General features: G+C 43.8%; 1 protein-coding gene across 16 annotated transcripts; it reads right to left on the reverse strand.

Annotated features, from left to right (window-relative positions):
* Window positions 1–30605: 30605 nt before the first annotated feature.
* Window positions 30606–56904, reverse strand: LOC109438648 (leukocyte immunoglobulin-like receptor subfamily A member 5). 16 transcript variants are annotated; one of them, XR_016021970.1, is made up of 13 exons: window positions 56714–56904; window positions 56227–56262; window positions 35318–35451; window positions 35127–35161; window positions 34656–34940; window positions 34209–34511; window positions 33128–33244; window positions 32707–32749; window positions 32588–32625; window positions 32295–32347; window positions 32007–32049; window positions 31426–31493; window positions 31119–31251 (listed from the first exon to the last, which is right to left on the reverse strand). XR_016021970.1 is itself a non-coding variant. In XM_088800004.1 (12 exons), the coding sequence occupies exons 2-11, from the start codon at window positions 56227–56229 to the stop codon at window positions 32026–32028; spliced, it is 1035 nt and encodes a 344-aa protein (XP_088656130.1). In that variant the 5' UTR covers window positions 56230–56262; window positions 56714–56903; the 3' UTR covers window positions 30606–31496; window positions 32007–32025. The 16 variants fall into 16 exon arrangements, 4 of the variants coding, with proteins under 4 accessions (XP_088656130.1, XP_088656132.1, XP_088656131.1 ...); XR_016021969.1 differs by having other exon boundaries at window positions 31426–31496; window positions 56714–56903; XR_016021972.1 differs by having other exon boundaries at window positions 32007–32195; window positions 56714–56903.
* Window positions 56905–60948: the final 4044 nt, after the last annotated feature.

Genomic DNA, 60948 nt, shown 5'->3' on the forward strand with positions numbered 1-60948 from the left:
CAACCCCCTTGCCCTCTGGTAACCACTAAACTATTGTCTGTGTCTATGAGTTTTTGTTTCTCATTTGTTTATCTTGTTCTTTTGTTGTTTTTGGTTTATACACCACATATCAGTGAAATCATATGGTTCTCTGCTTTTTCAGTCTGACTTATTTCGCTTAGCATCCATCCATGTTGTCACAAATGGTCCTATTTCATCTTTTCTTATAGCTGAATAGTATTCCATTGTGTATATATACCACAACTTCTTTATCCATTCATCTATCGAAGGACATTTTGGTTGTTTCCATGTCTTGGCCACCGTAAACAAAGCTGCAGTGAACATTGGAGCACACGTGTCTTTATCTCTAAATGTTTTCACATTTTCTGGGTAGATACCCAGGAGAGGGATTGCTGGGTCATATGGCAATTCTATTCATAATTTTTTGAGGAACCTCCACACTGCCTTCTATAACGGAAGTCTGCATTCCCACCAACAGTGTATGAGGGTTCCTTTTCATACCACAGTTTCTTTATCCAACATCTATTGATGGGCATTTTTGTTGTTTCCATGTCATGGCTATTGTGAGCAGCCCTGCAATAAACATGGGGGTGCATATATTTTTTTGAATTATTATTTTTATTTTAAAGTATGCATCTTTATTAATTCATCAAAATAAGAAGATGTAGCAACAGGTCTAGCAATAACCATAATGGTGAGTGCAACTGTTTTTCACAATGTCTGCACACGGTTATCTAAAATCCAAATACCTGTAAATTGTTTGGCTGACAGAATTACAGTTGTTGCTAAGATTCCTGTGGATTCTTTTTTTTTCCATTTTATTATGGCAAAATATACATAACATAAAATTTACCATCTTAACCATTTGTAAGTGTACAGTTCAGTGGTATTAAATACATTCATAATGTTGTTCAACTATCACCACCACCCATAACTGTTACACCTTGTAAAACTAAACGTCAGTACTCATTAAACAATAACTCCCCATTCTCCCCTCCTCCATTCCCCTGGCACCCACCATTCTACTTTCTATCTCTATGAATTTGACTACTCTACTCTAAGTGCCTGATATAGGTGGACTCATACAGTAGAGTTGACCCTTAAACAACATGGGGGTTAAGTGAGCTAACCCTCACACAGCCAAAAATCTGCATATAACTTGACTCCCCCCAAACTTAACTACTAATAGCCTACTGTTGACTTGCAGCCTTACTGATAACATAAACAGTTGATTAATACATATTTTGTATGTTATGTGTATTATATACTATATTCTTACACTAAATAGTCTGGAGAAAAGAAAATCTTATCGAAATCACAAGGAAGAAAAATACATTGATAGTACAGTACATATTTATTGAAAAACATCTGTGTATAAGTGGACCCATTCACTTCAAAGCCGTGTTGATCAAGGACCAACTATATATGTCTTTTTGTATTAGCTTCATGTTTACAAAACACTGTAATAGTTAGATATTTATCATTTATACCCCTCACAAAAAGATAACCCCCTACCCCCAATCTACTATCCCTCTGACATCGCATATAGCTGTTACATTTCCACTGTCTCTATTCCTTATGCTGTACTCCACTTCTTGTGAATATATATATGTATATATATAAAATTATAGTTGACATTTATTATTATTCAGCTTCAGCTTCAGGTGTACAGTGCAGTGATCAGGCATCTACATCATCCCTGAGGTGGTCTCCCTAATGAGACAAGTATCCATCAGATACCCTACAAAATCTTTACAACATTATTGATTACATTCCCCAAATTGACTTTCGTATCCCCGTGGCAACCTTGTAGTTACCGATTGTGCTTTCTAATCCCCTCACCTTCCCCCTTATCCCCACCACCCCTCCCATCAATTATTTCCATATTTATTTTCCATCTGGAGAACCTGTCCCTTGTAGTCAGAGGTGTGTTGAAGTCCCCTAGTATGATAGTGTTACTGTTGATCTCTGTCTTTATGTCAGTCAATATCTGCTTTATGTATAGGTGCTCCTATGTTGGGTGCATAGAGGTTTACTAGGGTTATGTCCTCTTGTCGGATCGATCCCTTTATTATTGTATAGTGCTCCTCTTTGTCTTTTAATTCATTCTTCATTTTAAAGTCTGTTTTGTCAGATGTAAGTATTGCTACTGCAGTTTTTTTTCTCATTTCCATTTGCATGAAATATCTTACTCCAACCCTTCACTTTCAGCCTGTGTGTGTCTGTTGATCTGAGGTGAGTCTCTTATACACAGCATATGCAAGTGTCTTGTTTTCTTATCCACTCAGCCACCCTTTGTCTTTTGATTGGAGCATTTACTCCATTTACATTTAAAGTGATTATTGATAGGTACATAGTTATTTTCATTTTGTTACTGTGGTTAGATTGTTTTCATCTTTCTTCTGCTTACAGAAGCTCTTTTAATATTTCCTGCAATGCTGGCTTGGTGGTAATGAATTCCTTTAAATTATTCTTTTCTGGGAAGCTCTTTATCTCTCCTGCAATTTTAAATGATTGCTGGATAAAGCAATCTAGGTTGTAGGCCTTTGTTTTTCATCACTTTGAATACCTCCTGCCACTCCTTTCTGGCCTGCAAAGTTTCTGTAGAAAAGTCATTTGATAGTCTTATGGGAGTTCCCTTGTATGTAACCTGACGTCTTTCTCTTGCTTTTAGGATTCTGTCTTTGTCTTTAACTTTTGCCAATTTAACTATAATGTGTCTTGGTGTGGGCCTGTTTGGGTTCATCTTGGTTGGAACTCTCTGCACTTCCTGGGCTTGTATGTTGGTTTCCTTCACCAGGATAGGGAAGCTTTCAGTCATTATTACTTCAAATATGTTCTCAATCCCTTGCTTCCTCTCTTCACCTTCTGGTATTCCTATGATGCGCATGTTGTTGCGCTTGATATTATCCCAGAGGTCTCTTAAACCATCGTCATTGTTTTTTATTCTTTTTTCTTTTTGTTGTTCTGCTTGGGTGATCTCTGCTAACTTGTCTTCTAAGTCGCTGATTCGATCCTCTGCCTCATTTAACGTGCTGGTAATTCCTTCAAGTGTATTCTTTAGTTCTAACTTGTTGTTCATTAAGATTTCTCTATCCTTCTTTATGCCGTCACTAAGCTCTTTAAACATTCTTATGATCAGTGTTCTGAACTCTGTCTCTGATAGGTTGGTTACCTCTATTTCATTTGGTTCCAATTTTAGAGAATTCTTCTGTTCTTTTATTTGGGACGTGTTTCTTTGTTTCCCCATTCTGGCTGACTCTCTGTGTTTGCTTTGGTGTATTAGGTAGATCCCCTAGGGTTCTCGGTCTTTGCTGGGTTATTGTATGTAGTATGTGTCCTTTATATTTGACTTGCACCACTTCCCTATTCTGTGCATGTGCTCCAAAGGTGACCCTTGTGTTGTGTGTATTCTCCTGTTAAAGTTGAGCTTTAATTGCTTTTGTCTTGTCAGTAGATGGGATTCACTCTTAGGCTGACTAGTTGTGAGAATTGGCTCTGCCGACAGTGGATGAGCTGCTGCGTGAGGGTTGACCGCTCAAAGGAGGCTTGGCCCCTATGGGCTCTTGTGCCTGTAGAGAATTCCCTCTGCGTGTGTCACCTGTAGGTCAAACCAGGTCATACTCTGGATTGGTCTGGAGTTGGCCTCTGGATGTGTTGAATCTTGTGCTTCTTGGGCTGGGCCCTGGTGTAGGACAATTTCAGAACAAAACAAATCAACAAGCACAAGAGCAACAACAACAACAAAGAAAAAAACAGATACACTCACGTGGAAAAACAACCAATAACAAACATTCAACACAGTCAAAAATATCAAAAATACAAAAAAAAAAAAGCTGCGCCAGTCTTGCCTTAAGTCCACCAAATAATCTCCAGGTTGTCCTCTGCTGTACAGAGAGTCTCTGCATCTTGTGGAGGCACAACCGGCCACCTGGTGCCGAGCGTGACCCTGGCACTGCAATTCTAGATGAGTGGGGCTATGGGGTGTGAATGGTAGTTTTTACAAAGTCAGTGCAGCTTCTGCTCTTGCCTGCACATACGTGCGCTGAGAGTACCACAGCCAGCCCTGTGCCCAGGTCTCCTGCTCTTAGGGCACTTCTTCTGTCAGGGGCAGGGTGTTTGTGTGGTGGGTGCAAGATTTCTGAGCTGCTAAAAGAAGGGCTGCCTCTGCCACCTGCTGTTGACCTCGGCCTGTGTCTCCATAGCTGTAATTGTCCTGTGCTGCAGCCCAGAAAAGGTGGGGCTGGGAAGGGTGGTGTCTTCCATTCCCAGCCCAGTAGTGTCACACTCTTCCCAGCTTCTTCCCTAGGTCACAGGTGTAAAGCGGCTTTTTCTGGGTCCTAAGCACTACAGCTCCTCTGTAATCTGACAGTACTCTTCAGTTCAGGGACCAGCTTGAGACTCTGGAAGGGTGGGGGTAGGATTGCTGTGGGAGAGTGGGGGGAGGGGCCCAGGGATGGAGTTTGCCTTTTGTCTTTTTTGTCTGACCTAGGGCCCAGCTGGAGATTTCAGCTGAGGTCACTGCCTCAAAGGCTGGATGCGCTGCTCAGCAGGAGAGATCAGCTGTGGGCCACAGTGAAAGAGCCCACCTCCTGGCTCTTGTGATCTCTGGTTTGTGTCCTGAGGCCCCTGAGGCCCAGCTGCCACAGATGCTGGCTGCGTCTCTGCACCGCTCCCTTCCTTTTTCCCCTGTTCACCCGGTTTGCCCACCTTCAAGAAATCCAACTCCTACGAGTCTCTTAGCTGTTCTGTGTGATGAGCAGAAAATGCTTTGATGGGTTATAGATGTTCAATTTGTGGTAAGTTCTGGAGGAGAACTCAAGAAGACCACCTCGCTGCCACCATTACTATCTTGAATAAGTGTTTTGGATTTCTTTGGATAGATACCCAGGAGTGGAATTGCTGGGTCATAAGGCAGTTTGATTTTCAGTTTTTTCGAAGAACTTCCATACTGTTTTCCATAGTGGCTGCACCAATCTGCAATCCTACCAACAGTGTATGAGGGTTCCCTTTTCTCCACATTCTTGCCAGCACTTGTTGTTTGTTGATTTATTGGTGATAACCATTCTGACAGGAGTGAGGTGGTATCTCATTGTGGTTTTTATTTGCATTTCTGTAATGATTAGTGATGTCAAGAGTTTATTTTATGTAGCAGTTTGTGGCTTGTTTGTGTAAATACTGATTTGATTAGAAATTAAAAGAATAAAGGTAAGATGGAGAGATCAACAGAAGCCAACACCCCTATGTATGCTGTTTGCTAAGAATAGATGTGTGATTTCTCTCTAGAAGACGATGGGTACAAAGAAAATGTGCAAGCAGGAGGTGGTAATCTCAGAGTTTGGGTGATACTATAACTGGGAAAATTTTTCATGAATTTAAGAGGTGATAAGACATTTCAGCAGGAGATTCAGCTTGTTACTTAATATCCACTACACATGGTCATCTCGTAATAGATGGCAAATACTCTTATTACCTCTACCTCTCTTCCGTCAGACTGAGATCCATGAGAGTATGGACTCTTTCTTTAGATGGGCATCATCAGTTGAGAATAACTATCACATTCTGCAATGATAAAAATATTGTGTATTTGCTCTGCGGTATATGGCATTCAGCAGCTATGTGTAGCTCCTGAGCATTTAAATTTAGGCAAGTATAGCTGGGGAGATGAGTTTTAAAAAATTATTTTCAGTTGTACAAAACAATGTAACAGTTAGATATTTATACCCCTCAAAAAGTGATAACCCCCTTCTCCCAATCTATTGCCCCTCTGACATTGTGTATGACTGTTACAATTCCATTGACTCTACTCCCTATGCTGTACTCCATATCCTGTGACTATATGTATTTAATTATAGTTGACATTCAATATTATTCAGCTTCAGCTTCAGGTGTACAGTGCAGTGGTCAGGCATGTACACCGTCCATGAGTGGTCTCCCTAATAAGACAAGTGCCCATCAGATACCCTACAAAATCTTTACAACATTATTGATTATATTTCCCAAACTGTCTTTTGTATCCCTGTGGCAATCTTGAGTTTTTAAATTTTAAATTATTCAATTTGAGTGTTTACCCAAAGAATGGGAAACACTAATTTGAAAAGACATATGCACCCCCATGTTCACTACAACATTATTTACAATAACCAAGATATGGAGGCAACCTAAGCATTTATCAGTGGATGATTGGATAAAGAAGATGTGGCAGATATATACAATGGATGTTACTTGTCCACGAATAAGAATGAAATCTTGCCATTTGCAACATGGATAAGCCAAGAGGATATTATGCTAAGTGAAATAAATCAGACTGAAAAAGCCAACTTCATTCTTTTGCATTTTTTTTTTCATTCAGTTATCCAACACCATTCATCAAAGACACCAGATCTTAGTGATAATGTGTCTGTTTTTCAAGGATAAGCATCCAGTGCATTTCCTCTGGGAATGGTCATGACAAGGCTGACCTGAGTGTCTGGCACTGCCTGCACACAGCTGTCTCTCTCTGATTCCTTTTCAGTGGGCTCCAAGGAGAGATCAGGCATCCAGAGTATTAAGTCTGTAACCCAAACCTGTGTGATCCCTAAACCTACCTGATGAAGCTGAACCCCACCTCTGAAATAACCCCAAGTCCATACTGGTGTCCCCCAGCTTCAGTGGGTTCTCTCTGTCCCAGGGTGCTAAATTTCCTTCTTTATCCAGATGGAACTCCTGGGTCCCTAGGGTTCCCTGAAACCAGATGGTCATGGTGTCACCCAGAGGATCACAGAGCCTGGCTCAGTCCATATGGTGGGTTTAGGGAGGGTTGCTGGAAGAAAACCAGAGTCTGGGTCACAGACATTTCCCACCTCCAGTCTCCAGTTCTCAGCTCTAAACCTCCCAGATGTCCCCAACCTGTCAGCCCAGAACTGCTGTTCTTTATACCCCGTTTTCTCATTGTGGCCCCTTGTCCCCCATGAGGCCATGTGAGGACAGACTCACCTGCCTGCACTTGCGTCCTCAGCCACACACTCAGTCCTGGAAGAGAGACCCTGTGAGAGATTTGCCCTGAGTCCTGAGCAGAGCCCTCCTCCCCATGAGCCTCTTGAGTCCTGGGGTCTCCTGACTGACCAGGGCCTGGCTGTGGGTGGGGTCCCTCCCAGACCAGGGCTTCCATCCGTTCCTTATTCTCACTGAGACGGAACAGGGCCATGACAGTGGGGGTCATGGCATCTTCTCCTTCTGGTCCCCGCTGTGCAGATGGAGGAAACCACACAGCCCTCAGAAAACGCAGACACACAGGTGTGGCCACTCAGAGGTGGGTCCTCTAGGGCACAGGGTTTTCATGTCAGCAGCTCCACAGGAAGAGGAACAGCACCTCCCCAGGAGCCTGGCTTTCATTTCCATGATGGACCTACTAATAGACCTGGTGACTTCCTGGATGCCCCTTCCAGATAAAAGTGACCCAGGGTACGTCCTTTCCTGTCATAGCCTCCCCCAGGGGTCTCCTTCATCTTCATCCTATCTATCAGCACCTCCTTGTGGGGTCCTCACCATGGAACGTGGTCACCCAGGTCCCTGGTGATACTTCAGGAAGATGCAAGTTTTTACTGCCGTGTTCAGAGCAGCAGATACACATATTTACCACCTCACTGTGCAGTTCAGGGAGCATCACTGTGACAATAAACACAAAGCGGCAGGTCAGATGGGTGGCTCAGTTGGTTGGAGCGCGTCCTCTCAACCACAAGGTTGCCAGTTCGACTCCTCAACTCCTGCAAGTGATGGTGGGATGTGCCCCTGCAACTAACAGCGGCAACTGGACCTGGTGCTGAGCTGCGTCCTCCACAAGTAAGATTGAAAGGACAACAACTTGACTTGGAAAAAAGTCCTGGAAGTACACACTGTTCCACAATAAAATCCTGTTCCCCTTCCCCAATAAAATCTTAGGAAAAAAAGGCCAAAAAAACCACACTACACAAACAAACAAACAAACAAACAAACAACAACAAAAAAACACACCAACAAAGCGGAAACACAGGGATATAGGGAAGAAAACACAACCCTTCTCCTGGACACAGAATATGGATTTCTTTCTATCACAGTCTTCTCTTTTTCTTAGTGACAGGATCCACTCACATTCCTGGGAATAAGCCTCTGGGTCATTCCTGCTTCTCAATGCCCCTTGTCCCTCAGGCAGAGCTGTCCTCTCACCCTGTGACCCTCTGATTTAGGGATTAATGAATGGATTAGTGCTCTAATTTTGGGGACAAAGCTGATTCTTATTTAAATATTCTTCCACCATGCACTGCCTGTTTGACTTTGAGAAGTAATGTCCAATTCTGAGCCTCAGTATCCCCATCTGCAGCATGTTGTCATGAACCCCACTCCTTAGAGAGTTTGTGGGGTCAATTTGACTCAGAAGATGAAGAGATCAATCCTTGTTTAATTTCCAGAAGTGACTAACACATTTGGTGAGACACGAGAGGATCAAGACATCTGACTCCACAGGCAAGGTGGGTGATAGCTGTGGTCATGCAACAGCCCCCATCTGCACCTGAGGTGGAGAAATGCTATTTATAATATTCATGATATACCCAGTCACATTCAATCCAGAAAAAGAGAAAGTTTCCAAAATCCAGAGGCATCCACAAGAAATAAAGGAGGCCAAAGCTGAGTGGCCCCTGGTATCTGGGTCCAGCAAGGGGTTATTAGAGTGGAGGTTCCACTTCTGTGTTAACATGAGAGGTGCTCCAGGGTCTTCACACCTCCAGAGAGAGGATCTGAACTCAAGATGAAAGTTGGAAGCAGTGTCGCCCCCTCCTCATGTTTTGGGGATGGGCACTGGGACATCTCTGCACACTGGCCCAGCCCTTGGACACAGCACTGAGCTGTGCCCTCTCTGTGTGTGTGAAACAGATTCAATCCTGTCTATTCCCACTCAGGCATCCGTCCAGGTATGAGTGTGAGGCTCACATTGGCGCCGTCCCTGCCGGGCACATCACAGTCAGATGCTAAGATTGGGAAGGTGGATGCCATGGGTCAGGACAGCTGTAACTATCCACCCCTTTCAGGCCGGGACGTCAGGACAGCCCTGGGAGAAACTCTGTATGAACAATCAGGTGTGTGGCAGGTGAGCTCCCAACAGGAATGGACATCAAAGTGAAAGCCTCATCGTGACAAATAATGCTATTAAATACTGTCTACAGTATTAATGAATGGGGTTATCATATCTGAGGAAACAGAACACTAGGAATATATGAAACTCATTCTAATTTAAGCATGTTTAAATATCTGAAAAAATAAAGAAGGAAATTGATGTAACTTTTCTTGGATCGAGGATTACCACAATTAACATACACTGTTCATTCAGTGTGTACTCTAGGTAGAGATATTAATAAGAAATAAGCAAAGAGATAAAAGATAATATTTAGATAGACACATAAACAAAGATACAGATATCTATAGACATAAGATAGGTTCTGATAATTTTTTCTTATTAGTTTCAAGTGTACAAAGCAACATAATAGTTAAATATTTAAACCCCTCATAAAGTGAAAACCCAACCCCCAAGCTATTACCCTTCTGACATCTTATATACCTGTGTCATTCAGGGATTTGTGCAGGGTCTCTGGTCCCTCTCCCCACATAGGAATGCAGGACATGGTGAGGCCAAAAAGGAACACCCACGGAGCCATACATAGGGGAGTCGTACCACTATATTCTCGCTGGCGGCCAGGTGAGACACACGCAGTAGGATCCACACCATCCGCAGTCAGCCATTCACTTTTTCTGCCTGCCAACCAACCAACCAATCAACGCACTCCTGGCAGTTATATCAATAGCCAATTGGCTAACCAGTACAGCTGACAGCCAACCAATCACAGTCAATGGTCATTCACCACCCGAGCCAGCACTTCCCCACCTGAGGCCAAGAGCCTGGGACTTGCTCTCTGGGACTCTGTCTCCACAACCTGTTACAACACCATCCACTATCTTCCCTATGTTGTACTCCACATCCTGTGACTGTATATACCTACTGTGTCTCCCCCAAAATAAGACCTAGCCAGAAAAGAATCCCTAGCATGATTTTTGATAAGCCATCCCCTGAAAATAAGTCCTAATGTGTCTTTTTTTTTTTTTTTCTAATGTCTTTTGAAGAAAAACTTAATATAAGACCCAGTCTTATTTTCAGGGAAACATGGTAGGAACTTATTTTCAAGGGATGTCTTATTAAAAATCATGTTAGGGCTTATTTTCCAGTTAGGTCTTATTTTCAGGGAAACATGGTATATGTTTAGTTATAGTTGACATTCAATATTATTCTACTTCAACTTCAGGTGTATAGCTCATAGATCAGGCATCTACACAGTCTATGACAAAATCACTCTGATAAGTCCAGTGCCCATCTGGCACCTTACATGATCTTTACAACATTATTGATTATATACCCCATACTGTATTAACTACCAATTTGTATTTCTTAATGACCACCTTTTCACCCTGCCTGCAACCCCATTCCCACCTATCACCCTGTTAGATCTAGTACCTATCTGGCACCATACCTAGTTATTACAATATTATTGACTATGTTCCTTATCTATACCCTACATCCCCATGACTACAGTATGACAACCAATTTGTACTTTTTTTTATTAGTTTCAGGTGTACAAAACCATGTAATAGTTAGACATCTATCATTTATATCCCTCATAATGAATGTCAACTACAATTTTATATATATATATTTATATATATATAAAACCCCTCCCCCTTTCACTCATTCTTAACCCCCCCTCCTATCTTAAAGAAGTTACTCTATAATTCCTTCTAATACTAGGTTAGTGATGATGAATTCCTTTATCTTTTTCTTGTCTGGGAAGCTCCTTATTTGTCCTTCAATTCTTTTTTTTTTTTTTTTTTAATTTTCATTTATTTATTTATTTATTTATTTAATTAGTTTCAGGTGCACAAGACAAAGCAAAACTTAGACGTTTATCATTTATATCCCTCACACTGTGTGAACCCCCCTCCCCCCATCCACTATCCCTCTGTACGTTCCCAAAACCTCTCACCTTCCCCTTATCCCCACCCCCCCGCCCCTCTAGCAACCCTCTGTTCTTCCTCCATGTTTCTAAAACTGTTTCTGATTAGTTCATTCACTTATTCTTTTCTTTAGATTCCGCATATAAGTGAGATCATATGGTATTTGTCTTTCTCTTTCTGACTTATTTCACTTAACATAATGTTCTCTAGGTCCATCCATGTTGTTGCAAATGGTAAGATTTCTTTCTTCTTTATGGCTGCGTAATACTCCATTGTATAAATGTACCACGGTTTCTTAATCCAGTCATCTACTGATGGGCATTTTGGTTGTTTCCAGGTCTTGGCTATTGTATATAGTGCTGCAATAAACATAGGAGTGCATAAAGATTTTTGAATTGGAGTTTTGGATTTCTCCGGATAGATACCTAGGAGTGGGATTGCTGGATCATAAGGTAGTTCCATTTTCAGATTTTTGAGATATCTCCAAACTGTTTTCCATAGTGGCTGCACCAATCTGCATTCCCACCAACAGTGCACCAGCGTTCCCTTTTCTCCGCATCCACGCCAGCACTTGTTGTTTGTTGATTTATTGATGATAGCCATCCTGACTGGGGTGAGGTGGTATCTCATTGTGGTTTTTATTTGCATTTCTCTAATGGTTAGTGAGGTTGAACATTTCTTCATATGTCTGTTTGCCATCTGTGTGTCCTTTTTAGAAAAATGTCTCTTCATGTCCTCTGCCCATTTTTTAATTGGGTTGTTTGTTTTTTTGGAGTTGAGTTGAGTGAGTTTTTTATAAATTTGTGATATTAACCCCTTATCAGATATATCATTGGCAAATATCTTTTCCCAATCAGTAGGATCCCTTTTTGTTTTATTGATGGTTTCCTTTGCTGTGAAAAAGCTTTTTAGTTTGATGTAATCCCACATGTTTATTTTTCCTCTTACTTCCCTCGCGCGAGGGGATATATCAGTAAAAATCTTACTCCGGGTAATGTCTGTGAAGTTTCTTCCTATATTTTCTTCTAGGAATTTTATGGTTTCAGATCTTACATTTAAATCTTTAAGCCATTTTGAATTTATTTTTGTATGTGGTGTAAGGAGGTGATCCAGCTTCATCTTTTTGCATGTGTCTGTCCAAGTTTCCCAGCACCATTTATTGAATAGACTGTCTTTACCCCACCGTACATTCTTGCTTCCATTGTCATAGATTAAGTGGCCATATAGGCATGGATTTATTTCTGGACTCTCTATTCTGTTCCATTGATCTATGGGTCTGTTTTTATGCCAGTACCATGCTGTTTTGATTACTGTAGCCTTGTAGTATAATTTGAAGTCAGGTATTGTTATACCTCCCACTTTGTTCTTATTTCTCAAGATTGTTGAAGATATCCGGGGTCTTTTGTTATCCCATATAAATTTTAGGATTATATGTTCTATTTCTGTGAAAAATGTCGTTGGTAGTTTGATAGGAATTGCGTTGAATATATATATTGCCTTAGGCAGTATGGACATTTTAACTATATTAATTCTTCCTATCCATGAACATGGTATGTGTTTCCATCTATTTGTATCTTCTTTCATTTCTTTCTTCAGTGTCTTATAATTTTCTGAGTACAGATCTTTTACTTCTTTGGTTAAATTTATTCCCAGGTATTTTATAGTCTTTGGAGCAATTGGAAACGGAATTGCTTTTTTAATTTCTCCTTCTGATGTTTTATTATTGGTATATACAAATGCAACTGATTTCTGAATATTAATTTTGTATCCTGCTACTTTACTAAATTCATCTATCAGCTCTAATAGTTTCTTGGTGGAGTCTTTAGGGTTCTCTAAATATAGTATCATATCATCTGCATATAATGACAGTTTTACTTCCTCCTTACCGATTTGGATGCCTTTTATTTCTTTTTCTTGTCTGATTGCTGTGGCTAGAACTTCCAGCACTATGTTGAATAGAAGTGGAGAAAGTGGGCAGCCTTGCCTTGTTCCTGATTTTAAGGGGAATGGTTTTAGTTTTTCCCCATTGAGTATGATGTTAGCTGTGGGTCTATCATATATGGCCTTTATTATGTTGAGATATGATCCCTCTATTCCCACTTTCTTAAGGGTTTTTATCATGAATGGCTGCTGAATTTTATCAAATGCTTTTTCTGCGTCAATTGATATGATCATATGATTTTTATTTTTCATTTTGTTAATGTGGTGTATCACATTAATTGATTTGCGGATGTTGAACCACCCTTGCATACCAGGGATGAATCCCACTTGATCATGGTGTATAATCTTTTTAATATATTGCTGAATTCTGTTTGCTAGTATTTTGTTGAGGATTTTTGCATCTATGTTCATTAGCGATATCGGCCTGTAGTTTTCTTTTTTTGTGGTGTCTTTGTCTGATTTTGGGATCAGGGTGATAGTGGCTTCGTAAAAAGTGTTTGGGAGTCTTCCCTCCCTCTGGATTTTTTGGAAGAGTTTGAGGAGAATAGGTGACAATTCTTTTTGGAACGCTCTGTAAAATTCACCTGTAAAGCCATCTGGTCCAGGGCTTTTGTTTGTTGGGAGATTGTTGATTACTGATTCAATTTCCTTGGTGGTGATCAGTCTATTCAGGTTTTCTGTCTCCTCTTGAGTTAGCCTTGGGAGGTTGTATGCATCTAGGAAATTGTCCATTTCTTCCAGGTTGTCAAATTTGTTGGCATACAGTTGCTCATAGTAATTTCTTAGGATTTTTTGTATCTCTGCGGTGTCTGTTGTCACTTCTCCTCTTTCATTACTGATTCTATTAATTTGGGTCCTCTCTCTCTTTTTTTTAATGAGTCTGGCTAAAGGTTTGTCAATTTTGTTTATCTTCTCTAAGAACCAACTCTTGGATTCATTGATCTTTTGTATTGTTTTTCTGGTTTCTATTTCATTTATTTCCGCTCTGATCTTTATTATCTCCTTCCTTGTACTCCCTTTGGGCTTATTTTGTTGTTCTTTTTCCAGATCCCTTAAGTGTGAAGATAAACTGTAGATTAGTGATGTTTCTTGTTTCTTTAGGTAGGCCTGCAATGCTATGAACTTCCCTCTTAGGACTGCTTTCGCGGCATCCCATAGATTTTGGGTCGTCGTGTTTTCATTTTCGTTTGTCTCGAGATATCTTTTGATTTCTTCCTTGATCTCCTGTTTGACCCATTCATTATTTAGTAACATATTATTCAGCCTCCATGAATTTGTGTGTCTTCCAGTCTTTTTCCTGTAGTTCATTTCTAATTTCATAGCACTGTGGTCAGAGAAGACAATTGGTATGATTTCAATTTTCTTAAATTTATCCAGACTTGCTTTGTGGCCTAACATATGGTCTATCTTGGAGAATGTTCCATGTGCGCTTGAGAAGAACGTGTATTCTGCAGCATTGGGGTGGAATGCTCTGAAAATATCGGTTAAATCCAAGTGGTCCAATGTGTCATTTAAGGCTGTTGTTTCCGTATTGATTTTCTGTCTGGAAGACCTGTCCCTTGTTGTCAGAGGTGTGTTGAAGTCCCCTACTATGATAGTGTTACTGTTGATCTCCATCTTTATGTCAGTCAATATCTGTTTTATATATTTAGGTGCTCCTATGTTGGGTGCATAGATGTTTACTAGGGTTATGTCCTCTTGTCGAATTGATCCCTTTATTATTATATAGTGTCCATCTTTTTTTTTTTTTTTTTTTTTTTTTATTAATTAGTTTCAGGTGCACAAGACAAAGCAAAACTTAGACATTTATCATTTATATCCCTCACACTGTGTGAACCCCCCTCCCCCCATCCACTATCCCTCTGTACGTTCCCAAAACCTCTCACCTTCCCCTTATCCCCACCCCCCCGCCCCTCTAGCAACCCTCTGTTTTTCCCTCCATGTTTCCAAAACTGTTTCTGATTAGTTCATTCACTTATTCTTTTCTTTAGATTCCGCATATAAGTGAGATCATATGGTATTTGTCTTTCTCTTTCTGACTTATTTCACTTAACATAATGTTCTCTAGGTCCATCCATGTTGTTGCAAATGGTAAGATTTCTTTCTTCTTTATGGCTGCGTAATACTCCATTGTATAAATGTACCACGGTTTCTTAATCCAGTCATCTACTGATGGGCATTTTGGTTGTTTCCAGGTCTTGGCTATTGTATATAGTGCTGCAATAAACATAGGAGTGCATAAAGATTTTTGAATTGGAGTTTTGGATTTCTCCGGATAGATACCTAGGAGTGGGATTGCTGGATCATAAGGTAGTTCCATTTTCAGATTTTTGAGATATCTCCAAACTGTTTTCCATAGTGGCTGCACCAATCTGCATTCCCACCAACAGTGCACCAGCGTTCCCTTTTCTCCGCATCCACGCCAGCACTTGTTGTTTGTTGATTTATTGATGATAGCCATCCTGACTGGGGTGAGGTGGTATCTCATTGTGGTTTTTATTTGCATTTCTCTAATGGTTAGTGAGGTTGAACATTTCTTCATATGTCTGTTTGCCATCTGTGTGTCCTTTTTAGAAAAATGTCTCTTCATGTCCTCTGCCCATTTTTTAATTGGGTTGTTTGTTTTTTTGGAGTTGAGTTGAGTGAGTTTTTTATAAATTTGTGATATTAACCCCTTATCAGATATATCATTGGCAAATATCTTTTCCCAATCAGTAGGATCCCTTTTTGTTTTATTGATGGTTTCCTTTGCTGTGAAAAAGCTTTTTAGTTTGATGTAATCCCACATGTTTATTTTTCCTCTTACTTCCCTCGCGCGAGGGGATATATCAGTAAAAATCTTACTCCGGGTAATGTCTGTGAAGTTTCTTCCTATATTTTCTTCTAGGAATTTTATGGTTTCAGATCTTACATTTAAATCTTTAAGCCATTTTGAATTTATTTTTGTATGTGGTGTAAGGAGGTGATCCAGCTTCATCTTTTTGCATGTGTCTGTCCAAGTTTCCCAGCACCATTTATTGAATAGACTGTCTTTACCCCACCGTACATTCTTGCTTCCATTGTCATAGATTAAGTGGCCATATAGGCATGGATTTATTTCTGGACTCTCTATTCTGTTCCATTGATCTATGGGTCTGTTTTTATGCCAGTACCATGCTGTTTTGATTACTGTAGCCTTGTAGTATAATTTGATGTCAGGTATCGTTATACCTCCCACTTTGTTCTTATTTCTCAAGATTGTTGAGGCTATCCGGGGTCTTTTATGGTCCCATATAAATTTTAGGATTATATGTTCTATTTCTGTGAAAACATCGTTGATAGTTTGATAGGAATTGCGTTGAATATGTATATTGCCCTACGCAGTATGGACATTTTAACTATATTAATTCTTCCTATCCATGAACATGGTATGTGTTTCCATCTATTTGTATCTTCTTTCATTTCTTTCTTCAGTGTCTTATAATTTTCTGAGTACAGATCTTTTACTTCTTTGGTTAAATTTATTCCCAGGTATTTTATAGTCTTTGGAGCAATTGTAAATGGGATTGTTTTTTTTAATTTCTCCTTCTGATGTTTTATCATTGGTATATACAAATGCAACTGATTTCTGAATATTAATTTTGTATCCTGCTACTTTACTAAATTCGTCTATCAGCTCTAATAGTTTCTTGGTGGAGTCTTTAGGGTTCTCTATATACAGTACCATATCATCTGCATATAATGACAATTTTACTTCCTCCTTACCAATTTGGATGCCTTTTATTTCTTGTCTTGTCTGATCGCTGTGGCTAGAACTTCCAGCACTATGTTGAATAGAAGTGGAGAAAGTGGGCATCCTTGTCTTGTTCCTGATCTTAAGGGGAATGGTTTCAGCTTTTCCCCATTGAGTATGATGTTAGCTGTGGGTTTGTCATATATGGCCTTTATTATATTGAGATATGATCCCTCTATTCCCACTTTCTTAAGGGTTTTTATCATAAATGGCTGCTGGATTTTATCAAAAGCTTTTTCTGTGTCTATTGATATGATCATGTGATTTTTATTTTTCATTTTATTAATGTGGTATATCACATTAACTGATTTGCAGATGTTGAACCACCGTTGCATACCAGGGATGAATCCCACTTGATCATGGTGTATGATCTTTTTAATATATTGCTGAATTCTGTTCACTAATATTTTGTTGAGGATTTTTGCATCTATGTTCATTAGAGATATTGGCCTGTAGTTTTCTTTTTTTGTGGTGTCTTTGTCTGATTTTGGGATCAGGGTGATAGTGGTTTCGTAAAAAGTGTTTGGGAGTCTTCCCTCTTTCTGTATATATTTTTAAAAATTTATTGGGGTGAAAAATTTTTAGTAAAATTACATAGATTTCAGGTGTTGGAACAGCTTGAGGAGAATAGGTGATAATTCTTTTTTGAACGTTTTGTAAAATTCACCTGTAAAGCCATCTGTTCCAGGGCTTTTGTTTGTTGGGAGATTGTTGATTACTGATTCAATTTCCCTGGTGGTAATCAATCTATTCAGATTTTCTGTTTCTTCTTGAGTTAGCCTTGGAAGGTTATACGCCTCTAGAAAATTGTCCATTTCTTCCAGGTTGTCAAATTTGTTGGCATATAGTTGCTCATAGTAATTTCTTAAAATGTTTTGTATTTCTGCGGTGTCTGTTGTCACTTCTCCTCTTTCATTTCTGATTTTATTAATTTGGGTCCTCTCTCCCTTTTTTAAAATGAGTCTAGCTAAAGGTTTGTCAATTTTGTTTATCTTCTGTAAGAACCAACTCTTGGATTCATTGATCTTTTGTATTGTTTTTCTGGTTTCTATTTCATCTATTTCCGCTCTGATCTTTATTATCTCCTTCCTTGTACTCCCGTTGGGCTTATTTTGCTGTTCTTTTTCCAGATCCCTTAAGTGTGAAGATAAACTGTAGATTAGTGATTTTTCTTGTTTCTTTAGGTAGGCCTGCAATGCTATGAATTTCCCTCTTAGGACTGCTTTTGCAGCATCCCATAGATTTTGGGTCATCGTGTTTTCATTTTCGTTTGTCTCGAGATATCTTTTGATTTCTTCCTTGATCTCCTGCTTGACCCATTCATTATTTAGTAACATGTTATTCAGCCTCCATGAATTTGTGTGTCTTCCAGTTTTTTTCCTGTAGTTAATTTCTAATTTCATAGCACTGTGGTCAGAGAAGACAATTGGTATGATTTCAATTTTCTTAAATTTATCAAGACTTGTTTTGTGCCCTAACATATGGTCTATCTTGGAAAATGTTCCATGTGTGCTTGAGAAGAACGTGTATTCTGCAGTTTTGGGGTGAAATGCTCTGAAAATATCGATTAAATCCAAGTGGTCCACTGTGTCATTTAAAGCTGTTGTTTCTATATTGATTTTCTGTCTGGAAGACCTGTCCCTTGTTGTCAGAGGTGTGTTGAAGTCCCTTACTATGACAGTGCTACTGTTGATCTCTGTCGTTATGTCAGTCAACATCTGTTTTATATATTTAGGTGCTCCAATGTTGGGTGCATAGATGTTTACTAAGGTTATGTCCTCTTGTCGGATCGATCCCTTTATTATTATATAGTGCCCATCTTTGTCTTTTAATATTTTCTTCATTTTAAAGTCTATTTTGTCAGAAATGAGTATTGCAACTCCAGCTTTTTCCTCATTTCCATTTGCATGAAATATCTTACTCCAACCCTTCACTTTCAGCCTGTGTGTGTCTTTTGATCTGAGGTGAGTCTTTTGTATACAGCATATACAAGGGTCTTGCTTTTTTATCCACTCAGCCACCCTATGTCTCTTGATTGGAGCATTTAATCCATTTACATTTAAAGTGATTATTGATAGGTACATAGTTATTGCCATTTTTAAATTTGTAGTTAGATTGTTTTCGTCTTTCTTCTATTTACAGAAGTCCTTTTAGTTTTTCTTGCAATGCTGGCTTGGTGGTAATAAATTCCTTTAGCTTATTCTTTTCTGGGAAGTTCTTCATCTCTCCATCAACTTTAAATGATAGCCTTGCTGGATAGAGCAATCTAGGTTGTAGGCCTTTGTTTTCCATCACTTTGAGTATCTCCTGCCACTCCCTCCTGGCCTTCAATGTTTCTGCAGAAAAGTCATTTGATAGTCTTATGGGAGTTCCCTTGTATGTAACCCTCTGTCTTTCTCTTGCTGCTGTTAGGATTCTCTCTTTGTCTTTAACCTTTGCCATTTTAACTATAATGTGTCTTGGACCTGTTTGGGTTTATCCTGGTTGGAACTCTCTGCACTTCCTGGGCTTGTATGTTGGTTTCCTTCATCAGGTTAGGGAAGTTTTCGGACATTATTACTTCAAATATGTTCTCAATCCCTTGCTTCCTCTCTTCACCTTCTGGTATTCCTATGATGCACATGTTGTTACACTTGATGTTATCCCAGAGGTCTCTTAAATGATTTTCATTGTTTTTTATTCGTTTTTCTTTCTGTTGTTCTGTTTGGGTGATCTCTGCTAACTTGTCTTCTAAGTTGCTGATTCGGTCCTCTGTTTCATCTAACCTGCTGTTAATTCCTTCAAGTGAGTTCTTTATTTCAGTAATTGTGTTCTTTATTTCTAACTGGTTATTCATTATGATTTCTCTATCCTTCTTTGTGTCGTCTCTAAGCTCCTTAAACATTCTTATCATCCGTGTTCTGAACTCTGTCTCTGATGTGTTGGTTACCTCTGTTTCATTTGGTTCCATTTCTGGAGGTTTCTTCTGTTCTTTTACTTGGGACATGTTTCTTTGTTTCCCCATTCTGGCTGACTCTCTGTGTTTGCTTTGATGTATTAGGTAGATCCCCTAGAGTTCTTAGTTCTTGCTGGGTTATCTTATGTAGTATGTGTCCTTTATATTTGACTTGCACTACTTCGTTCTTCTCCTCTGTGTGTGCTCCAAAGGTGACTCTTGTGTTGTGTATATTGTCCTGTTAAAGAAGATCTTTAATTGCTTTTCACTTGTGAGTAGGTGGGGTTAACTCCTAGACTGACTAGTTGTGAGACTTGGCTCTGCCCACCGCAGGGTGTTCTGCTGCGTGAGGGTTGATCGCTTAAATGTGGTTTGGCCTCTATGGGCTCTTGTGCCTGTAGAGAATTCCCTCTGGGTGTGTCACTTGTAGGTCAAACCCCGTAGTACTCTGGCTTGGTCTGGAGTTGGCCTCTGGGTATGTTGCCTCTTAAGCTGGGCCCTAGTAGGGCAATTTCAGAACAAAGCAAATCACCAAGCACAACAACAACAAAGAAAAAATCAAATACATTCACAGGTAAAAACAATCGACAACCCACACTCAACACAAGCAAACTATCAAAGATAGAAAGACAAAACAAAACAAAACAAAAGCAGTACCAGTCTTGGCTTAAGCCCACCAAGTAATCTCCAGGTTGTCCTCTGCTGCACCAAAGAGTCCTCTGCGTATTGTGCAGACAGAGCCGTTGCCCCGAGTGACGTTGGGACTGCAGATTTAGATGCGTGGGGCTGAGGGGTCTGGATGGTAGTTTCTACAAAGTCAGTGCAGTTTCTGCCCTTGCCTGCACATATGCTCACTGAGAGTAGCACCACTAGCTCTGTGTCCAGTTCTCCTGAGTCTTAGGGCACTTCTTCCGTGTGTGTGTGTGTGTGTGTGTGTGTGTGTGTGTGTGTGTGGTGGGCGGGAGATTTCTGAGCTGTTGAAAGCCCAGAGCTGTGTCTGCCGCTTACTGCTGATCCCTGGGAGTGCCTCCGCAGTTGTAATTGCCCCGCCTATGCAGACCAGAAAGGGCGGGCGCTGGGAATGGAGGGGTTTTCTCTCTCCCAGCCCAGCTATGTCACACTCTTCCCGCAGGCCAGAAAACGGTGGAGGCATCTCTTCTCTCCTAGCCCAACAAAAGTCACACTCTTACCAGCCTCTTCCCTGGGTCAGAGCTGCACACCAGTCTTCCCAGAGCTTGAGCACTAAGGCTCCTCTGTAATCTGACACTACTCCTCAGTTCAGGGGCCAGTTTAAGTCTCTGGAAGGGTGGGGTAGGATTGGAAGTGTGGGGGGAGGGGCCCAATTATGGAGTTTGTTGTCCTTTGTCTGACCTAGGGTCCAGCTGGAGGTCTCACTGAGGTTATTGCCTCAAATGCTGGATATGCTGCTCCCTCGGCGGGAGAGATCAGCTGTGGGACACAGGGAAAGAGCCTACCTCCTGGCTTTTGTATTCTCTGTTCCGTCCTGGGATCCCCTAAGTCTCTGCAGCTGCGGATACCGGCAGCGTTTCCACCACCGCAGACACGGGCCACGTCTCCTTAGCCTCGGATGCGGGCAGTGTCTCCACTCTGCTCCCTTCCCTCTTCCCCTGCTCGCCCAATTTGCTCACCTTCAAGTAATGCTTCCATGAGTCTCTTAGCTCTTCTGCGAGATCTAACAGAAGTTTTTATGGGAGATGTTTTAGAGGATGAACTGATTCAGCTGACAACCTGGTGTTCATGGCAACTGGGTAGAAATCCTGCCTTATTCTTTGTTCCCCCACATAATGACAGTGGTTCCTGGAAGAGTCAGTACGTGCTCAGAGTAGGCTGCAGTCTGTGGAGAAGATTTTATGGACCTTCTTCCACAGAAATTCCCTGACAGAGAATTAAGATCTAATTGAAAACTTGGAAATCCAGGACAGAGTTCTGATTTGATAGATAAGAGAATACATTTCCAGATATGGATAGAATTTTGTCATTGTCTCAACCAAGGCAGGCTGAGCAAACTGACTCCCAGTGAATCCCCAATCACCCTGACCCAAAATAAGAGGTCCCCTTTACTCTACTCTTAATATATTAGCCTGATTCCACAGGTGCCATGATGACTCTCAGGGGCCCTAGAATCAGCACCACATATAGCGGCAGGCATTGCATCTGCTCTTTTCTCCCTACCTCAGCTGGGCATGTTCCCCTTCATGCCTTTCCTCTCACATTGCCCACCCGACAGACAGCAATGATTTCTATGCTATTTGAACATGAGGCCCCGTCCTTTCATCTCCACCTCGCCCTGTCAGGTACTTTTCAGAAACAGTTGTATATGTACATGTTTGAAATGTCAAAGGATAAGCTGAGAAGTTCAGGCCAGGAATGGGGAGATGTGTCTTCTCAAAGCTAAGCAAATTCTGTTATTCAACAGACATGAAGTTTGTTCACGTGGGAGAGAGTGTGAAGACTCCCAACCGCTGCATGAAACAGGTACAGGAGGGGGATGTGAGGCTGTACCTACCTCTCCATGCTGTCTTTAGTCTCATCTCTTTTCCCCAAAGGTCAGCCCTTCACACTATTCAGTCTCCCTGCACATACCCAGCATGACCTGGACCCTCAGGTGAGGTAAGGCATGGAAAAGGGTGTGGGACTCCCCATCTTTTCCATCTCTCCATGCAGAGGGATCCCCCTCTGGGTGACCTTTCTATTGCTCCTTCCTTTCCATCCCAGCCCAGAGCTCTCCTGGGACACGCCTGTGAGCTGAGAGTCTGATGTCTCACTGGATATAGGGTGAGAGCTCCTCACCTGACACCATGAGCTCCAGGGTGTCACTAGGGAGTGACAACAGGTAGGGAGTGGTGCTGTGTGAGCTTCAGTACCTGTGAGTCCTCGCGTATTCTGAAGTCACATGATGGTGAAGTTAGCCAGAAAGGGTACAGCTGTTTTGCAGATGAAGGTGCTGGTGACCCTTTCTTGTGTAGATGGAAGATATCAAAACAGATCTCAGAGCGACCCACTCTTGGCCAAGAGGGACGGTTTCTCATATATTCCTGGGGGAAAGGAAAATTTTGGGGTGTAGAGAGCCGCTCTCTCCCACTTGCCCTTGACCCTGAGTTGCGGGACCACATCCCTCTCCAGGGGTTCCGGTTGTGAGCCCATCTCAGCTCCTCTCAGTCCCTCTGGGTGGGGCTCTTATCTCCATGCCCCTCAGTCCCCTTTTCTCACTCCCTCTCCCTAGAGCACACCACATCTCAGCCTCCGCTCCTGGACTCTCTCCCCGCACCCCATCACCACCAGGTGACCCTGGGCACAGCGCCCTGAGCCGACTCTCATGTCCTGGGGCAGGCAGGGCCCCCACTTGTGATCAGCATGTCCAGGGGGGCGCTGGGGGCCGACCATGCATCTGACAGGCTGTGTCCACTGTAGCATCTGTACCGGCCCCCGTGGGCACGTGTCACACGGCCCAGGGGGAAGTCGGGGCTGTGCTGCCATCAAGGCGCTGGGGGTGTGTGAGCCCCATGTCCTTGGTCAGAGCGAATCTGTCATAGCTGGCCTCCGAGTGACACTGGAGGGTCAAGTTGTCTCCAGGCAGAACCAATGGGCCTGGCTGGGCCGAGAGGGTGGGCTTCCTGTACACGCCTGGGGAGAAGGGGACAGTGGTATCAAGGGGACACACCCCACATTGCCCACTGGGCTGCAGTGAGAGTTCTCACTGGTCCCTCCCTAAACCTGTGCTTCTGGCCCCAGGATATGTGCTGACAGTCCCCATCATCCCAAAGGCTCCACTGGGCACACGACTAAGGTCAGTCATTTTGGGCACAGGAAAGAATTGAGGCTAGGTATGGGCCACCTCACCTGTGACCTCCTGAGGCAGAGTCACTGGGGTGTCACCTGTTGTTGGGGTAGGAGCTGGATGAAATGTAGCATCTATAGGTTCCACCCCTGGGTGGTGTTCACGTTGCTGACAGGGAAGTGAGCCTACTACCCCCCAAGATCCTTGATTCCACGTGTCAGGGCGGGTCAGCTCCTCCGACCTTCAGCAGACGGAAAGTGCCTGATGTAAACTGTGAGCTACATGAAAAGTACATGTTCCCTCCTGAGACCACCACAGGGCCTGGGTGGGCTGAAAGGAAGGGTGCGCTGTACACATCTGAGGGGGGGGTCTGTGTTACATGGGGACCATCAGCCCATATATCCCCCTGGTATGGACTCTGAGGGATGAGGTCTCCTTGAGGCCATACTGTTTCTTCTGCTTGTAAGGAGGAGCACACAGGGGGAGGAGGCCTGGCTCCTTCTTCTTACCTGTTGTCACCAGGTCTGGGGGGCCACTCACTGTAATATATACATTTGTACCGTCCTGCAGTCTGTGAGCTCATGGATGCAATGGAGACATCAGTCTTGTTGCTGGAGTCCTGTGGGGTCCTCATATCTGATGGTCCAGTGACACTTTCTTTATATAGATGGTAGACATAAGCTGCAGAGACCCCTGATACCACATGGTCACAGGACTCTCCTTGGTGACCATGGGGCCTGGGTCAGACAAGATGGAGGGTTTGGGGGGGACTCCTGGAAATGAATCAGACATGAAGTGTCAGGGGTGCCCTTCTCCCTCTGTTTTCCAGCTGTTACTCCAAGGCCCTTCCCAGACTGGTCACCATCAGCCCAGACCCTCTGCATTTCCCTCAGCTGCCCAGGGGGCTTATTGCTCTGAAGTAGGTCTTGGGGGTGGGACTCACCCACCTGTACCTATTCCCACAGGATCTGACACAGCCCTGCAAGACAGTTCCTGTGAGAACTGACCCCCGCCCCCACACACCAACTGGCCCAGAGAAGCTACAGGCCTGGCCTGGCCACCTAAGTGCTGGGGTCAGATCTTGGGCTGAGAGTATCTCTCCTCCCCTCTTGAGCCTCTTGAATCCTGAGATCTCTCAGGGACCAGAACTTGAGAGAGAAGGGGATCCCATCCCTCTCTTTTCCCCAAAGCTCACCAAGGCAGAGAAGGGCAGTGAGAGTTGGGGTCATGGCACTGCCTTCCTTGGTCCACAGGAGTGCAGATGATATATAAAATGCACAGAGCCCAGTAGGACAGACAGATGCATGGGGTGTGACAAGGTCCAGACTCCATGTGACACATCACAGCTTTCTCATCAGCCCTCTCTGGTCTCCCTGAAGGATGGGCCAAGGAGACACCAGCCTCTGGGATCATTCAGACCAGACCTGAGTCTCACCAGAACACACACACTCTGCCCCCACTTCATGCCAAACCCAAATCCAGAGGGGGACACTGGTTCCAGAACATGAGGGAGAGGACGCAGGGCAGGAGATGAGCCAGCCCAATTTCTGTTCCAATTCTGACTCTGTCTTTTCTAGAACCTGTGTGACCTTGGAAAATCTACTTTCCTTTTCTGAGCTTCTGCAAGTGTTATTCATTCATTCCTTCTGTGATCTAGTCAATCAACTGATGTTTATTGAGCAGTTACCATGTCCAGCTATGGTACCAGTCTGTAGAGGGTCATAGTGAAGGAGAACAATCCCTTTCCTGGACTTGTGGAGCTCAGATTAATGAAAACAGACATCACAATTATTTAGATCAGTTTGGGCCTGTTTTAGAAAGTGATCAAAGCATGGGAATTTAGATTTAACAACAGATGAGCATCCTACATCTGAGTCGTGGGAGAGAGGAGGCCTTCTTGGCGATGGAGAGAGGCCCATGGCACGGCTAGTGGACAGCCCAGCATGGTGCTAATCATAGGGTATCATGGAGCAGAAAGCGCATGGTGTGTCCTAGGAGTTTAGAGCACTCTGGGGTATACTGCGTCCTGCTCACAGAACTTTGTTCACCGGGCACGTATTTGGATTTTATGTTCCAGGGAACAGGTCACTTGTAAAAAAGGGAGTGTGGAAACAGACTTCAAGTTTTAGTGACCGCCGCTATGCATGCAATGGACTATAGGAGGAATACACTTATACTAATCCATAACAGCAGCCCAATAGTCATCCAATGCATACATGATGTGCTTCTCAGTGTTCTAAGTGGTTGATGGGGACTGCTCTGTGACACCCTCATACAACCCTATGACACAAATACGTGTACAGCTGAGTGGGACAAGGCAGGAAGACATTTTGTCATTATCATCGTTTAGGAGGTTGGAAAGGGCTCTGCTATGTCCAAACTGGCTCAGTGGGCAGTGTAGAGAAGGCACAAACACGTTGACTAGCTCAGGTTGTTTGCGTGAGTATCAGGGAGGGGGAGGTGGTCAACTGTGGTAAGTTTGGTTGAGGAGCCGGGAGCCAGGTTTGCTGGCCCTGGATAGTGTATCTCGGGCAAGCTCATCATTTGCCTTGAATGTCAGATAGAGGAAGTTGGACCCCTTTGCGCATGGAGAGTCAGGCCAGATAGGGCTGTTAGAAGAGGTCCCTAGAGGTAGTGAGAGGAATGAACTGGAGCAGGGACTGGGAGCCTGGATTAGGGCAGGAGAGACACCGACGTGACCGCACAGACTAGATATTTTGCGTCTTCAACTGGGCGTGGCCTGTGGTGATGGCCGGGGGACATGGATAAGGAGGGTTCAGAGGACAGAACTTGAAATTTAATGATTGGATGTAAAGGAAAAGAGGATGAGGGGTTGAGCATTTCTCCAATCTCTTCTTTGTTTCACAGGAGGGGCCAATGGGGCCATTCCATAAAGGATGACCCCACCGGCAGACAGAGGCAGGGGGAGATGCTTATTAGACTGTTAACCGACTTGGAGAGGAAAGCAAAACCTTCCTCCGGGCCTGGTCTCTTTCCCCCAAACACTTCCCTTCAGTGACTTCCTTGTTCTGTAAGTACCCCCTCTTTCTCTTCATCGCCCTCCTTCTAAATCTCTGAGTCATTTCTGCCCCTTCAGTCATTTCTGCTTTTTCTCTCGGGTAGAACGCTTCCTCTGGCACTGAACTCTCTCCACACAATGCATGAGAGACAATTCAGATTTTAATTAAAATTAAAGTTGTAACGTTCATGAGCTGCCCATGATGAGCGGGAGTTTCCCTTTTCTGAGCCTCCTTTCCCTCCCTCTAGTGAGACGACAGTGATGTCTGCACTCAGCACTGCTGTGAAGAAGCAGTGGTCCCTGAGAAACACAGGGGTTCAGTGTGGCATGGATTCAGGGGCCAAGAAAGACACATGCAGGTGGAGACACTGAGAGGATCCTGGTGTAGACATCACACGAAGGGGCTGATTGCAGGCACAGCCCACGGCTCATTTCTACTCCAAATACGTAGAAATGCTGGATTATTGTTTGTAAAACATGTGGTCACAGGCAGAACAAATGAGAGAATTGAAAGCGACAGAAAGGAAGGGGTAACTCGTAGGAATAAGCAGAGGCCAATAGTGAGTGGGCCTCGGTGGTGTGGGACCAGAGAATGGGCCACAGAGCCAGATTTACTAAATCTGTAGATACAGGGGGTGAAATTCCTGGGGGCAACACTGGATTCCTGGTGTGAAGCCTCCACTTTACCACACCCCAAGTTGGGGACTCCTGTTGGCGTTGAATTGGAGGTGACGATCTTTGGCTGACAGTGTCAGTATGTTCCTGGCCTGATAAAATGTGTTAGGATATGTTTCTTCTTTTTCTATTCTTAGGAAAAGTTTGTGTAAGTTTGGTGTGTGTGTGTGTGTGTGTGTGTGTGTGTGTGTGTGTGTGTGTGATAGTGTTTTGAAGCAATTTCCAATAAAATATCCTGAACAGGAGTTCAGTGTGGGGCAATTTTTGATCACAGAGTCAATGTATTGAATCTATATATAAGGTGATACAGATTTTCTTTTTACCATGTCCGTTTACAAATTGTACATTTGAAGGCATCCATTCTAAATACGTTTTCTAATACATTGGCATCAAATTGTTCAGAACATCCTGTTGCTATCTTTTCAGAGTCTGTAGGATTTGTAGTGCTGTTTGTCTGCAATTTCATTTTTAATATTAGAAATGTGCACATTCTCCCTTTTTCCCTTGGGCCGTGTGGCTAAGATTTATGAGTGTAATTAATGTTTTCAAGAGTAAATTTTTTGGCTTTATTGATTTTCCTCTGCTTTTTTTGGTTCTTCATTATAGCTACACTTGTCATCATTACTTCCCTTCTTACACCTTCATTTAGAATAATTTGCTATTCTCTCACTAATTCTATTTTTAACTAAAGTTTTTATTGAAATCTAGTTGGCATACAGTATTATATTAGTTTCAAATGTACAGCACAGTGACTAGACGTTTATGCACCTTGCAATGTGAGCACCACACGAGGCCTAGTACCCATCTGTCTCTGTGCAAAGTTCTCACACTGTTATTGACTATATTCCCTTCACTTTTCACCCATCCCTCTACCTCCTCCCCACTGGCAACCATCAGTTTGTTCTGTTTCTGTGAGTCTGTTTTTGTATTGTTTTGATTGTCCATTTGGTTTGATTTTTTTGTATTTTTTAAAGATTTTTATTAAAATATAGCTAACATACAGTATTATGTTAGTTTCAGGTGTGTTGGTTTTTTTTCTTCCTGAATTTTTATTTATTTATTCATTTATGTATTGTTTATTTTTTTATTGTTTTCAGGTGTACAAAACAATGTAATAGTTAAACATTTATCATTTATATCCCTCACACAGTGATAACCTCCGTCCCCCATCTACTACCCCTCTGATATCGCACACAGCCATTACATTTCCATGGTCTCTATTCCTAATGCTGTACTCCGCTTCTTGTAACCATATATATATAATTGTATTTGACATTCATTATTGTTCAGCTTCAGCTTCATGTGTACAGTGTAGTGGTCAGGCATCTACATCATCCCTGAGGTGGTCTCCCTAATGAGACAAGTGTCCATCGGATACCCTACAAAATCTTTACATTATTGATTACATTCCCCAAACTGACTTTCGTTTCCCCCTGGCAATCTTGTGGTTACCGACTGTGCTTTCTAATCCCCTCACCTTCTCCTTTATTCCCACCCCCCCATCTAGCAACCCTCAGTTTTTCTTCTATATCTGAGACTGTTTCTGATTAGTTCGTTCATTTATTCTTTTATTTAGATTCCACATATAAGTGAGATCATATGGTATTTGTCTTTCTCTGACTTATTTCACTTAGCATAATGTTCTCTAGGTCCATCCATATTGTTGCAAATGGTAAGATTTCATTCTTGTTTATGGCTGCGTAATACTCCATTGAATTTTTTTATTTTAGAAATAGTTACAGAAAAGTTTCAAAAATAGCAAGAGTTCCTGTATACCTTTCACTCGTTTCCCTTAATGTTAACATTTTAGGTAACCATGCTGTGTTTATCAAAGCTAGGAAATTTCTGTTGGTTCAATATTAATGACTGAACTATGGACTTTATATGAATTTTCTGTTTCCCCTAAAGTCTATTTTTGTTTCAGGATGCCACATTGCTTTTATTTGTTGTGTCTCCTTAGTCTCCTCCAATCTGTGACAGTTGTTCAATCTTCCTTGTCCTTCATGACCTTGACAGTTCTGCAGAATACTGCTCATTATGTTGTAGACCAGCTTTCAGTTTGGGTTTGTCTGGTGTTTTTTGTGTGTTTGTTTGTTTTGTTTTTCATGTGTACAAAGCAATGTAATAGTTAGACATTTAGACATTTATACCCCTCACAAAGTTGTAACCGCCATCTACTACCCCTCTGACATCACATATAGCTGTTATAATACCATTGACTATATTTTCTGTATATATATATATATATATATATATATATATATATATATATACACACACACACACAGAGGGTGCCAAAAATTGTATACATACCTTAAAGGAAAACACTGACCCTTAGCAACCACCGATCTGATTTCTGTCTTTTTACATTTGCCTTTTGCAAAGGAATCATATTTTAGGATTTTCATATTAAAATTAAATAATAAAATATGTAATTATTCATATCTGGCTCCTTGCATTTAGTAGAAAAGCCTTGGAAAATACCCACATTGTTGCATGGTGCTGTTGGTAAATAGCATATACATTAAAATTGGTGAATTTTATTTTGTGTAAATTATACCTCAATAAGTGTTATTTTTTAAAATAGAATATACAACAGAAAAAAAAGAAAGGAAAACACTGCATTAACATTGTAATACTCAATATACTGGGGGTGCCAAAAAATGTATACAAGTGGACACTTTGGTCAACGTTGCTCAAGCGGTAGTTTGCCGTAATCAGAAGTGTCTGGACGCTGATGGTAACCACTTTGAGCACCTCTTGTAATTGCAGACGTCAAACATGACTTGTATTCATCTTTTGTTACTGGCGTATATTGAGTATTACAGTTTTAGTACAGTTTTTCTTTCTTAAAATACGTATACATTTTTTGGTGCCCTTTGTATACTAATAACAAAAGATGAATACAAGTAATGTGTATACATTTTTTGACACCTCTGGCTTATACATTTATAGCTGACATTCAGTACTATTCTACTTCAGCCTCAGGTGTACAGTGCAGTGGCCAGGCAGCTACACAGTCCATGAAGTGGTCCCCCGTGCCCATCTCATATCCTACATAATCTTTACAACATCATTGATTATATGCCCCATATTGTATTTCACATCCATGTGTCTATATTGGACTACTAATTTGCGTTTTCTAATTCCTTCATGTGCTCCCCCATCCCCACCCCCCTCCCATCTAGCAGCCATCAATTTTTTTCTCTACATCTCTGAGTCTATTTCTGTTTTGTTTGCTCATTTATTCTGTTCTTTAGATTCTGCATTATAAGTGAGATCATATGGTATTTGTGTTTTGCTAAGTGAAACAAATCAAACTGAGAAAGATAGGTGTGTGATTTTTTTTGAATTCCACATATAAGTTAAATCGTATGTGATTTGTCTTTCTCTGTCTACTTATTTTTCTCAGCATGATACTTTCTAGGTCCATCCATGTTGTCGCAAATGGCAGGATTTCATTCTTTTTATTGCTGAGTAATATTCCATTGTATATATGTAACACATCCTCTTTATCCAATCATCTATAGAGCAATGGATTCAATGAAATCTCTTTATCTAAATTCTTGATACAATAGTATAGACCATTGATTCTTTTATGTTTTTTCCTTTCTAATACATTAATTGTTTTTAATTTTTTATTTTATAGGTTTGATGTGTAATATTTACATTATCATTCAGTTTAAAACATTCACTCACTTCTTTTTTGGTTCTCAGTTCACACACTGATTATTGAGAAGTCTGTCTCTTTGTTTCCAAAACATAGGCATATAATTGTCTTTGACTGCAAAATCAGGTGACTCCCAGAGGCTCTGGAAGCTCCTGGAGGTCCACAACAGGCCTCCAGGCTACGAGGGTCACAAGCTGTGTCTTCATGCGGGCAGATCCTGGGCCTTCCAGGGTCCCTGCAGGCCCCTCCCTGGAGTGGGGTCTGTGCCCTTCCCAGGCTAGTGGATGGCCAGAGCAGAGTATACACTGGGCTCCTCTGGGGGCTCCTCTGATGGGGAGGAAGGGGGTGCACTTGTCTCCACTCTGAGGGTCAAGTGGCTGAGCTGGGCATAGGTCATATCCTGGGGGTCATCAGATGATGCTGCCTGGAGCAGGGGGAGAGTGACAGGGAAGGTACGTGGTTGGTGCTGGGGGACACCTGGGGCGTGGAGAGGATGGGACCCACCCGACTATCCATCGGCCTGTCCTCTTCTGCGCGTCTGCCCTTCGTGTCCAGCAAACCCCCTGACAGGAGAGAAGGAGGGGTGGCCACTCCCCACCTGAATCTTGATCTTGAGACGTTCGCCTGGTCAAACATCACTCCCTGGGGGTCTTTATTGTGCCTGTTCTGCTGGAGAGACAGTGAGACAGAAACAGTGTCTCCTTGATTCCATTGCTGACATCCTCCAGTTTCCACACTGTTGCCAGTGATTCTTTACAACTTTACATCAGATTAGTTGTAATCTGATGGAATCCTCAGGGACTTCCTAACCCTTAGGGCCCCTGGATGCTTCTGACTGGTATCCTAACACACTACCTCTTGCTCATTTGGCTCCAGCCACATGACCCACCTTCCTGAGAAAGCATGTCCCACCTCAGTCCCTTTGCACCTGCTGTTTCCCCTGTTCCCCACCTACCACGCACTCTGTCCCCTCCTCTTGCTTTATTTTCCTCAGCAGCACTTTGCTCTCTAGGACTCTATCCACTTGTTTGCATATTTTCTCCCTCACCCACCAGGTGAGCTCGAGGAGTGTGGACACGGGCTTGCTTGCTGCTGCACCACGGCACCGAAATGGAGCCGGGAAACAGTGAGGACCCTGTCACACCTGCTGGGTGAATGAATGAAGGGGAGCCGAGGTACCTGTGGGTGGTTCACTGAATCAGCCTCCTCTTGGGTCCTGGGGCTGCACTCCAACAACCAGAAGGTCAGACAGAGGACGAGGAGCCAGCAAAGGGGACCATAGGAGAGAAGATGAGGTGACAAGGAAGCCAGGAGGGGTGAAGTCACAGCAGGACGACAGGTGCCCAGGGCAGAGGTCAGTGTGGGTCACTGCTGAGAACGGGGTGAGTGAGGGCAGGGACGTGTCTGTTGCATTAAACTGGCCAGCAGGACGGTCCTTGGTGTCCTGGACAGGAGCAGGGGTCTCACCCGGGGGTCCAGCTCCATGGCCTCCTCAGGCTGTGGGACCTTCACGGCAGCATCTATGGATGCAGAACAGGGGGTGTGTCTCCTGGCAGAGTTCCCCAAGATCTCAGGGCTGCAGGTCCACCCTGCTCCCAGAAGGGCCACTAATCCACGGGTGAGGTGAGGTGTCAGGTCACACACAGTGTGGGTTTCAGTCCTTATCCTGACCATTAACACCCTCCCAGCCTGTCCCCTCCCCCATCGCCTCCTGAAATCCCTGTGCCCCCCCCCCAGGGTACACCCCCTCTTCCTCTTACATGAGGTCTCTTCCTGGGCATCAGCTGCTGGGCTGGAGCTGGGGGAGGAGACAGGAGTGTCAGGGGCAGCGATGGGGCCATGAGCAGTGGGAGTTTGAAGTCTGAGGGGCAGGAATCACCTGTTCTGCAGGCCTCTGTCCTTGGGCTCTGGGTCTGCGGCCCCTGCATGAGGTTGGAAATGAGCCTCTCTCTGGGCTGGTCAAGAGGGACAGTCCCAACCCTGGGAGGTTAGGACCACCCGCCCTCCCTGAGCGACTGCAGAGGAAAGACAGAAAGCTAAAGACACTTGTGCATATGTTCCAATATTTCATAAGAAAGATTGAAAATGATGAAAGATTACCTCAAATTCATGCATGTGTGCTGACATTAAGTGTATTCTTTCTAGATTTTCTGATTTGAGATTCTGGAAAAGTCCTTTTCTCAGCTAACCTTCCCCATCTATTTCGTTTCCCTGTGGCAGGTGCGCTAAGCCCACACTCCGTCAGTCCACAGGGGAGCCCACCTCCTTGCGAGACCCAGGTCACCCCATTCATGACTCACCTGACGTCTGGTGTTTGCCCTGACGCCGGTAACAGAGGAGGAGGAAGAGGAGGAGAGAGACCAGCAGGACGAAGGCCACCAAGACCCCGATCAGGACATTCAGGTACATTTTGTGACCTTGGGCATGAGTGACATCACGGATGAGCCAGTGATGTCACTTAATCGAGTGCCTACTGTGTGCCAGGCACGTGCTAGGGTTTGCATTCCTCTCCTGTAACCCTCACGATAGTCATGCACCAGGGGATTGCTGACCACACCCCACCCACTTCACAGAGGAGGAACCTGAGGCACAGAGAGGTTAATCACGTGCTCTAGGTCACCCAGCCTGGAAGTGGCAGGGCTGGGACTGGAACCCGGGACCGTGGGTTTCCTGTGCTCTCCTCATGCTGTGGGGGTGGGGAAGGGGCAGTGTCATTGGGTGGATTCCTATCTCTCCCAAGATCTATCTCCACCCTGCAGGGCCCTGACACCCGAGGAAAGGTCGGCTGGGGGCTCTGTGTCCTGCCTGACTCTGTAAGAACCAGGCCCTTTATTCCACCTAATCTCCCAGCAGGCCTGTGAGCAGGACAGACAGGGAGCCTCACAGACATGAACCTGACACTCAGAGAAGAGAAGGGACTCCTGAGCCCCACAGCAGGAATAGCAGAGCCAGGAACTGACCTGGGCCTGACTCCAGCCCTTGCTCTCTCCTCTGAGCTGAGGGAAATTGTCTTAAACCCTGGGCCACTATCCTGCCTGTCCCTCCCCATACAGTGTCACTGTCACTGCTGCAGAAGGGGCAGGCCCCATTAAATCACATCCTGGGGGGCTTCCCTGTGAGGCCCCCTTCCCAGGAGGTCAGAGCCCAAAGCCATAACTGAAAGGAAATCTAAGCTCTGGGCCATGATTCCCTCCTACAACCCCGAGATACTCCTGCAGCCCACCTGGCACCTTCTTGACCCCAGGTGAGGAGCAGGGGTGGGCAGGAGTGAGAGGGCCTCTGAAGGGCAGATGCCCTCTGGGTGAATCCCCTTTCTCCTGTCCTAGCCAAGAGCGCTCCTGGGGACATGGCTCAGAAAAGACAGGGTCAGAGGCTACTCACCTGAGACGAGGAGCTCCAGGGGGTCACTGGGGAGTGAGCATCGCGGGGGGATGTCCCTGTAACAGCCATAGCATCTGAACGACCACCTATGGTTTGGGGTCACGGGCCCCACAGGGAACAGGGCCTGGGAATTGCCCCTGGGGTGTGGCTGTGAGTCGAGGGTCCAGGGAGACCCGTGTTCTCCTTCCTTAATCAGAATGAACCTGTCAAATGTCTCCCGTGAGCAACACAAGAGGGTCACGTTCCCTCCTGAGGTCACGACAGGGCTCGGCAGGGCTGACAGGCTGGGTTTGCTGTAGGATCCTAGGAGAGAAGGAGGCAGAGTGTTAAATGGGGCTCACACCCCCCTCATACCCCCTAGGGCTGGGCTGTGAGAGGAGACACCCTGAGAACAGACCCCATTCCTGAGGGCAGAGGCTGAGCCTGGGACCCTGAGTGCCCTCTCACCTGTCACCACCAGCTCCAAGGGGTCACTGCGCTGTGACCAGCTGGTGGAGCTGAGGTAGTAACAGCGATATCTCCCTGCAGTGCGCTCTGTCATGTGTGTGATGGAGAACGTGGCGTTGTCCCCTGGCTCCAGTGGGTTCTGTCTGTCCCAGGGCTCTGTGCTTCCCTCTTTGTCCACACAGAACTCCTGGGCCTTCAGGGTCCCCTGACACCAGATGGTCACAGGGCTCCCCCAGGGGATCACAGAGCCTGGCTCAGCCCAGATGGTGGGCTTGGGGAGGGTCCCTGGATGGAATCAGAGGCTGGGTTACAAAACAGCCCCCACACTCAGTTCCCAGCTCTCAGCCACAAACCTCCCAGATGTCCCCCATCTGGTAGATCAGAGCCGCTATTCTCCTTCCCCAGCTGTCCAGGGGTGTCCCCTTATCCCCAGGGAGGACTGGAACCTGGGACACCTGGGGACAGACTTACCTCCTGTACTCGGGTCCTCGACCCCACACTCAGTCCTGGAAGAGAGACCCTGTGAGAGATTTGCCCTGAGTCCTGAGCAGAGCCCTCCTCCCTGTGAGTCTCCTGAGCCCTGGGGTCTCCTGACTGACCAGGGCCTGGATGTGGATGGGGTCCCTCCCAGACCAGGGCTTCCCTTCCCTTGTCAATCTCACCGAGGCAGAGCAGGGCCATGAGGGTGGGGATCATGGCGTCTCTTCCCTCTGATCCCCGCTGTGCACATGGAGGAAACCACAGAGCCCTCAGGACAGACAGATGCACAAGGAGTGGCTGTCAGAGGCTGGTCCTCCTGGCACAGGGTTGTCACATGAGCAGCCCCAAAGAAAGCGGAACTGCCCCTCCCCAGGAGCCCGGCACTTGTTTCATCAGAGTTGAGGCAGGGTCAGGCAGCAGGTTTCTGCATGCGTTGCTGACCATTTGACCTAAAACCTGCTGTCTGCCTGGCCTGGACTCCTTTTGACCCAAGCATCAACACACATTTATTAAGTATATGATGAGCAATGTGCTTGGAACAGAAGTACATCAGTGAACAAGACAGATTAAAACTCTGAGCTTGCAAGCTCAGATTAGAAAGAAAAAAAGCTGCACCGCCACCAACAACCAAAACAATAGATATTCAGTGTATCGGTTTCCTGCTACTGCCATAACACATCACCACAAGGTAATGGGTTAAAGCAACACGGATTTGCTATCTTATAGCTCTGGAGATCAGAAGCCCAAAGTGGACATCCCTGAGTAAAACTGCGTTGTCATCAGGCTGTGCTCCTTCTGGAAAGTCTGGGCGAGAATCCACTCCCTTGTCTTTTAAGTGTCTACAAACTGCCAGTATCCCATGCCTTGTCATCCCCTGCCATTTTCACAGCCACCAATCACATCATTCCATCCACTGCTCTCATTGTCACATCTCTTTGTCTCTGTCTTCCTCTTTCACGCATAAGGAATTTTTTTTTTAGTTCAAGTTTATTTGGATGACAATTGTTAGTAAAGTTACATAGATTTCAGGTGTACAATTCTGTGTCACATCATCTATAAATCACATTGTGTGTTCACCACCCAGAGTCAGTTCTCTTTCCATCACCATATATTTGATCCCTTCTACCCTCATCTACCACCCACTTCTCCCCCACTACCCTCTGGTAACCACTAAACTATTGTCTGTGTCATGAGTTTTTGTTTCTTCATTTGATTGTCTTTTTTTTTATTGTTTTTAGTTTTATATACCACATATCAGTGAAATCATATTGCTCTTGACTTTCTCTGTCTGACTTATTTTGATCAGCATAATAATCTCAAGAGCCATTCATTTTGTCACCATTTCACCTTTTCTTATGGCAGAATAGTATTCCATTGTATATATATACCACAACTTTTTATCCAATCATCCATCGAAGGACACTGATTGTTTCTATGTATTCACCACCATAAATAAAGCTGCAATGAACATTGAAGCACATATATTTTTATGGGTAAATGTTTTCTGATTTTTTGGGTAGATACCCAGGAGAGGGATTGCTGGGTCATATGGTAATTCTATTCATAATTTTTGAGGAATCTCCACACTGCCTTCCATAGCGGCTGCACCAGTCTGCATTCCCACCAACAGTGTATGAGGGTTCCTTTTTCTCCACAGCCTCTCCAACACTTGTTACTATTGGTCTTGTTGATGATAGCCATTCTGACTGGAGTAAGGTGATATCTCATTGTGGTTTTTATTTGCATTTCTCTCATGATTAATGATGTGGAGCATTTTTTCATATGTCTATTGGCCATTTGTGTGTCTTCTTTGAAGAAATGTCTCTTCAGGTCTTCTACCCATTTTTTTTTTAAATTTTATTTTATTAAATTTATTGGGGTGACAATTGTTAGTAAAATTACATAGATTTCAGGTGTACAATTCTGTATTACATCATCTATAAATCCCATTGTGTGTTCATCACCCAGAGTCAGTTCTCCTTCCATCACCATATATTCGATCATAAACCAAAAGCAACAAAAGAACAAGACAAACAAATGAGAAACAGAAACTCATAGACACAGACAATGGTTTGGTGGTTGCCTCTACCCATTTTTTAATTGGATTGTTTGTTTTTTTGTTGTTGAGTTGTATGTGTTCCTTATATTTTGGATATCAGCTCCTTATTGGAGGCGGTGTTTGCAAAAATCTTCTCCTTTTCGGTTGGTTGCCTGTTTATCTTGTCAATGGTTTCCTTTTTTTTTTTTTTTTAATTAAAGCTTAATAGGGTAACAATTGTTAGTAAAGTTACATAGATTTCAAATGGTTTCTTTTCCTGTGCAGAAGCTTTTTATTTGATATAGTCCCACTGATTTATTTTAGCTTTTACTTGTCTTGCCTTTGAGGTCAAATTCATAAAATCCTCTATGAACCCAACGTCCATTAAGTTTAGTACCTATGTTTTCTTCTATGCATTTTATTGTTTCAGGACTTATGTTTAGGTTTTTGATCCATTTTGAGTTAATTTTGGTACACGGTGACAGATAGCAGTTCAGTTTCATTCTTTTGCATGTGGCTTTCCAATTCTCCCAGCACCATTTATTGAAGAGGTGTCTTTTCTCCATTGTATGTTTTTTACTTCTTTGTCGAAAATTATCTGTCCACATTTATGTGGGTTTTTTCTGGGTTCTCAATTCTATTCCATTAGTCTGTGTGTTTATTTTTCTGTCAATATTTACTGTTTAGATTATTGTTGCCCTGTAGTACAAGCTGAAGTCAGGGAGTGTGATACCTCCAGCATTGTTCTTTTTTCTTAAGATTGCTATGGCTATTCAGGGTCTTTTGTGGTTCCAAACAAACCTGATGATTTTTTGTTTCATTTCTTTAAAAAATGCCATTGAGATTTTGATGGGGATTGCATTAAATCTGTATATTGCTTTGGGTAACATGGCCATTTTAATTATGTTGATTCTTCCAATCAATGAACATGGAATGGCTTTCCATTTCTTTGTGTATTCTTCAATTTCTTTTAAAAATGTCTTATAGTTTTCAGTATATAAGTCTTTCACATCCTTGGTTAACTTTATTCCTAGGTATTTTATTCTTTTTGTTGCAATGGCAAAATAAATTGTGTTTTTAATTTCTTTTCCTGAGATTTCATTGTTAGTATATAGGAATGCAATGGACTTTTATACATTGATTTTGCAGCCAGCAACTTTACTGTATTCATTTCTAATGTTTCTAATAGCTTTTTGGTGGAGTCTTTAGGGTTTTCTATATACAGCTACATGTCATCTGCAAAAAGTGACAATTTAACTCCTTCATTCCCAATTGGGAAGCCTTTTACTTCTTTCTATTGCCTGATTGCTGTGACTAGGACTTCCAATACTATGTTGAAAAGCAGAGGTGGTAGGGACCAGCCCTGTCCTGTTTCTGAATATAGAGCAAAGGGCTTCAGTTTTTCACTGTTAATTATGATATTAGCTGAGGGTTCGTTATACATAGCCTCTATTATGTTAAGATATTTTCCTTTTGTACCCATTTTATTAGGTGTTTTAATCATAAATGGATGTTGTACCTTGTCAAATGCTTTTACTGTATCTATTGATATAATCATATGATTTTTGTCCTTTATTTTGTTTATGTGGTGGATCACATTGATCGGTTTGCATATATTGAATATCCTTATGCCCCAGAGATGAACCCCACTTGGTCGTGATGAATAATCTTTTTAATGCATTGTTGTATTCGATTTGCTAGAATTTTATTTAGGATTTTTGCATCGGTATTCATCAGAGATATTGGTCTGTAGTTTTCCTTTTTTGTGCTGTCCTTACCAGGTTTTGGTATCAGGGTAATGTTGCCTCATAAAATGAGTTAGGGAGTACTGTCTCTTCTTCAATTTTTTGGAAGAGTTTGTGCAGGATTGGTATTAGATCCTCTTTGAAGGTTTGGTAGAATTCACTAGTGAAGCCATCTGGTCCCGGACTTTTGCTTTTGGGAAGGTTTTGGATGACTGATTCAATTTCGTTACTGGTGATCGGTCTGTTTAGATTTTCCAGTTCTTCATGGTTCAGCCTTGGAAGGCTATATGTTTCTAAGAACTTATCTATTTCTTCTAGGTTGTTGAATTTGGTGGCATATAGTCCTTCATAGTATTCTTGGATGATCCTTTGTATTTCTGTGGTGTCCGTGATAACTTCCCCTTTTATGTTTCTGATTTTGTTAATCAGTGTCTTCTCTCTTTTTATCTTAGTGAGTCTAGCCAAGGGTTTGTCAATTTTGTTAATCTTTTCAAAGAACCAGCTCTTTGTCACATTAATTTTTTCTATTGTCTTTTTGTTCTCTATTTCATTTAGTTCTGCTCTAATTTTTGTTATTTCCTTTCTTCTGCTGACGTTGGGTTTCACTTGTTCTTCTTTTTCTAGTTCCTTAAGGTGTAACATGAGGTTATTTATTTGGGAGTTTTCTTGTTTCTTGAGATAGGCCTGTAATGAGATAGATTGCCCTCTTAAAACTGCTTTCGCTGCATCCCAAAAATTTTGGTAGGATGTATTTTCATTGTCATTTGTTTCTATGTACCTTTTAATCTCTCCTCTAACTTCTTCTTTGACCCAGTCGTTGTTTAAAAGTATGTTGTTTAATCTCCATGTATTTGTGTTTTTCCCCACTTTCTTTTTACAGTTGATATCCAATTTCAAAGCCTTGTGATCAGAGAATATGCATGGTATGATTTCAATCTTCTTAAATTTGTTGAGACTGATTTTATGTCCCAATATATGGTCTATCCTTGAGAATGTTCCGTGTGCACTGGAAAAGAATGTATAGTCTAATGTTTTAGGATGAAGTGCTCTATAAATGTCAATTATGTCCATTTCATCTAATGTGTCATTTAGGGCTACTATTTTGTTATTTATTTTCTGTTTGGATGATCTATCCATAGCTGTCAATGATGTATTTAAGTCCCCTAGTATAATTGTGTTTTGGTCAATTTCTCCCTTTAGTTCTGTTAGTAGTTGCTTGGTGTATTTCGGTGCTCCCTGATTGGGGGCATAAATATTGATGACTGTTATGTCTTCTTGTTGTACAGTCCCCTTCACCATTATGAAATGTCCATCTTTGTCTCTTGTTATCTTTTTCACCTTGAAGTCTGTTTCATCTGATATCATTATGGCTACACCTGATTTTCTCTGGCTACCATTTGCTTGGAGTGTCAATTTCCACCCTTTCACTTTGAGTCTATGCTTGTCCTTGTAGCTGAGATGTGTCTCTTGGAGACAGCATATGGTTGGGTTTAGTTTTTTGATCCAATCTGCTACTCTGTGCCTTTTTATTGGTGAGTTCAGTCCATTTACATTTAGGGTGATTATTGATATGTGAGGATTTCCTGTCATTCTATCTTTAGTTTTCTGGTAAGGCTGTGTCTCCATTGTTTCTTTGCCTTTTTGTTGTTGTCTATTATTTCTGTGTGGTGGTATTCTATGATGTTTCCCTCTGTTTCTTTTTTTATTTCAGTATATATTTCAATTCTGGATTTATTTTGAGTGGTTACCCTTAAGTTTATGTAAAAGAAAGTTTGATATTTAGAGTATTCCATTTTCTTCAGCACGCTTACTTTCTCCATTCCCATATTCCGGTTCAGGCCTTTACTCTCCCCCTTTTTGAGTTGTGGTTGCCACAAATTGTCCCTGTTGATGGTGGTCGAATAGCCTCCTTTAGTATTTCTTGTAGTGCAGGTCGTGTATTAGAAAATTCCCTCAGCTTTTGTATGTCTGGAAAGGTCTTTATTCCTCCTTCATATTTAAAGGATATCTTTGCTGGATATATTATTCTTGGCTCATAATTTCTCTCTTTCAATAGTTTGAATATTTGGTTCCACTCCCTCCTGGCTTGTAGAGTTTCTGCTGAAAAATCTGATGATAATCTAATGGGCTTTCCTTTGTAAGTTACCGTCTTCTTTTCCCTGGCTGCCTTGAGGATTCTTTCTTTGTCGTTGATTTTAGACAGCTTCAACACAATGTGCCTTGGAGAAGGCCTGTTGGGATTGAGGTAACTAGGTGTTCTACTTGCTTCTTGGATTCGAGGGTCCAGTTGTGTCCACAAATTTGGAAAGTTCTCATCGATGATTTGTTTGAATATATTCTCTGTTCCCTTCTCTCTTTCTTCTCCTTCTGGGATGTCCATTATTCTTCTGTTGCTCTTTCTGATGGAGTCAGAAAGTTCTTTAGAGTTCTTTCATTTCTTTGAAGTCTCAAGTCTCTTTCTTCTTCCATCTGTGTCATTTCCAGGTTTCTATCTTCGATGTCACTGATTCTTTCCTCCATCTGGTCAACTCTACTACCTAAGCTTGTTATTTCATTCTTAATTTCTTCTATTGAGTTCTTAATCTTCAGAAATTCTATTTGGTTCTTTTTAAAAATTTCAATCTCTTTCGTAAAATGCTCATGCTGTTCTTTGATTGAGTTTCTGAGTTCATTTAACTGCCTATCTGTGTTTTCTTGTATCTCATTGAGTTTTTTCAGAACTGCAATCTTGAATTCTCTGTCACTTAAGTCACATATTTCTGTATCTTTAAGTGCCTTTTCTGGAGATTTTTCACTTTCTTTCTTAGGTATCTTGTTGCCTTGGTTATTCATGGTGATTACTGGTTTACTATTTCTCTTCCTAGACATCTACAGGAGTGACTTCTGCAACAAGTTGATAGGAAGAGGTCTTTCTTTTGTTTTCCAGTACTTGTTGGTAAAATGTTTTACTTTTTCTCCAACTGCAGGCTTTTTTCTCTCTCTCACAAGGTAGTGCTATGTTTTCTCTGCACTACTCTAGCTTCTCACACAATGGGGGGATTCCCTGGGAGATGGGCTTCTCTTCTGTTAATAGTTCATCTAGGTCACAGGGCGCAGTGTCCCGGTGGGTATGCGGAGAGCTTTTGATGTTCCAAAGCTCTTCCAGCTCCTGATTCAGAGCCCATATGTTTCAGCAGTTCTGTTTACTCCTGCAGGGATCCACCCAGATAGGTGGGGTCAGGGGCGGGGTGAGTTGTGAGAGGTGGCCCAGAGCAATGGCGGCGACCACCACCACAGCCCGTCCTGCTTCCACAGCTCCCCTTTGCCGGAACTAGTTGGGCTGTGAATTTGTGTCTGCGGTCCACAGTTCTCAAAAAAGCAAATTTTCTGTTGTTTTGATCTGACAGTGCTACTGTTTCGCTTCTAGCACCGGGCAGGTGGGGGCGGGGTGAGCTCTGGGAGGGGAGGGAGGGGGCGGCTAGTCTTAGTGCCTAAGGCTCCGTTCTCTGCTCAGCAGTGTGGGCTTAAACCACTGTTTTCAGCCTTTTTCCCTCAGTCTTTTCTCCGAGGTCTCTGCCATGAGCGTTGGGTTCAGCCGTGTTATATGCTGTCCCTTCAGCCCTGTGGAGCCCTGGCAGAGCCCTAGCAGTCCAAGTTCTTTCCTCTCCCACAGCTGCGGTAGTTATGGGAAGCAGCGAGCTCAGAGCAATGAGCTAGGTCTGCGTCCTGCGCCCACGCGGCTCCGTCTCCGCGCACTTCTCCGTTTCCTCCTCCCCCGACTCGCGCGAATCTCCCACCTGTATGTGATTTCAGTCGGTAGTGGGCCTCTTCGTCTTGCCTGGCTGCTGTGCAGGGAGTCCTTTGTGGAGTTTTTGTTGTTCAATTCTTTGTAAATTCCAGGGGAGCTTTACAGAGGCTCACCTCACACCGCCATTTTTCCGAGCATTGAAAACTTTTAACTGGAGGATGAGGTCATAAAAATGGCAGCGTGAGGTGAGCCTCTTGAAATCTCCCCTAGAATTTAAAACAAATTGGAAAACTATAATTCCACAAAGGATTCATTACAAAGAAGACAGGAAAAACTAGGAGATGCACAAATGAAATCACATGAAGAGGTAAACAGAGCCACTGAAAAACACAGGCCCTAAATCTGGTGCAAGAAGTGCTTTGGAACTTCAGAAGCTTTCCACATCTCCCAATGGAGGTGGTGCCCTGAGACCCAGGCAATCTGTTTACAGAGGAGAAGCTCACCTTCCAGGGAATCCCCCCATCGTGTGAGAAGCCAGAACAGTGCAGAGAAAATATAACACTACAGTGTGAGAGAGAATAAAAGGCTGCAGTCGGAGAGAAACTAAAACACTCTACCAACACCTACTGGAAAGCAAAAGAAAGACCTCTTCCTACCGACCTGTTCCAGAACCCACTCCTTAGATGCCAAGGAAGATAAAGAATAATTCACTAATTGCCATGAATAAGGAAAGTAACATGGCAATTAAGAAAGAATATACAAGTCTCCAGAAAATGAACTTACAGACATGGAAACATGTGACTCAAATGACAGAGAATTCCAGACTGCAGTTCTTAAAAACCTCAATGAGATGCAAGAAAACACAGGAAGTTTAAGGAACTCAGAAACACCATCAAAGAACAAAACGAGCATTTTACCAAAGTGATTGAAATTTAAAAAATCAACCAAATAGAATTTCTGGAGATTAAGAACTCAGTAAAAGAAATTAAGAATGAAATAGCCAGCTTAGCTAATAGAGCTGACCAGTGAAGGAAAGAATCAGTGCCATCAAAGATAGAAAGCTGGAAATGACACTGATGAAAGAAGAGAGAGACTCGAGAGTTAAAAAAATTGAGAGAACTCTACAAGAACTTTCTGACTCCATCAGAAAGAGCAACAGAAGAATAATGGACATCCCAGAAGGAGAAGAAAGGGAGAAGGAAACAGAGAAGATATTCAAAGAAATAGTCAACGAGAACTTTCCAGACTTGTGGAAAGAACTGGATCGTCGAATCCAAGAAGCAAATAAAACACCTAATTACCTGAACCCCAACAGGCCTTCTCCAAGGCACATTGTACTGAAGCTGTCAAAAATTAACGGCAAAGAAAGAATCCTCAAGGCAGCCAGGGAAAAGAAGGTAGTAACCTACAAAGGAAAGCACGTTAGATTATCATCAAATTTCTCAGCAGAAACTCTACAAGCCAGGAGGGAGTGGAACCAAATATTCAAACTATTGAAAGAGAGAAATTATGAGCCAAGAATAATATACCCAGCAAAGATGTCCTTTAGATATGAAGGATAAAGATCTTTCCGTAAATACAAAAGCTGAGGGGGTTTTCTAAGACACGACCTACACTACAAGAAACACTAAAGGAGGCTATTCGACTACCATTAACAGGGACAATTTGTGGCAACCAAAACATAAAAAGGGGGAGAGTAAAGACCTGAACTGGAATATGGGAATGGAGAAAGTAAGCATGCTGAAGAAAATGGAATACTCTAAATATCAAACTTTCTTTTACATAAACTTAATGGTAACCACTCAAAAAAAAAAAAATCCAAAACTGAAATATATACTCTAATAAACCAAGAAACAGAGGGTAACATCATAGAATACCACCACACAGAAATAATACACAACAACAAAAAGGCAGAGAAACCATGGAGACACAACCTTATCAGAAAACTAAAGATAGACTGACAGGAAATCCTCACATATCAATAATCACCCTAAATGTAAATGGACTGAACTCACCAATAAAAAGGCACAGTGTAGCAGATTGGATAAAAAATTAAACCCATCCTTATGCTGCCGCTAAGAGACACATCTCAGCTACAAGGACATATACAGGCTCAAAGTGAAAGTGTGGAAAATGACACTCAAAGCATATGGTACCCAGAGAAAATCAGGTGTAGCCATAATGATATCAGATGAAACAGACTTCAAGGTGAAAAAGATGGACATTTCATAATGGTAAAGGGGACGATACAACAAGAAGACATAACAGTCATCAATATTTATGCCCCCAATCAGGGAGCACCGAAATACACCAAGCAACTACTAACAGAACTAAAGGGAGAAATTGACCAAAACACAATTATACTAGGGGACCTAAATACATCATTGACAGCTATGGATAGATCATCCAAACAGAAAATAAATAATTAAATATCAGCCCTTAATTACACATTAGATGAAATGGACATAATTGTCACTTATAGAGCACTTCATCCTAAAACATCAGACTATACATTCTTTTCTAGTGTACATGGAACATTCTCAAGGATAGACCATATATTGGCACATAAAACTAACTTCAGCAAATTTAAGAAGATTGAAATCATACCAAGCATATTCTCTGATAACAAGTCTTTGAAATTGGATATCAACTGCAAAAAGAAAGCAGGAAAAACACAAATACATGGAGATTAAACAACATACTTTTAAAGAACGACCGGGTCAAAGAAGAAATTAGTGGAGAGAACAAAAGATACATAGAAACAAATGACAATGAAAATACATCCTACCAAAATTTTGGGGATGAGGTAAAACCAGTTTTAAGAGGGAAATTTATATCATTACAGGCCTATCTCAAGAAACAAGAAAATACCCAAATAAATAACCTCATGTTACACCTTAAAGAAGTAAGAAAAGAAGAGCAAATGAAACCCAAGGTCAGCAGAAGAAAGGAAATAACAAAAATCAGAGCAGTACTAAATGAAATAGAGAACAAAAAGACAATAGAAAAAATTAATGTGACAAAGAGCTGGTTCTTTGAAAAGATTAACAAAATTGACAAACACTTGGCTAGGCTCACTAAGATAAAAAGAGGGAAGACACTAATAAACAAAATCAGAAACGAAAAAGGGGAAGTTATCACGGACGCCACAGAAATACAAAGGATCATCCAAGAATACTATGAAGGACTATATGCCACCAAATTCAACAACCTAGAAGAAATGGACAAGTCCTTAGAAACATATAGCCTTCCAAGGCTGAACCATGAAGAACTGGAAAATCTAAACAGACCGATCACCAGTAACAAAATTGAATCAGTCATTCAAACCCTCCCCAAAAGCAAAAGTCTGGGACCAGATGGCTTCACTAGTGAATTCTACCAAACCTTCAAAGAGGATATAACACCAATCGTGCTCAAACTCTTCCAAAAATTTGAAGAAGAGACAGTGCTCTCTAATTCATTTTATGAAGCCAACATTACCCTGATACCAAAACCTGGTAAGGACAATACAAAAAAAGAAAACTACAGACCAATGTCTCTGATGAATACAGATGCAAAAATCCTAAACAACATTCTAGCAAATCGAATGCAACAATGCATTAAAAAGATTATTCATCATGACCAAGTGGGGTTCATCCCCAGGACACAAGGATGGTTCAACATCCGCAAATCCATCAATGTGATACATCACATAAACAAAATAAAGGACAAAAATCATATGATTATATCAATTGATGCAGAAAAAGCATTTGACAAGATACAACATCCATTTATGATTAAAACACTTAATAAAATAGGTATAGAAGGAAAATACCTTAACATAATAAAGGCCATCTATGACAAGCCCTCTGCTAATCTCATAATTAATGGTGAAAAACTGAAGCCATTTGCTGTACGTTCAGGAACACAACAGGGCTGTCCCCTATCACCTCTGCTTTTCAACATAGTGTTGGAAGTCCTTGCCAGAGCAATCAGGCAAGAGAAAGAAATAAAAGGCATCCAAATTGGGAATGAAGAAGTTAAATTATCACTCTTTGCAGATGACATGATGCTACATATAGAAAACCTTAAAGACTCCACCAAAAAGCTATTAGAAACAATCAACGAATACAGTAAAGTTGCTGGCTACAAAATCAGCGTACAAAAGTCCATTGCCTTCCTATATACTAACAATGAAATCTCAGAAAAAGAAATACAAACAACAATTCCTTTTGCAATTGCAGCAAAAAGAATAAAATACCTAGGAATAAACTTAACCAAGGACGTAAAAGACCTATATGCTGAAAACTGTAAGAGATTTTTGAAAGAAATTGAAGAAGACACAAAGAAATGGAAAGACATTCCGTGCTCATGGATTGGAAGAATCAACATAGTTAAAATGGCCATATTACCCAAAGCAACATACAGATTCAGTGCAATCCCCATCAAAATCCCAATGGCATATTTTAAAGAAATAGAACAAAAAATCATCAGATTTGTTTGGAACCACAAAAGACCCCGAAAGCCAAAGCAATCTTAAGAAAAAAGAACAATGCTGGAGGTATCACACTTCCTGACTTTGGCTAGTATTACAGGGCTACAATAATCAAAACAGCATGGCATTGGCAGAAAAACAGACACATAGACCAATGGAATAGAATTGAAAACTCAGAAATAAAACCACATAAATATGGACAGACAATTTTTTACAAAGATGCTAAAAACATACAATGAAGGAAAGACAGCCTCTTCAATAAATGGTGCTGGGATAATTGGATAGCCACGAGCAAAAGAATGAAACTGGACTGCTATCTGTCACCATGTACCAAAGTTAATTCAAAATGGATCAAAGACTTAAGCATAAGACCTGACACAATAAACTGCATAGAAGAAAACATAGGTACTAAACTTATGGACCTTGGGTTCAAAGAGCATTTTATGAATTTGACTCCAAAGGCAATGGAAGTAAAAGCTAAAATAAACGAATGGGACTATATGAAACTTAAAAGCTTCTGCACAGCAAAAGAAACCATCGACAAAATAAAGGGACCACCAACTGAATGGGAGAAGATTTTTGCAAATAGTGCCTCCGATAAGGGCCTAATATCCGGAATATACAAGGAACTCATGCAACTCAACAACAAAAAAACAAACAACCCAATTGAAAAATGGGCAGAGGACTTGAAGAGACATTTCTCCAAAGAGGACATACAAATGGCAAATAGACATATGAAAAAATGCTCAACATCACTAATCATCAGAGAAATGCAAATCAAAACCACAATGAGGTATCACCTCACTCCAGTCAGAATGGCTATCATCAACAAGACAAATAGTAACAAGTGTTGGAGAGGCTGTGGAGAAAAAGAAACCCTCATACACTGTTGGTGGTAATGCAGACTGGTGCAGCCGTTATGGAAAGCAGTGTGGATGTTCCTCAAAAAATTACGAATAGAATTGCCATATGACCCAGCAATCTCTCTCCTAGGTATCTGCCCAAAAAATCTGAAAACATTTATACATAAAGACACTTGTGCTCCAATGTTCATTGCAGGTTTGTTTATGGTGGCCAAGACATGGAAACAACCAAAATGTCCTTCGATAGATGAATGGATAAAGAAGTTGTGGTATATATACACAATGGAATAGTATTTGGCGGTAAGAAAAGATGATATAGGAACATTTGTGACAACATGGATGGATCTTGAGAGTGTAATGCTGAGCGAAATAAGTCAGACAGAAAAAGCAGAGAACCATGTAATTTCACTGATATGTGGTATATAAACCAAAAGCAACAAAAGAACAAGACCAACAAATGAGAAACAGAAACTCATAGACACAGACAATAGTTTAGTGGTTACCAGTGGGTAAGGGGGGTGGGGGGTGGGAGATGAAGGTAAGGGGGATCAAATATATGGTGATGGAAGGAGAACTGACTCTGGGTGATGAACACACAATGAGATTTATAGATGATGTAATACAGAATTGTACACCTGAAATCTATGTAATTTTACTAACAATTGTCACCGCAATAAATTTAAATAATAAATTAAAAATAATAAAAATAAATAAAAAAGAAACTGGCGGGAATTTGTCGCGTCCAGCACAACACGGGCAGTGAGGGTGCGAGAAGGGGGGTTTGGGTTAAGGTTTTTAGAAAGAAACAAACAGAGACTTAATGCAGTTAAATCTCTCCGAAGGCCAGGGGTCTCTCAGTCTCAAAGGACTGGAGCCCAGAATATGGCCGACTGGGGGTTTTTATTGACTAGGTATGCAAAAACAAGAGAAAGCAACATTGTTTCATACACGGTCTCTGAAACTCACACATCATAACAGAAAAATATTTATCTCAATCACCCTTTGTCAGTCAACAGCTGAAGCACAAGGTCCCACCATGTCCTAATTAAGGTATGTACCTTCTCAGGGTCAGAAGGGTCAAGTCTCTTATTTTGTAAGTTCCCTTTGAGCTAAGTGGAGAGAACTGATCTTTGTTGTTTTTGTAACTTCTCTCACAAACAGGTGCCAGGGAAAAGGCAGAGCCGGCAACAGCTTTTCCCAGGCAGGGGGAAGGGGAGGCAAGGCCCCTTCCCATATTCTTCTAAGGCAGCTCATTGGGGTCCCCATTCGGTTCCGCCTGGCTTAGGTTGTATCTCCCGTGAGATATCTTACCCGTCTTTGGCTGCAAACCATCTTTTGGGGACCAGACAGAGAGACATAAGGTGTAAACTCAAGGATGGAACAAAGACCCAGAAAGGCACAGTCTCACAGACTCTTGTTTCCTTAAGGAGAGACACGGGGGGACAGTTGGCTAGTGTCATGCGGGAGACCCTGCTCGCTGCGCCATTTGTCGTGCGGGACAGCCTGCGGGGTCTCTGGTCCCGCTCCCCACATAAGAACGCAGGATATGGTGAGGCCAAAAAGGAACATCCACGGAGCCATAGGTCTCACTGGAGTCATACCACTATGGTCTCACTGGAGGCTGGGCCCACCGGACTTGTGACCTGCCGTCCGCCTTTCCGCCAACCGACCGACTGACGACTCTCCTCCACTCTCTCGACTCTGTTCCTCTCCTCTCTTCCGCTCTCCTCGGCTCTCCTCTTCTGCTCTCTTGGGCTCTGCTCGGCTCTGCTCAGCTCCTCGGCAATCCTCGGCAGCCGCAGCAGTTATACCAGCGGCCAATCGGCTAACCGGCCACAGCCAATGGCCAATCAGTCACAGCCGACTGCCATCCACCACCCAAGCCAGCACCCTTCCACGTGAGGCCGAGAGCCTGTAAACTACTCTCTGGGGCTCTGTCCCCACACTCCACCCCTACAGGGTCTCGCCTCACAATCTACGCAACAAGCATCTTCTGCAAGTGTCCCTGTGCCGTATTAGCCTACTGACACCTACGGACGAAAAGAAACAGTAATCTTAGGAACCAACAATGGCAAATCCCTTCCATCTGGGAGGATACATGCTAGCTTTTTGTCCTGGGAAAGGAGGGTCGCTGCCACTGGCACCTTTCCCGGTTTGTGGTACCAGACCTTTATGGCAGTACTTGGGGTCCCTTGCATAGTTTCAACATGTAACAGAACAGGGGACCCCATAATAGGCCACAGTGAGAGCACATAGTTTCCTCGCAAAATCATCCCGGTATCGGGACCTCTGTATACTACAGTCATTTGCGGTGGCCACTCAGCCACCACCCCTGGCGTCACTTGCAAATCATGAGTCAAACTGGCCCCCCATGGGGCTATCAGACCCAACCACCGACAGTGGGGGCTTTTGACCTGCCAGGGCCAAGTCCATTGCTACCATTCCCCTGCTTTCAAGCATGTGGGTGCTGGCAGCAAAATGTTCCCATTTCTGCCATAGCCTGGCTTTAACAGAGTCTCCCATTAAATCATGAATTGAAGGCACTGCAGCGTGCAAGGGTGGCGTCACCTTATTTAACTCCCTATAGTCCACAGTCATTCGCCAGGTCCCATCTGGCTTCTTGACAGGCCATACTGGGGAGTTAAAAGGACTGTGCGTTGGCCTCACAATATGTGCCTTTTCCAATTCCAATATTGTACGACCGATCTCCTCCTGTCCTCCTGGCAGGCGGTACTGTCGCACTGTAACCACGCGCCAGGGCTTTGGCAACACTTGAGGAGGGTGGTGAGCATGCCCGCGTGTCACCGCTTTCACCACTCTCCTACCGACGTCTGTAAGCTGAGGCCATGTAGCACGTCCACCCCTAGAATATACTCCGGAACGGGGGAGACATAAATCTTGTAGGTACGAGGAGGAAGCCTCTCTATACCCAGTGGTAAGGAAACGGCTTTCACAGTCACAGTTTTCCCCCCGTAGCCATCAATGCAGACTGCTGGTCCAAGGAACAGTTTGGGTTCCCATAAACGAGACTGCAGTCGGAGCCAGTGTCAACTAGAGCCAAAACTCTCTGTACATTCGAAGGGGACCAATGTATGGACAGTTCCACGTGGGGCCTCCGGTCCCTGCTCATCCCCTCTGACCGGGTACCTTGGCCCCACCCCTAATCAAGCTGAGAGGAGTCGGCCTCAAGCGGCTGCATGAAGTCCTGGAGGGACACGGGTCGCGCTTTGCCAGACTCCTCCTTTATGCTTCTCCGGAATTGTTGTTCCAGATGCAACTGTTTCCAAAGTTCCAGCAGGAGTGCAATGGGTTGTTGGTCTATTTTCTTCCTATCGACCCCTGCTGCCACGAGATCACGCCACATCTGTGCGCCTGTTACTCTCTGAGGCCCGCGACCTTGCCCCTTTACCTTTGTTTTGGGCTTCCAAGACTGTGCGGACCTCCTGTCTTAACTTCCTTCGCCTCCGGCTTTCTACATCCCCTAGGGTGGCCATGGCAGTTGTAACTTCATGGATCCGTCGCCCTACATACGGTGTAAAAATAGCAACCAAGGATCCAAAAGCACTCGCAGGTGCAGTATCCAAAACCAGATCTCTCATGCTGGCAGTAAAAAGCTCGTCATCTGGGCCCTGCATGTTGAGGTTAAAAATAGCATGTCTCATACCCATTTCACGGATTATTTGCGTAAGTTCTGTATATGACTGCCATTGACTCAGTGTCTGGCAGCTCGCCAGCCTGTTCCCATACTGTGCGTACCGCAGCCGTGAGCCACGCCATTAGAGAATGGTTGCCCTGGTTGTTGGCCAACCTATGGCAGTTTTGTAACCTTTGTCGCAGGACGGATGCACTGTCACGAAGGCTAGCTTTTCCATCTCGCCTGGGGAGCAGAGAATGCTGTCTGCTCCCTCATCCCATAAACGTAATAGCCAAGCCGAGACTGGCTCTCCAGAGCGCTGTCTGTACCGCGTCCCCAGCTCCTGCAACTCAGTGGGAGTGTATGGGGTGTAGGTCGGAACTCAGTCACAGCTGGGTTGCCAGCAGCAACGCCCCCAGGGCCCAAAGGTTGCTCACGTTTTACCCTTTGCTTCAAGATTGGCCGGGCTTGGGGGTTGGGAGCTACATCATCTCCACTTGCTTCCTCCGCCTCTGCCTCAGAGTCTCCACCTTGGGGCCCCTGTTCTAACAGGTGAACCCGGGCTTCCAGCGCTTCCAACCGGGACACCTGGTCAGGCACCTGGGCCCTTTCATTAAGCGCATTTTCCGTGTTGAGACTCAAGGCCGTGAGGAACATCCAGCCCACGCGGCCGGCCGCAGCCTTCTCCTCCTCTGGCAACCGCTCAGCAAGAGCCTGCAGGGCCCTCTCCACACTGGCCAGAGAGGCCTTCCATGTCTTCCCACCCCTCCTTGGGGGTCCAACTCCTGAGAACAGTGGCCACTGGACACCACACACTGTGTGGGGGCCACACGTCCTCCTGCCCAGAGTCAGACGCCATTCCTACCTGGCTGGAATCCTGCTCACTGTGCCAGGTGTCTGAGTGGGTGGAGGCCTCCTTGTAAGATGTCCACCACCCTCGGATCCTAAGGCCGCAGCAGATCAACAAAAGGAGGACAATGCCTTCTATGGCCAAGAGGGTGATGTGCCAGCTGGAGGCTTGAGTCTCTCAGGCAGACAGCGCCTCCCGTTCCCGGTGTTGCTCCTCATGGGCCTCCTGAAACTGCGTTTTCACACACACAAACTGCTCCACCATCCTTCGGAGAGTTTTGGCCGGCACCATACCCTGCTCGCTGCAGCATTTGTCGTGCGGGACAGCCTGCGGGGTCTCTGGTCCCGCTCCCCACATAAGAATGCAGGATATGGTGAGGCCAAAAAGGAACACCCACGGAGCCATAGGTAGGGGAGTCATACCACTATGGTCTCACTGGAGGCTGGGCCCACCTGACGCGTGACCTGCCGTCCGCCTTTCTGCCAACCGACCGACCGACGACTCTCCTCCACTCTCTTGACTCTGTTCCTCCCCTCTCTTCCGCTCTCTTCGGCTCTGCTCGGCTCTGCTCAGCTCCTCGGCAATCTTCGGCAATCCTCGGCAGCCGCAGCAGTTATACCAGCGGCCAATTGGCTAATCGGCCACAGCCGAAGGCCAATCAGCCACAGCCGACTGCCATCCACACCTGAGCCAGCACCCTTCCACGTGAGGCCGAGAGCCTGTAAACTACTTTCTGGGGCTCTGTCCCCACAGCTAGGCTGTTGTGTGACTACAGGAATTGATTATAATAATGTGTTTTATTTAACTCAACCTGTTTTATTTTTATATTTCAATTATAGTGGACTTCAATATTGTATTAGCTTCATGTGTACAGCACAGTGACTAGACATTTACATAATTTATGAAGTGATCACCCGATAAGTCTAGTACCTACCTGGCACCACACATAGTTCTTACAATATTACTGACTGTATTCCCTGTGCTGTACGTTACATCCCATGACTATTTTGTAACTACCAATTTGTATTTGGGAAGCTGAGAACCAAAACTAACAGCGAGGACGCGTTCTGCTCTAAGTAGGACGCAGGGCCCTGTAGGTGTCCCCGGGTGTGGGAAGAGCCCTCGCTCCTCCCTGAGACTGACGCACAGTCGGGAGCAGAGAGGGTTCTGCACAGTTGCTGACGAGGGGAACACTGAGTGAGGGCAGTGAGCCTTCCCCTCACATTCTCCTGCAATGTGGGGACAGAGACGGGGTGGGGGTCACCCTGCACGGCCCTGCTCAGTAGGAGATGCAGATGACTGGGGCCTTGTCCTTAATCCCACCTCCCGGCCACACAGGGACCCAGTGCTGGTACAGCTCACCCTTGGCAGTGCCTCACAGTGAAGCCGCGGCCTCCACACCCCAGAACCCACTGTGTGCCTGGCTGGGCTTCCCACTCTGGTGGTCAGAGGTTTGAGGAGACGTCAGGGGATGGGGTCAGAGTCTTCCCCCGAACCAGTTTCCAGAAGCTTGGGGGCTCCTGAGACCATGGAGTGTTGGATGCCAGGCATATGAGCCCCTTGCTCTGCTGTGACAGATTAGCACAAGCGTGATGGCTCACAACACGCTTTATTCTCTTACGGTTCTGGAGGTCAGAGTCCGAACCGGGCCCACTGGGCTGAAATCCAGGTGTCTGCAGGGCTGTGCTCCTTCCTGGGGACTTGAGGGGAGAGTCCCTCCTTGTCTTTCCAGTGTCTAGAGGCCCCGCATTCCGTGACATGTGGCCCCTTCCTTGTTTGCCCACAAAGCCACCCCTGCCGGGCCGTCCTTCCCAGGTGGCATCACTCTGACACTGAGCATCTGCTCCGTCCCCACGTTTGAGGAGCCTGGTGATGACACTGGCTATCGTGACTACTGCTGCTGTGGGCGTGAGAGCACAGACGTCAGGTTCTGCTCGCATTTCTTCGAGTGTGGACCATTCCTTCACTGAGTTGTGTGGTGATTCTGGGCGCAGGTTTCCAGAGCTGCCACATCACTTTCCGGTGGCTTCACCATCGTGCAGTCCCACCAGCAGGGAACACAGGTTCCGATTTCTCTACTTCCTTGTCATACCTGCTATTTTCCCCTTAATTTTATTATTTTTTAAATCGCATTTATCCTGATGAGTGTGAGGTGTTATCTCACTGTGGCTTTGGTTTGTGTTTCCTTCCCTGGACTTTTGATCCTAGACATTGGGGACCTGAGGAGACCACAGATGAAGGCAGGCAGAGACCATTCCAGGAAGGGAAGAAGTGGGTGCAGGGAGGCCCAGGGCAGGTGCAGTTTGAGCCCCTGGGTAAGGCGGGTGACAGGTGTGAGTCTTGGAGCCCTGGGGAGGTCCCTCCTGGGACGCTGGGGTCTATTCTCTCTGGCAGGCGCCCTCCTGAGTTCAGTGTGGGGACGTGCGCTGGCTGAGCCCAGTTTCTGCCAGAATCGCCACCAGGATCAGCAAGACCACACCGGCCAGGCCGAGGCGGATACAGTTCCCCGCCATGTACTTCCGGGAGGCAGGGGCTGGAAGCAGAGGACACCTCACAATTCACCCATTTTAAGTGTGTTCGATCTGTTTTAGCAACTGTACAGAGTTGTGCATCCATCACAATCCAATTTTGGAACATTTCCATTATCTTCTCCCCAAAACCCCACAAGCCCATTACAGGTGGGTGTGAATTCTCATCACTGCAGAGTTATTTCCCCACAGGACAAAAGGACCCCTAGTTTTGGTCACATCTTGGACTTTTCTAGGGTGGAGCGGTAGGTGTCAGAGCAGCCTGGGGGCCTGGTTATAGCTACTTGCCCAAGCCACTTTCTAGGGAGACAGAGGGCTGGGAGGAAGACACAAGATTAGGACGACCAGGTCATTGGGGCGACAAAGGAAGCAGGAGTCTGAGTCAGTAGGAACGATCTGGGCCTCCTGTCTCCAGGGCAAGTCCTCTGTGCAGCGCCCACCTCTGTTCCCTCTGTACTGTCTACCTTCTTCTCAGCCTTATTTCCATTTCCTTGTAATAAGGCTTTTGAAAAGCTCACATGTCTCAACTAGGCTGGGGTAGGGGGTGGGGAGGAAGAGAGGCTTTGTAGCCCTGAAACAGGAAGATGGCATCAAAGTTATACAGTCGGTATAGAGACAGACAGGATCTGACAAAAGTTCATTCATTCATTCATTCATTCATTCATTCTGTGTTTCCTCCATGTCTTACTTCCTATCTCCCCAGTCATGGATGCCCTCCATGTGCCATTGGGTCCACAAGCACGAGAAACACACACAGGGTCCCTGCCTTCGTGGGCTGAAACACAGAAGCTGATTAAAGAATTGTGCAAATCCACAGCTACGCACTGTGATATGTGCCCACGGGTGAGTGTGGGAATGTCAAGGCGGGTGGAGGCAGAGCTGCCCTCCTCTGGGAGTCGGAAGGAAGAGGCACTGAGCTGACACCCAGGGCCAAACGTGAATTACCCAAGCTGAGCGATAGGGGGCGCCGGGCACTCAACAGGGAGATGTCACCCTGGGTGGAGGCCCGGGGTCTACCGGGGAAAATGGTGTTTGTGAAAGTGAAAGAAAGCCAAGGTTTCTGAAGACAAGTGAGTCAGGCCGCGTGGGGACAGACAGACGCAGGCAAAGAGATCTGTGGGTCTCATTTTATCTGAAGATAAACTGTGAGAGGACTCTAAGGAAAATAATATTTTCCCTGAAAATAAAATGTATATATATATGAAAAACGAAATGATTAAATGTAGACTCACCATTTTGCATGTGAATCATCTGGCCCAGGCAGAGCGCTGGAAGAGAAGCTCAGTGAGGAAAACGCCCAGCCCCTGGTTTCCTCACAGGGCTGCGGACAAGGGGCATTTGATGGAGCCGGACGTGAGCCCCCCGTAGCTTCCAAACCACCCTCCTCAACATAGTATCTAAGCACAGTGTTTCTCCTTGCCCTGAAAGTCTCAAGATGAACCCCCAGTCTCCTCTTCCAAACAGGTCCTCCTCCCCCAGTCCTTCTTCCAGTCTGAACTAGTCCCCATACCTAGATACCTGCTTCTAAGATGGAACCTTCCATGGTCAGACTTAGGTCTGGGCCACAGCTGAGGGGGCAGACCCCCGGAGGGGACCACTTTGCTCCCCCAGGGTCCCAGAGTCTCCTGGACTGGACTGAGGACTGAACAAGGACACAGATCCTTCCCCAAGTCCCACCCCCTCTGTCCCTGGAAAGCGGATCCTCCATTCGAGACTCACCCAGGCCCAGGATGGTGGTGGGGTGAGGGGCCATGGCCACCCCTGCTGCCTGTGCCGTCCTGGAGCCAGTGGGTGCAAGGACGGAGCCTGCAGCTGACAGAAGAGGACAGGATGTGTTGGCCCGGGGCCGTCTTGGGGTTTCTACATCAACTACCTCCCCCAAAGGGGAAGCACACTCTCCCATCCTGTCCACTCTTCCTGCTGATGAGACAGAGGGAGGACCTTGGCTTCCGTTTCTTTCCTCATGCTCAAGTGAGGCTGATCTCATCTCCAATGAACCCTCTGGGTGTGGACCTCATTACCATCTACTGGGCAAAGAAGAGCATGGATTTGTTCCACAAAGTGACTTTACCGTCAGTCCCAGTCCCACAAAATAACCATCTGTTCTTGGGCATGGTGACACTACTTTATGCCAACATGTCCTCATATTAAAATGGAAGTCTAAACGCTCCCTCCAAGCATTTAATGTCCCAGCAAGGTACTGAGTGCACTAAAAATGTGCTACTAACACGGGTTCTTTCCCCACCTTCTCCCAGTGGCATTAGAACGAGAGGAATAGGGTGGCCCATCAGCATATGAGAATCCTAAGGGCCCCGGGGTTGGGGCCAATGGGGCACCCAGCTGGGTTTTGGGGTAAAAGTCTAGACCAGGGCTGGTGATGGCGTTTGTGCATCACAGAACTACAATGACAATGACATTGCAAGATAAATGCATCAAATCAATGTGTTATACACCTTAAACTTACACAATGTTCTATGCCAATCATATCTCAATTTTAAAAAAAGGTGTGTTGGCATCAGAATAGTTGACATATTGCAGAGAGACTCTGGCATGGTCACTCCATGTTGACAAGTCCTCCTTCTGGGATGTGATGGGCCTGCCCTCGTCGCTCATGGGTAGACTGGGTTCTTGAGCTGGACCCTGGACCCATCTGCATGTTACAGCCCTGGGTCTTGCCCTCATTACATGGAGTAACTGAACAGATTTCAAAGACCCCTGTTTCTGAGCATCCCCAGCTTGGCTCAGCGAAACAGGAGTGTCTGCAGTGGGGTCTACAGGACAGAATCTGACTGGGCCTAGATGCCCAGGGATCTCTGCTTTGGGTGTTTCCAGTTCAACTGCAAAGCCCTCCCTAAGCTGTCTGCGTTAGCCCACGCCTCTGTCTCCACTCCTCCTGCTAGAAGACCTTGGTGTTCAGCCCAGAACGCAACCTAGGGCAGGGCTGGACTCACCTACTTGCATCTGGATCCTTTGGCCTTGTTGGATCCCTGGAAGGAAGGCTTCATGACCGGTGATGCCCCTTCATCTGGGTCCTGTCATCTTGGCTGTAACCCCTGGCAGCCTGTCCTGGGCTTGGATAGTGGATGAACTTGGCTTTCCACAGGCTCCCACCTTCAGCTCTCGTTGTGGAAAGCCACGTCTACAGGACAGAATTTTCCACTATAACCCTCTCCTCTCATCCCTTTCTGGACTCACTGAGACAAACACACAGGCAATGAATGTGGGAGACGCAAAAGGCTTCGGCTGCACCCAAAGAAGGAGCCAATCCAAACTAGAAAGCGCGTGCTAACACATTGCAGTTTAAATAACAACCATACATAAAAGCGAGCCGTTTTCCTCCCAGTCTGTATAGGTCTCTGATCTTCCCCAGATTGGAGCAGAGAAGGGAGCACAGCTTCCTGACATTTTTCTACAGGAGACCCAAGGCCGTGTTAGGCAACCCCATCACCTAATTAGTGCCCAGCACGAATGCATTGTGCCCCGAGCCTCAGATCCCAAATGCTCACATTGTGGTTTTACCAAACTCACATCGAAGCTCAAATATTTTTACTTTCCTTAACTACAAGGTCTTATTATTATAATACACAATATTCCTCTACCAACTAAATATGTAAATATTTTATTCTTGTAAAATAAAGGGAAACATTTGAAACACACAAATTCAAATGATTACTCCCACTAGAAGTTTGACTCAGTGTCACTTATAAAGATATTAATCTTCCTTATGGAGGTCAGTGAATCACTGAATGTACCTTAGAATTCCATTTAATAGAACAGTATGATACATATAGAAACTGTTTCTTGAGGGTTTTATGAAAAATCCTCTTGTTCGTTGGCCAAATAAGATTTCCCTCTCCCTCTCCTCCCTCTTCCTCCCCTCACCTCTCTCTCTCTCTCTCTCATCGTATGTCTAGCTTTCTCTCGTGTGTCTATAAGTATTTATCATTTATCTGCATCTATGTGTTAAATATCATTATTGTCTCTCATCTATCAGTCATTTATCTATATTGTGTTTATATAGCAATATCTAAGTATCATCTAATTATCATTTGTCTATGTATCATCTATCTATCTATCTGTCATCTATCTATCTGTCATCTATCTTCTACATCTAGCACCTCTCTCTCTCTCTCTCTCTCTCCCTCCCTTTCTCCCTCCCTCCCTTTCTCCCCCTTTTCCTCCCTCTTCCCGGTTCCTAAACTTTATTTTCCTTAAGGACAGCCCTATGGCTCTGGGCCCTTGGATTAACACAAGTTTTCCTTGACTTAATGCTACACTCTGTAGTGTGCTGGAGCCAGCCAGCTCAAACCGTCATCCAATGCCACATTCAGTGGTGCCCATTTGTAGCTGGAAATCAGCCATGATGTGAGTATTTACACTACAGAAATTGGCAAATACTACAAATCAGATATTTTTCTCAGAAATCTGACTGTTGCACATTTACCATCATGCTGCCGGTCAATGTCCAAAGGCCAATTTAGAGAAAATTAAACGGAGCATGTAAAGAAAACCCCTGTGAAATCAACATCCTTCAGGAGAACTAGAAAACTCATGAAGTCATATCTGCATCTGTGGTGTACCCCATCCTGCCCCATTCCTTCCTCTCCTCGAGTAAACAGCATCTGAAATCTCGTGCTCAAATTTCCATTGCCTGTGTGTAGATACAGTGTTACCACATGTATACCAGTATCTATATGCATGTATATATATATATATATATATATATATATATATATATATATATATATATATATATATATATATATCCAATGTCGTTTTTAACTTTATGACAAAATAAAATGATTTTCTAAATCTTGTCAATTATAGAGTGATCACGTGCCAATGTTTTATTAATTCATTAATGATGAAATAATCGTTTGGAATTTCTGTCTTTGTCAAATATTTGCCCTTTCCACTGATTTCCTCCTTTCCTGCATTCTTTGTTTCCATAGATATTATTTTCCTTTTTCCTGAAATTTTATGCTTTTGGCACCGGTCTGTTGGTGGTGAATACAGCTTTTTGTTGCCTGAAATGTCTTTATTTCACCCCCATTGTTGAAGAGTGCTTTCTCTTGCTGTAGAGTTCTTGGCTGACACTTTCTTTCAGCTCTTTAAATACAACCTCACCTGGTTGCTGGCATCAATCATTTTCGTTGTGAGTAAAATGTAAATCTTCTGATTCCTCATTCGAGAATGTGTTCTTTTTCTTTCAGCACTCTTAAGATGTTGTCTTTGTGTGTCAGCAGTTTCACTATGGTGTGTCTCAGGGTGTGTGTGTGTGTGTGTGTGTGTGTGTGTGTGTTTGCTGAAATATAACAGACAGAAGACGCCCAAGGCAGAGGCCCAGCTGGATGAAGGCTCCCTACCTGGGCACAGCCATGTCAGCACCACCCTGGTTCCTAAACGGAGCATTTCCAGCTCCCCCTTTATTCTGCTTTCCAGTAATTTCTCTCCAAGGGCAATGACTACCTGACTTCTAACAGCGTGGCTTAAATTTGCCTGTTTGGGTTCTTTACACAAATGTGAATATACTCTACTGTCTTTCTGTGTGGTTTCTTTTGTTCAAACAAAGGTTGGTGAGGTTTATCCATAGTGATGCATGTGGAGGTGTCGGCCATGGATCCTCCTTGTTTTCGAGTATCCTGGTGTGTGAATATCCACAATGTACACTTTCGTTCTGGTGTTATTGGGCCTTCTTTAGCTTCTAGTTTAGGCTCTCAGGCATAGTGCTGCTTTGCATGTCTTACTGCATACCTCCTGATGTGTGGATATGAGCGTTTCTGCTGGAATACACCTAGGAGTGTAATTGCTGTGTTTCATGCTGTGCAAGCATTCAGTTTTGGTAGGTACTGCAAAACACTGTTCAAAGTGACTGTATCAGTTTATATCCAGTTCATTTGAGTGCCCTGAGTGTCCTTACCAATTCATCAAGCTGTCACCTTTTTATTTTAGCT

The sequence above is a fragment of the Rhinolophus sinicus genome, chromosome 8, assembly GCF_057876585.1.
Source record: "Rhinolophus sinicus isolate RSI-liver-muscle chromosome 8, RSI-T2T, whole genome shotgun sequence".
Lineage (NCBI taxonomy): Eukaryota > Metazoa > Chordata > Mammalia > Chiroptera > Rhinolophidae > Rhinolophus > Rhinolophus sinicus.

What these genes read in the sequence shown, in the direction of transcription:
- LOC109438648 (XM_088800004.1), bottom strand. An exon ending in CTTGGAGCTGGTGGTGACAG is followed by an intron (nt 34,512 to 34,655) that starts GTGAGAGGGCAC and finishes CTTCTCTCCTAG; the next exon opens with GATCCTACAGCAAACCCAGC. An exon ending in CCTGGAGCTCCTCGTCTCAG is followed by an intron (nt 33,245 to 34,208) that starts GTGAGTAGCCTC and finishes CTCATGCCCAAG; the next exon opens with GTCACAAAATGTACCTGAAT.